At 35.9% G+C, this 72,089-nt stretch overlaps 1 protein-coding gene, 1 non-coding gene and 3 pseudogenes across 2 annotated transcripts; 2 read left to right on the top strand and 3 right to left on the bottom strand.

Annotated features, from left to right (window-relative positions):
- Positions 1-9,892: 9,892 nt before the first annotated feature.
- On the bottom strand, positions 9,893-10,804 carry LOC129883497 (protein TIC 214-like; annotated as a pseudogene).
- A 9,816-nt stretch (positions 10,805-20,620) lies between these two features.
- LOC129881589 (photosystem II D2 protein-like) lies at positions 20,621-21,627 on the top strand (annotated as a pseudogene).
- An 8,359-nt stretch (positions 21,628-29,986) lies between these two features.
- Positions 29,987-30,059, top strand: TRNAF-AAA (transfer RNA phenylalanine (anticodon AAA)). The gene has a single exon. It is a non-coding gene; the product is annotated as a tRNA-Phe (tRNA).
- A 1,238-nt stretch (positions 30,060-31,297) lies between these two features.
- On the bottom strand, positions 31,298-32,039 carry LOC129881590 (NAD(P)H-quinone oxidoreductase subunit K, chloroplastic-like; annotated as a pseudogene).
- A 2,285-nt stretch (positions 32,040-34,324) lies between these two features.
- LOC129882461 (ATP synthase epsilon chain, chloroplastic) lies at positions 34,325-34,908 on the bottom strand. Its single transcript, XM_055956759.1, has one exon. It carries the CDS (start codon positions 34,859-34,861, stop codon positions 34,499-34,501), a length of 363 nt encoding a protein of 120 aa, XP_055812734.1. The 5' UTR covers positions 34,862-34,908; the 3' UTR covers positions 34,325-34,498.
- Between the last annotated feature and the right edge of the window lie 37,181 nt (positions 34,909-72,089).

Here is a 72,089-nt window from a genome sequence, read left to right on the forward strand (position 1 = left end):
AATTTACTGTCTAAACGACTGTATCGATATTGTGGTTCTGTTTTTGACAGCATGGCAGTGTTCTGAGGCCATTCAAAAGAAAAAATCTCCAACATAGTAATTTGAAGCTCGCGTGATTAGCCTATAGGTAGGCTACAGTTTTACCTTTCTTTAGATTGAGAAAGAATGTGTGAAAGCATTTTGAAATAGTTGGAATTTGGGTTCGGTAGTTTGGTTGTATATTTTAGGTATTGCAAATCATGCTTTAGGCTTGTTATCGAGTTTTTCTTGGATATTTAGAAGCATGTTTATCTTGTTGTTATTTGTTATTATTATAAGAAGAGTTGAATGAGCATGTTGTTGATACTGTGGAGTATGTTGTCCTTAGTATATGATGTAAACTTGATTTAGATGCCTCGGCATCGCTCTAGCGGACTTAGATCCTTATAGAATAGTGTAGCGGGCTAGTGCCTGGTAATTTGGCCTTAGTTAGGCATTACCCTTGCTCTTAAAATTATCCTCATCCAAAAATTGTGTCACGACCCAACCCTGTAGGTCGCGACTGGGGTCCAACCTGTACCCCCGTATACCTACCTATCATTTGTAGTCATACTGAACTATGAACAAGGGATACTACTCGTAAAAACCCGAATGAGTTAAAACTTTTTCCTACACTTGTGACCTCTTTTACTCGTTTCATAGAACATAAGGGCATGCAAGCCGACAAGGCTGCTGTAACATAACTATATTCACAAAATGTCGTATAGGCACAATTGAAACGAACTCACAAACATCCCACATCCATATATCTACAGACCTCTAGGAATAGTAACATCAACATATGGCGGGATAGGGCCCCCGCCGTACCCCTGAATGTACAAACATATACATTAAGTGACCAGTATCAAAAATTAGGCTCCAGAACAGTGAAGCACTTCCGATATAGCTGAGAGGAACTCCTAAGCTGATGGATCTCCAGAATGGACATCTGTACCTACGGGCATGAAATGCAGCCCCCCGGGGAATGGGGGGTCAGTACGATATATGTATTGAGTATATAAAGCATAATGCATCACAATTGAGAGAACAACTAAAATGGGGATGCAGGAAACAAGTATAACAGTTAATAAGGCACTATACCTGCATCTTATAACATAAGGGCATGTACACCATCTTCACATACCATATTCGGACCAGTTGGGGACTCGGTGTTACCATGTTATCGCGTACGGCATCATGTCATATGTTACGATTACATTATTATGTTTTCATATGCATGCCCATCTATCATTACATATCAGACCGTACCCGGCCTAGTATGGGTCTCAGTGTTATAATCATATCATCACATACTGTACTTGGCCTATTAGGGGACTCGGTGTTATTATCAAATCATCATATACCGTACTCGGCCCTTTAGGGGACTCGGTGTTAGAATTATATCATCATATACCATACTCGGCCATTTAGGGGACTCGATGTTATCATCATATCATTATATACCATACTCGGCCCTTTAAGGGACTCGGTGTTATCATTATATCATCATATACCGTACCCAGCCCTTTAGGGGACTCGGTGTCATAATCATCATATATAGGTAGATAATTATCTGAGACTCACTAGGGTAATCATACTGAACTATCGTTCGTTGATTAGGATAATAATCATCTCAGGTGCCCTTTGAGTGCCACTAGGGCTATATTAAGTGAGATCTCAGGAATTACAGACATATTTTAAGGTAATGGCAACCGGCTTAAGGAAATCATAAACATTTGTCATCACAGAGTCCTTAGGAATAGGACTTCTAAGTCCCACTATTAATCGACATATAGACGGTTCAGGGAAGGTAGCTCAACTACGATGAGAGTTTTCCTGCCAAGGAGTGAATATGAGACATATAGCGTATTCGGAGCTTAAGAATGGACTTACTCTCGAGCTCGTATCATGTATCATTTTGTTTAAGACATGTCAAAAGAAAGAAAGAATAGGCCTCACCTGCTTGTCCCTTCCTATCCTAAAGGAGTTTGAGAGAGAATAATTCACCTATCGTAGGCGTCCTAGTGTTCAGCAATGGATAAGAATCAGGAGGTATGCTCGGGGCCTTATGAATGGGATTATGCCCACTTGCATATGCAGATATACATATTGCACTTCTATCAAGGATATGCCAAGAGGAAGGAATTAGCTTTCGTACCCTCTACCTTCCATTATCTAGGAGACCGTGAGAGACACTAAATCAATTAGCATAGGAGCTTTCACCTCCAGAAGTAGGTAGGGGTCGTAAATCATATTCGGAACTTCGTGAGTAGATTCGTCCCTACATGTTATATACACATCATATTTAGGACTAAGACACGCCAAGAGAAGGGAAGGATAGCCTTACATACTCATCACCTCCTGACGTATGGAAGGCTTGAGAAGCCCTAATTCAATTACTGTAAGAGTGCTTTCATCAAGAAGTAGATGAGGAACGTGAATTACACTTGGAATTTATGAGTATATTTACCCTCAATCTCATATCAATCATTACTTAACTTGAAGACAATGCCAAAAGAAGAAACAAGATAGGCTTTACATACTTATGCCAAAATATGCCAAAAGAAAGCTTCACATACCTTGTCTGAATTATTCCTTATCTTGTTTGCCTTACCGTACTTTGAACCAATTAAACATGAAAGTAATATGAATATCAATCCCTTTTACTTTCCATCACCCTAGGTTACACCTTAGTATTAATGGAATCTATTTCCTTAGTCGTTTCCCCGGCTAGTTCTGTTATTCGCTAAGGCGTCGACGAAAATTGGGAAGCACCTCCCCTATAATGTGCCCTATCCAAATTTCCAATTAGGTCCCTAAGACCTAAATCCAACCAAAAACAACAACCTTCAGCAATTCACACCAACAGTATACAACATAAACTCCAAACGACTTATTCAAAAATACGATATCACAATAGGGCGTCTAGCCTTTATTCTGTAATGCCTTTAAATATACGAAATGAGGGGTCGTGTAACTGAAACCAGAAGAATTCACAACCATTTTAGAATACATTTAGTTCCTTCAACAATACATTACACCCCTGCATCAACAACTCACAAGAACGACACTTTATTTCGACGACAATTCACTTCTAGCGACTCCAATTTAGTTTGTTCCGAACGTCAAGTGTTCCAATAATATTTACACACTTACAGAAACCAAAAAGGTGTATAATATACTCCATAACAACACCATAAATTCAAAATTGGAAGGAGAAACCTTACCTTACCCGAATTTAGCCAAAATTGTCAAAGCGCAACTCGGAACTTCTCCATACGCGCTGAAATTGAGCGGGCTGTTTGTGTTACTTATTTGCTGCCCCAAATTGAAATTTTATGTTATTAAACACCATTATACAACTTAGGGTCAATTAAAATAATTAATTCATGGAACAAAACCCGAAAGCTTACCCCAAAAGGGCCAAACCCGTAGCCCTCCTTCCTTGCCCCTTTAACATTTTTCTCTTCTTTTTCTTCCAAATTTCCAATTGTAAAGCTGAAGTTTTGGTTCCACAAACATCATAAAACACATATATACATATCCGCGTACTTAGGGAACATCGTAGATAATTAATTCATGGAAGAAAAGTGAAGAACTTACCTTAATTCTTCTTGAACCATGGCTACCGTAGTACTCTCTTCCTCTCACGTTTTCTCTCTATGTTTGGCTGATTTTTTTGGACTCCAAATGACCTAAGGGTGACAAGTGTCAAGCCTTATTGGGCCACCTCAACCATGCGGCCAATGGGGTGCTGCCACATGGCAATGGGGTCCACCTACCCCAAGCAGGTGGGTCACCTACTTGACCTCAAGCAGGTGGGTCACCTGCCTGCTTGAGGTGCTTCCACGTGTCACCCTCCTAGGCTGCCACTTCATCATTTTTTTTCCTCCCTCGTGGATTCGTAATCTCGTTTTACTTTAAGAGCCTATGTAATCCATGCTTCGCAAGTTTGGTACGTACTCCAATGGCTTAAGTATGTAAGACTGCCAAGTTAGTATCTTACATAGGTAAATCGAGTCCTACTACTCATTACTTTGCCTCCAATTCCTTTCGGATTCTTATGACTCCATTTCCAACTTCCTTCTCACGAGGTATCATAATCTTGTTTCCTTAGAGTTGTTTGATAGTGTCGTATCTTATCCGGCTCACATGATAGTGTCTAAGGAACCTAAGAAGTCATTCCGAGCTCGAGAGTGCGGGGTGTAACAAATTGGTATAATCATGACTTTTGTGATGCATCGGCAATACTAGATTTCTTGATTGTTGAATTGGGCTTCAATTCCAATTTTAGCGACATATCAATTGACTAATTTGGGAAAAGATTTTTGGTACTATTGTATTCTAGTAAGGAAGTAGAATATTTTGGTACTGATGTATTACAGGGAGAATCCGGGTACCCAGTCCCATCCTCGACTATAATTATGTATTATGACAAGCATCCAGGTATCCAGTCCCGGCCTTGGCCACTTTGAACATTCGGGTGAGCATCTGGGTCCCAGTCCTAGCCTCGACCCCTAATTCATCCCTAGATCAATTAACTCTTGGAGATTCTGGATTTTTAAATGATACATAACTTCGGCTCCTGACATCGCAAATTCTTGGTTCCCAGCCTTGGTAGCTATAGTTATTTTATGTACTCAGCTGGTTTATGGGACTTCATCAAGGTTTTTATTTAACTTGCGCAGTTGGGTATAGTTAGTTGTAGTTCTCATAGGTAATACTCTTTTCCCTTTTGATGCTTATGTTGACTATATTTAGGCTATTCCTTTTTTTCATATTATTTTTATCTTTTCTACTCATTCGGCGTATGATGCCTACTGGGTAACTGTTGTCTTGGTACTCATCTACACTCTGCATTTACTTTCATGATTCAGGAATGAGAACTACTACCGCCGTGGATAGATCAAGCTTATTGCAGTCAGTTTCGGACACTAGGGTGAGCACTTGGCATTTTTGGATCATTCTTGTCTCCTTTAGTACGGATGGTCCATCTTTTGCCTTTTGAGACTAGCCAGTTGTTGTATATATTTTTGGTCCACTTTCAGGACTTGTACTCATCTTTTATTTTGTACAGCTCTATACTTGTGAGTTCCAGGTTTTGGGAGGGATATTTAGTTATTTATATCATGTTTTGGTTTACTTTCGTGAAATAGGAATGAGCACCACCTACCGTCGTGGATAGATTGAGCATTTGCAGTCAGCTTCAGAGGCTAGGGTTAACAATTGGCTTTCTTGGATCATTCATATCTCCTTCAGTATAGATGGCCCGTCTTTTGCCTTTTGAGACTATCCAATTATTTTATATATTTTCGGTCCACTTTCAAGACTTGTACTCGTATTTTATTTTGTAGCAGCTTTGTACACTTCCAGGTTTTGGGAGGGATCTTTAGTGTTTATATCATATTTTTGTTTACTTCCACTTATTCTTTCTGCCTATCTTTATAATTCGCCACTCTTGTTTAGTTTCTGCCCTCAAACCCATTACTAGAAGTTCCGGGTTGACGGGTTGGCTTACCTACTGATGGGTTATAGTAGGTGCTATCATGACCTAAGGAATTAGGTCGTGACAATAACCCAATATTGGTTTGCAGTCGACAACATCTTCACCATCTAGAGTAATGATTAGTCGAAGAACACCGTGCATTGATGGGTGCTGAGGTCCTATATTGACTATCATGAGGTCTTTTCTTGTAGTTGGTGCAGTCATAAGTTTTTTAACGATTCATTCTTCCATGAATTACTGAAAGTTCAAAGAAGTTCATCAAAATTTAATCGAAACATATAAGTGTAAATAAAATAACTCTTCAAATTAATTTAATCAAATTAACGCATTTTTGTCTCTCGAATGTCCAGCTGAGTAATTAATTCTTTATAACGTACTCAATTTTTTTTGCCAAATAAGCTAGCAGCCGTTGACATTTTCCCAAAATTTTCTTCAAACTTCTCTGAGATGAATAGTCTTTTTTGTGCAATTCTAAATGTGAAGTAAGTCTCCGTATCTTATTGGTGAAATTGAATACTTGAAATTGAATATATGCTTTCTTTTCTTCTTGAGAAATAACTGAAATGATGGAATTTTTTACCATAAATGAATTTCCCTTTCTTTATTTTATAGATATGGATTTTTTTGAATTTTATTGTTCAGTAATAATAATATCAATAATTTGAACGTGGTATATAGACTTAATTTCTTTATGAACCTCTAATTTTATCAATTCCAGTAAATTAATCAAATTTTAAATTTTATTAAGATAGGAATCCAAAAAAGTGGTAGGTACGGTTTTTTCATTCACCAAAGCGAATAATTGAAACCTAAAATCCAAAAATGAAGAAGATTTTGTTGACTCATTTCTAGATCTAATCGATACCTTATTTTATTGATTTAGTATCGTCTACTCGAATTAGATTCGAATGAGATGTAAAACAAGGCATATGTGCATTTGTTGGCTTTCAAATACTCTATACGAGATACGTTATATAGTACTATCCATTAATTTTCAATCGTGGATACATATGTATCCTTAAGATACTGAAATGGCTACCATTATTCGTATCAAACCAATATCGATTCATACAAGCTAAATCTTCTAATCAACAATTAGGACAAAAAAAGAACTTAAATTTAATTAATTCATTTTTATCTTTATAAAGGGGTTTCCTTTCATCCAAAAATTGACTCCAGTTTTTTACATTGGTTTCATTGCAAAAAACTGATTTTCTATCGACGACATTCCAAATCAAAGAATTAAAATAACTTTGAATTCTCAATTCTCTATGACGTCTAGACCATAAAATATTATCAGCAACAAGAAAATCAAAATGATTTTCTTCTGTATTTATTCTTTGAGTTTGAGGTTACAAAATGAATTCGTAAAAATTCTTTTTATAAGCATATCTTTGTTCTCGGTATCTTTGATTAGTATGGTGTTTACTTTTATGAACCAATGAAATACATATAGTTTGCTACATAATAAATTTTCCATTATATTTTACAGACAACCGAATAGGTTTGATAATCAATACCCCCTTCTTCATCAAGTCTGTAAGAGGTAAATTTGCCAGAATCAGCATTATATCCAAACTCATTTCTCTCCTTTTAATTGATAATATAGTAATTTTGGTTGGATTTATCAGTCGGAGTAGGAGAGAACATACCTTGATATTTTCTATCAATTTTTGATTCGAAGCATCGGTCAATCTCAATTGAAAAGACAAATAACGTTTCAAGAACAAATCTAGTTTCTCTTCCGTGTTGCTTTTGTATTGTTTTTTTTTTATTTTTACCCTCTTTTTGTGTCTGATTCGACGTAATCTTTTTCAAGATCGTTTTGATTTTTTGAGAAAACAGGGTCCAGATTTCCTTTGATTTCTATATCTGATCCACGCTCTCTTTGACTTGCGGGTTCTTTTGCTTCTTGAATTCGATTCTTTATTTTTTTATTTGATGGTAGAAAAAAGTTTTATTTTTGGTTTTTATTTTGACTAACATTTTCATTTGTATTCAAATTTAAAAGAAGGAATTTGCGTGGTATAATACACAGTTTTATTTTATAGACATTATAAAGTAGTATAAATTCTGGGAAGAACCAAATTTCCAGATTCAATATGGGACATTAAATATTTTTTTCATTCATTCCCATCCAATCAAAAAAGACTTTTTTAGAATTTGTTTTGAGTTTTTTCTGGATTTTGATGAGTTGTAAGATAAAAAAAACCTTTTGATAAGCTATTTTTGGTTTATTTGAAACCCGTATAAATAATTTTGTTTTTCCTTTTTAAATTTTTAGACTTATAAAATATTTCTTTTTTAATTTTCCAATTTTTTTTTTCGAGTTCCTTAAAAATGGACTCAAAGAAGGAAGGCACTTTCGGGGAGAACCAAAGGGAAGTTCAACTTCCATATCCCAAACTGTTAAAAATCAAAAATTGTCTTTTTGTTTTTTTCTTTTTCATTAGCTATTCGAGGGAGGGGTACAATTTAGATATATGCCAAGGTTTCAGACAAAAAGGAAATAAAATTTTTATTTGAATCCCGTCTCTCAACCAATTTTTGGGAAATTTTGTTTCTAATAATTGAACATCATTATAAGTACATTTAATCTGCATTTATCGATTCCATTCCTACAAATCTTCAGACCATTCAGGAAGTTGTAAGAATAACATACGCCCGATATTTTTGGCTATTATCAATGAAGGTAATAGAATATATTTTCGAAGAATTGATTGAGTTATTAACATGTAGCCTCCTATTATTTGTGCAAAAGGAATGCTATCCCAGGCTTTTGCGATCGCTATCCGTGTTTTTTCCTTTCTTGTTCTCCTCTCTTTTGTCCTTTTCTTTTTTGATCTTCTCTTTTTGTTTGTTCTTCTCTAGACTCTGGAATCTTGAATTCCCCCTCTTTACCTGCCAAATTTTGAAAAATTGGTTTAATCAGATCAGAGATATCAAAAGAAAAAAGACGGAGCGGATTATTCTGTCAAGAAAAAGGGGGGAATGCACATTTTCTTAAAAGAGTTTAGAAATAAATGTTTTGTACCTTTGAGCACGCATAGAACCTTTAATTACACATCGCCGGAAATCTAATTGTTGCGAATAGCTTATTAAAGCCACTTCCACCTCAAGATCGTTAGTGGCGTTGTTGTCAGTAAAAATAACTACAAGTTTGGCTTTTCATGAACGAAGTTGATCATCCATTAATGCGCGATCTTGAAATCCACCCATTTATTGGTCCAATTCGGTGATTAATTTATGTGACTACCGAGGTACTTTTTTACTTATTTCGTTTATTTCAATCAATTTTTTTCCCGATATTGTCTCATTAGGATCAAGTGTATTGAATACAAATTTTACAAATTTTGTTCTTTTTGCTGAATTGGCTTTTCCCTGTTCTTAGTCTGAAAATAAAGAAGGGCCTTTCAAATTTAAACTCGATTTTGGTTCGTTACCAAATTCATTGATTATAGTCAAGAAGTCGTCAATTTCTGTTGATAATGGTTTTTTATCAACCGTATACACTTTTTGTTCAAATTCTTGGTAATCAGTATTAGGAAGAAAGATAGTATGAATACTATTTAGTCTAACTCTCTCTTTTCCATTTTCTAGCAAAGTATTGTTTATGATTGAAGATGAAACCCCTTGTTTGATTGTTCATTGATATGGTCCATTTAACAAAGGATCATACATTTTAGGCACATATTCTTTTTTAATATCGTCATTACACAATCTCGTCCTTGTTTCGAGTATATCCAGAGAAAGAGATTCCTTGTCCAGAATTTCAAGTCGATTTAAATTTTTTTTATTCAGTTTGTTGATAGAAACCCACTAATTGTCCAGTTCATTAGGGAGCATTTTTTGGAGTGACAATAGGGGTATCTTTCTTTTTATCATTTTCCAAAAAGTTGATAAACTTGGAGGGTATGTAAAAGATATTCTTTGTTTTCCATCACTTTTACATGTGTCAAAAAAATATTGTGACATTTCATTTCTTACGGCCTACTCAAATCGATTATTTTTTATGTAACAAAATGGTCGATTCCATCGATTATAATCGAAAATAAAACTGACAAGAGGTTTTTGAAACTAGAAGAGGTCTTGATTTTCATTTTTTTTATCAAGCAGTTGCCATTTCAAATTTTCTAGATTCCCCGTGTTATTATTATTTAGATAAGAATCCTGATAATCATAAATTGGATGATTACTAGTATTGGTATTGTTACAGCCTATCTCTGTAAGGTGAGAGTGGACTATATCCTTTATTTTTTCCTTTCCATTCACTAAGATTTCTTCCGTTTCATCAATTTTGTCCGGATTCCACCCTTCTTCCGAAAAACGAGAAGGAGAAAGATAAGGATCTTCTTCAGTGGATCCCTCTTATTCATGTTCCTTTCCATTCACTAGGATTTCTTCCGTTTCATCAATTTTATCCGGATCCGACCCTTCTTTAGAAAAAAGGGAAGGAGAAAGATAAGGATCATCTTCAGTGGATCCCTCTTGTTCATGTTTAGTCCCCTTCATTGTGGAAGCAGTTTCTATTTCTACATCTCTTTCTTCCTCACTTTCCACCCTTTATTCTATTTTTGAGGCTTCTTCCAGTTTCTTAGTAAGAATGGGTGAGGGTATTTTACCTAAATAGTAGACACAGGTAATAAATAAGAGAATACTAAAGATCTGAGCCATAAAATTTCTCAATTCTAATACAAGGTACTTATTAGATCGAATCTACTTATTCGATCTAATAGAATGATTTTGTTGTATCTAGACTAATACCAATCCAAGACATTTCATGAATAAAATGTGAACAATTAACCAACCAAGTAAACCACTTGTTACAAATAAGATCTTTTTGTTGCATCGAAAGAGATAAATATTGACTAATCTGGCTAACATTGAACTTGGTAAAATGAAATGGTTGAATAATTGAAAAATGAGATTATTCAAGAATACACATTGAATGATGAGATTATGCATTGAATTTCTGAAGTAGATCCATAATCAAAAAAATGTTTGTGATTGTTCTAGATGAAATGAAACAAAAGATATGGTAGAGATAGGACAGATATTGTATGAGGTCTACCCAATACTAGATGCAGAGGCGCATAATTAGATCGATATGAACATCATGAGCTGTCCCATAATAAAACCAGTTGTTGTTGGTACATTCTTCTTAGTTCTTTCTTCCATAATCAAAGCTCGGAGAAGGAAAAGATAAGAGGACCCTATGGAGAATGTTGTCATAAATCCATAATAGAGTCCGACCACAACGATGGAATTGATTATCTTCATGCATAAGGATACTAGATTACCTAGTAGAAAAGATTGAAAAATCAGCACAAACCTCTCTTATTTCTTTTCTATTGCAATTTCTAGATTATTATATGATGATTTTTGAACTTTCCATATATAGAAAAGAAATAGAAAGAGATAGACTAGAAATGACATATGTTATATCAATGACACCAAAGGGATATTAAATGAATGGAATTGAGATATAGATGGAATATAATGAAATAGAGCCACTTTGAGGATCCCTATGAAATGAGGCATGTAAGGGAGCCACTACGAAGAAGTTCCGGGAGTTACGAAGGAAGCTTCTAGCTCATATTAGTCATGGGTTGGGAACGGGAGTTGAACTCTATGAGATCGAATCTCCTGTTGTTCCTCAATAGCTTAGTGGTAGAGCAGTCAACTGTTAGCCTATTGGTAATAGGTTCGAATCCTACTTGGGGATATTTGGTTGATTCTGAATTCTTTAATTCAGAATAAAGGGGCTCACATTGCCCGTTAAGAGTAGGTAACCCATTCCATATCTTTGTTTCTATTGCATTCTATCTCATCATATCACATTCTGTTCTGCGAGATTATATAATTACCATCAATAACTCGGTCTAGGTCCAAGATAATCCTTTATTCCATAGCACTGGGCTATTTACAACTAGCCAATTAAAAAGTCTTAGATGTACTAGCACTACATCTTTTATTTAGTCATCGATTCTCTCGAGAGGTCATAATTTCCACGAGCAAATATATTAATGAAGAGGAAGGATTTTTGGTTATGCTAGTAATACTTGCCCTTCTATTCTTCCCAAGCCTGGTTGAGCAAGAGTTATGGGGCGTAAAACAAAAGAATAAGCGGATAAGGCATACTATGTGTAATGATTCCCCCATTCACGATAAATAAAAAGATAAAAAGAAAAGCCATTCCATTTCGACAAAAGACCCACACCCAATTCCATAGCTTTTGGTTCGCTATCCCAATCATGATTTTCCTACCCCCAAAGGGAAAGGTACTTTCCTTTTGGGCTGATTATGGGCGAGGATGGATTTGAACCCCCAAAATCATGGTTCGTAGCCATGTGCTCTAATCCTCTGAGCTACAAGACCCACCCTATCTCCACTGGATCTGTTCCTGGGAGTACATTCAAAAAAAGGAACCTTACCTCTCCCCAGCCATTTTGGGTTAAGAAGATATGAAAGTGCATTTATCTCTATAAGTCTATAAGAAGGGTGCATTCCGAGGTGTGAAGTGGGAGTGAAGGGATTTCATAATTGGGGTTTTGAATAAAATGACCTTTTCATTTTTCATTTTCATATTGAAAAATTAATAAGAATGAGAGGTGTTAAGCTTTTAATCATCTGGCGTCGAGCTATTTTTTTCACAAGACCTCCTCTACAGTATCGTCACCGCAGTAGAGTTTAACCACCATGTTCAGAATAGATTGGTGTGGTTCCTCTATCCCTAGGACACCAGAATATCAAGCCATGAACAAAGAAAGGCATGAGAGAAAAGCATATTGGCTAGTGATTGTGAGGCCCATATTCTTGACTAGAGGGTACACCAAAGGCCTTTGCCCTTCCATCCCTTAGATAGATAGGGAGGGAGGGCAGAGCTTTTGGTTTTTTCATGTTGTCAAATAGTTGAATAATGGTTTTTTTATGTTGTCAAAGATTTGAACAATGAAAATATATGGAGAGTGCCAAATGGAATTGATCTAGTTATGTAGGAACAAGGTTTAAGTCTATCAGTTTTTTAGGATGCCTCAGTTTCATACATCATTGCACTTCCACTTAACACCTATCGTAATGATAAATGGCTCATCTCACCGTGACCTTCTTTTGAATTCTCAAAAAAACTTCTGTCGCTCCATCCCCACAGGGGAAGAGAACCTGTCTTTTTCTTGGCTATACTATCGGAAGCTCTAAGGAAGTCAGAATAGGAGAGCACTCATCTTGTGATGGGATTACTACTTAGATGCTTTTAGCAGTTATACACTTCGCACTTGGCTACCCAGCGCTTACCGTAGGCATGATAATTGGTACACCAGAGGTGCGTCCTTCCCGGTCCTCTTGTACTAGGGAAAGGTCTGCTCAATGGTCTTACTCCCACACCAGATATGGACCAAACTGTCTCACGATGTTCTAACCCAGCTCATGTACTACTTTAATGGGCGAATAATCCAACCCTTGGATTAACTACAGCCCCAGGTGGAGAAGAGCCGACATCGAGGTGCCAAACCTTTCCATCGAAGTGAGCTCTTGGGGAAGATTAACCTATTATCCCTAGAGTAACTTGTATCCATTGAGCGATGGCCCTTCCACTCGGTACCATCAGATCACTAAGGTTGAATTTCATCCCTACTCTACGGGTGGGTCTTGCAGTCAAGCTCCCTTCCGACTTTTACACTTGAGGGCCAATCTCCGTCCGTCCCGAGGAAACCTTTGCATGCCTCCGTTACTTTTGGGAGGCCTACGCCTCATAAATATTGTCTACCTGAGATTGTCCCTTGGCCCATAGGTCCTGAAATTAGGTTAGAATTCTAGCCCTTCCAAAGTGGTATCTCAGTGATGGCTCGCTCCCCCTCGGAAGGAGGCCTTCTTCTCCTTCCACCTAAGCTGAGCAGGAAAGTCCCAACGTCAATCCCAGGGAATAGTGAAGCTTCATAGGGTCTTTTTGTCCAGGTGCAGGTAGTCCGTATCTTCATAGACATGTCTATTTCACTAAGCCTCTATCCGAGATAGTGCCCAGATCATTACACCTTTTGTGCGGGTCGGAACTTACCCGATAAGGAATTTTGCTACCTTAGGAATGTTATAGTTATGGCTACCGTTCACTAGGGATTCGGTAGCCAGATCCCCTATCATCAGGTCACCAACTTTCTTGACCTTTCGGCAATGGGCAGGCATCATCCCCCATAAATAGTCTTGCAACTTTAAGTAGACCTGTGTTTTCGGTAAACAGTCGCCCGGGCCTGGTCACTACTACCGCTTTTGTGAGGAGGCACCCCTTCTCCTAAAGTTAGGGGGCTATTTTTCCGAGTTCCTTAGAGAGAGTTGTCTCATTCCCCTAGGTATTCTCTACGTACCCACCTGTGTCATTTCGGATACAAGTACCTTTTTGCTAAAAGACGTTCGAGCTTTTCCTGGTAGTATGGCATGGGTTACTTCGGCGCCATAGCGTCTGGTATTTGAATGTTAACTCAAGGCATTTTCTCTACCCCTTATTACCTTGAAAAAGTAGGGACACCTTACGTTATTGAACTAATAACCATCTTTCGGCTAACCTAGCCTCCTCCATCCTTCGAGACTAACAAGGGGTAGTACAGGAATATTCACCTATTGTCCATCAACTATGACTTTCGGCCTGATCTTCGTCCCTAACTCACTCTTCCTGGATGAACCTTACAGAGTAACCCTTTTGTATTCCAGGCATTAGATTCTCACCAATATTTGCGTTACTCAAGCCGACATTCTCGCTCTACTTTGTCTACCACCGTTCGTGTGGAGGATTCTCTCTAAGGTAGAACGCGCCCTTACCAATGTATTTTTACATCCCACAACTTCGTCAGATTGCTTAGCCCCATTCATCTTTAGTGCAAGAGTGCTCGATCAGTGAGCTATTACGCAGTCTTTCATGGGTGGATAATTCTAGCCAAACCTTATGGAATTCTCTGCATCCCTACCTCCTTTATCATTGAGCATTCATTTAGGGGCCTTAGCTGGTGATTCAGGTTGTTTCCCTCTCGATGATGAAGCTTATCCCCCATCGTCTCACTAGCTAACCCTAACCCTTTTTATTTTGAGGTCATATCTAGTATTCAGAGTTTGCCTCAATTTGGTACCGCTCTCGCAGACCACACTAAAATAGATCTTTAACCCTAGATGTCCAGTCAACTGCTGTGCTTCAATGCATTTCGGGGAGAACCAGCTAACTCTGGGTTCGAGTGGCATTTCTTCCCTAACCATAACTCATCTGTTGATTCTTTGACATCAGTTGGTTCAGACCTCCACTTAGTTTCTCCCAAGTTTCATCCTGGTCATAGATAGATCACCCAGGTTTGGGTCCATAAGTAGTGACAATTGCTCGATAAACACTCACTTTCGCTATGGCTTTGGTGGGTTCCCTTAACCAAGACACTACCTATGAGTTGCTGGCTCATTATTCAATAGGGTCATGGTCAGAGCCCTGGATCCTCCCACTGCTTTGAAGCTTATGGTTTCATGTTTTATTTTACTCCCTGATAGGGGTTCTTTTCACCTTTGCTTCACGGTACTACTTCACTATCGGTCACCCAAAAGTATTTACCCTTCCAAGGTGGTCCTTGCTGATTAACATGAGATTCTATGTGCCCCATACTACTCGGGTAAGAGTGTAAGCAAGTGATGCTTTTGGCTACTTGACTTTCTCCATCTAGGGTGCAGCATTTAGGCTGCTTCTCCTAGTAGAACGACGCTTGTATTTCTCTCCAACAACCCTATTTTCATGATTTAGGCTGCTTCTATTTTTCTCGCCGCTACTATGAGAATCATTTTTGCTATGTTTTTCTCTTGCTACTAAGATGTTTTAGTTTTGTAGGTTGTCTCTTACCTACCCATAGATTTAGCAGCAGTTCAAAAGGTTTCCCTATTCGAGAATCTTCGGATCTATTCTTATTTTAAGCTCACTAAGCATTTCATCGATTACTATGCCCTTTCTCTTCTGTGGGTGCCTAGGTATCCACCGTAAGCCTTTCCTGTTTTGAACCTCGCCCTTAACTTTTAAGGCTATGCCATCCTAAGGTACTTCTAAAAGGATGGATCTTATCAATGTTCATGAATGATAAATCATAGATTGAACCACCAAATTAGAAAAATTGGGTGCTATCATAAAGCTTTGTATCGGCTAAGTTTATGAGTTGAAGATAAACGGACTTGAACCTATTACATCTGCCATAGGGTAAACCATCGCCTCTCAGGTCCCCCGACTGATTCTACCACAGAGGCCAATGATAGACAATAACTCCCCCCCAAATAGAGTTTACAACTTTCATCGTACTATGCTTTCCAAAGAGCAACTCTTTTCAAAATCTCACTCAAATGGTTCTGAGCTGGAGTCCCATTCTAACTAAGGATTCTTATAGTTCCGGAGGATCCAACTATAAGACAAATAGGAATGGAGGGTTTCCCCCGTTCTGCCCAACTCTTTAGTCTTAAGAATGCTAGTTTTAAGAATGAGTCATTGCCCATCTCCGATCTTGACTGCCAACCTGAGAGAGGACAGCTAATGTGTTCCACTTATTGAATAGGGTTCTATGGTTGTTCCATGACCCCTGGATGCCAAAGGCCTCCTTGGGGTGATCTCGTAGTTACTACAGGGTGGAGATGACTGGGTCATTCCATGGATTTTCCTTCCTTATCTTTTGCCGTATTTCACTTAAAGAGTTGAAGGAAGATAGTGTATCAAGCTATTCGCAAGGGCCAACTTGATCCTCTTACGCAGATATCTCAAATAAGGAAACCTTGGGAGAGCTGACGACTTCAAATACCATCCATGTACGATCCATACTAGATTTGACCAACTACCCATCCTACATCCTCTACATTTTTTACTGCCCATCTTTGTCTTAGTAGAGTCTTTCTGTGGCACATTTCGGTCCTCTTCCCCATTCCTTAGAAAAAGTGAGCCACCGGTTTAGGTAAAATATAGTATCATTACCTCCTAGATAATTAGACATCCAACCCACAATCGTAATGACTAATTTCAAAAGTGGAGCTCTACCAACTGAGGTATATCCCCCGAGCCAAGTGGAGCATCCATGAAGTAGTCAGATGCTTCTTCTATTCTTTTCCCTGGCGCAACTGGTCCATCCTAGACTTGAACCAGAGACCTCGCCCATAAAGTAAATCATCGCACCTACGATCCAACAAATTAGGAGAGAATCAATAGATTCCTTTTTGGGAGTGATTCATCCTTCTCGAATGCAGCATACAACTCTATGTTATACTATGCTCTCCAAGTGTGCTTGTTCCTTATTTCTTCCTTACCCTGGCAAGTCTTTGTGAAATAACTCCGATGAGAAGAAAAAATAAGGCATTAAGAGACCCTGTTAGCCCAACCCTAAACACTCTAAGATCCTTTTTCAAACCTGCTCCCATTTTAATTTTGAGTCAAGAAAAAAATGGCTCGAATGGTACGATCCCTCCGTCACCCCAGAATGAAAGGGGTGATCTCATGGTTCTTGGTTTGTGAAGATGAGTTGTTAGGTGCTCTATTTTATTTTCCTATTGAGGCTGAACCTAAACCTATGCTCGAGAGATAGTTGTCCATACACTGATAAGGGATATATGGATTCTCGAGAAGAGAGGAGACGTGGTGGTCCCCCTCGAACCACCCAAATCCCACGAGTGAATAGAAAGTTGGATCTAAATTGGATCTTACCCAAATCACCCCATCTACTCTCTTGAGGAAGAGTTTGGTTTCAAACCCCGATTCGAACAAGAGGAGTACGCCATGCTAATATGCCATGGATGATCTACATCTCAGGGTTAGGCGCCGATGAGAAGATTGAACTATCCATGTAGGTGAGAGCCCTCACAACCCAGGCACAATGATGCAATTATCAGGGGTGCGCTCTACCACTGAGCTAATAGCCCATCGTGAGAGCCTCCCACTAAGGCCCCACTATGCGAAAAGTGAGAGAAACCCCATCTATCTCTTTACTTTTTTTGCCCCCATGTCGCCATACGAGGGGAACATAGGGACATTAAAATGGTGGTCCTATCAACTTGTTTCGTCCTAGGATAATAAGCTCATAAGCTTGGTCTTACTTCACTATCAAGAAAGAGAAGAAAACTTCCATCTCTAAATTTAACTCAGATGTAGCTCCCTTCTTTCTTTGTAGGGTATGAAGAGTGTCAAACCAAAATACCCAATAAGTATTAGCTCTCCCTGAAAAGTAGGTGATCAGCCGCACCCTCCAGTACGACTACTTTGTTATGAATTCACTCTACTAACTAGCCCTGCTTTTGGCGTCCCCCTTCTTGAAGTTAAGATAACGTCTTCTGGCATGGCCAACACCCATAGTGTGATGGGCGGTCTGTACAAGGCCCGGGAATGAATTTACCGCCATATGGTTGATAGGCGATTACTAGCAATTCTGACTTCATGCAGGCGAGTTGTAGCCTATAATTTGAACTGAGGACCAATTTTTGGGGTTAGCTCACCTTCGTGGGATCGTAACTCTTTCTCTTAGCCATTGTAAAATGTGTGTCTCCCAAGGCAAAAGGGGCATGATGACTTGACCCAAGGCAAGGATAGCAACTAAGCACGAGGGTTGCACCCATTTCGGAACTTAACCCAACACCTTATAACATGAGCTGACGACAGCCATGCACCACCTGTGTCCGTGTTCTCGAAGGCATCTCTCTAGTTCAAGAGGATTCATAGCATGTCAAGCCCTAGTAAGGTTCTTCGCTTTGGATCAAATTAAACCACATGCTCCACCGCTTGTGCGGGCTCCCATCAATTCCTTTGAGTTTCGTTCTTGTGAATCTACTCCCCAAGAGGGATACATAATGCGTTAGCTACAACACTGCATGAGTTGATACGCATAACGCCTAGTATCCATCATTTACGGATAGGACTATTAGGGTATCTAATACCATCTTCTCCCTTAGGTTTTGTCTCTTAGTGTCAGTATTAGCCCAACAGAGTGTTTTTGTCGTTGGTGATCTTTTCTATCTCTATGCATTTTATCGCTCAACTGGAAATTGCCTCTGCCTCTACCGTACTCCAGCTTGGTAGTTTCTACCGTCTTTCCAGGGTTGAGCCCTAGGATTTGATGGTGGACTTAAAAAGCCACCTACAGATGCTTTACTCCCCAATCATTCCGGATAACACTTGCATCCTCTATATTCCCATGACTGATGGCACAAAGTTATCTGATGCTTATACCCCGAATACCGTCATTGATTCTTCTCCAGGAAAAGAATTTCACAACCCGTGGACCTTATACCTCCATGCGACATTGCTCCAACAGGATTTTGCCAGTGCAGAAAATTCCCCAATGTTGCCTCCTATTAGAGTCTAGGTCGTGTCTTAGTCCAGTGTGGATGATCATCCTCTTGGACCAACTATTGATCATCACCTTAGTAATCTATTGCCTCACCAACTGGCTAATAAGATATGAGCCCCTCCTCGGGCGGATTCCTCCTTTTGCACCTCACCCTACGGGGTATTAGCATCCATTTCCAGCTGTTGTTCCCCTCCCAAGGGCTGGTTCTTACTCGTTACTCACCCGTCCACCTCTGGAAACACCGTTTCCCGTGTTTCCCATCTGACTTGTATGTGCTAAGTATGCTGCTAATGTTCATCCTAAGCTAGGATAGAACTCTCCACGAGATTCATAGTTGCATTACTTATAGCTTCTTTGTTCATAGACAAAGAGGATTCTAGATTGTCTTTCATTCCAACACATAACTTGTATCCATGTGTTTCATATTCGCCCATTGTTATCTCCCAGAAATATAGCCATCCCTGCCCCCTCACGTCAATCCCATGAGCCTCTTATCTATTCTCATTGAACAACAGTGGGGAAGCAAATCAAACTTGAAAAAAACACATTGGGCTTAGGGATAATTAGGCTCAAACTTATGACTTCTACCACGTCAAGGTGACACCCTACCGCTGAATTATATCCCTTCCTACCCCATCGATAAATAGAAATGACTAATCCTAAGTCAAAGGGTCGAGAAACTCAATGCCACTATTTTTGACCAACTTGGAGCTGGACCTTCTTTTCGCAGAATTACGGATATGAAAATAATGGGAAAAATCGTATTCTATTGTCAACTTCCCCTATCAAAAATGAGATTGACTACCAATTCTGAAGGAACTGGAGTTATATATCTTTTCAATTTGAGTTCTTATGCATTTCCACGCCCCTTTGAGACCCAAAAAATGGACAAATTTATTTCTTAGGAACACATATAAGATTCCTTACTACAAAAAGAATAATGGTAACCCTACCATTAACTACTTCATTTATGAATTTCATAGTAATAGAAATACATGTCCTACCGAGACAGAATTCGGAACTTGCTATCCTCTTGCCTAGAAGGTAAAGATTTACCTTCATGGAAAGGATAATTCATTCGGATCGACATGAGAGTCCAACTATATTGCCGGAATCCATGTTGTATATTTGAAAGAGGTTGACCTTTTTGATTCTCTTATAGTTCACTCCTCTTTCTGTCGAGCCCCTTTGTTCCTCTGTCCATACAGATAAAATATAGGACTGGTGCCAACAGTTCATCATGGAAGAAAGGACTCACTAAGTTAGGATCACTAACTAATACTAATGTAATATAATAGTATCCAATTTATTTATTTAATTGAATTTTCAATTTTCTAAAAGGAAAAAAGGCAAAATAGTAGATTATCTCTTTTCTAACAGATAAAAGAATCTAAAAATAAATAATCGATCGAACTGTCTTTTTTCCTTCAATACGGAAAGATATACTTTGGGGTTTTAGATTTATTTATATGAAGTATGAAGTAAAGGGACTGTTTGTTCCTTGAAGAGTTCTTTCAAGAAAAGGAATTGATTGAATTATCTTAATAAGACAATTCATGGTTCATATGCTTAGTCAGAAGGAATAATCCAATGGAGTTCATAGATTTACCTAGGTCATTTTATGGGCTAATCAATAAAGGTTTTTATCTTCGAAACCCATTGGAAAGGGTAGTGCAAGAGAAATCATACAAAAATAATCGGATCTTGGAATGCCCCAAAAAAGATATGAGGTGCTCAAAAATAGTCGAAGTAGTTGAATAGGAGGATCACTATGACTATAGCCATTGGTAAGTTTACCAAGGATGAAAATGATTTATTTGATATTATGGATGACTGGTTATGGAGGGACCATTTTGTTTTTGTAGGCTGGTTCGATCTATTGCTCTTTCCTTATGCCTATTTAGATGTAGGGGGTTGGTTCACAGGTAAAACCTTTGTAACTCTATGGTATACCCATGGATTGGCCAGTTCTATTTGGAAGGCTATAATTTCTTAACTCCCGCAGTTTCTACTCTTGCTAAAGTTTAGCTCATTCGTTGTTGTTACTATGGGGTCCTAAAGCACAAGGAGATTTTATTCGTTGGTGTTAATTGGGGGGGTCTGTGGACTTTTGTTGCTCTCCATGGAACTTTTGGCCTAATAGGTTTCATTTTACGTAAATTCGAGCTTGCTCGATCTGTTCAATTAAGACCTTACAATGCAATCGCATTCTCTGGTCCAATTGTTATTTTTGTTTCTATATTTCTTATTTATCCACTAGGTCAGTCTGGTTGGTTCTTTGCACCTAGTTTTGGTGTAGTAGCTATAATTCGATGCATCCTATTTTTTCAAGGGTTTCATAATTGGACCTTGAACCCTTTTCATATGATGGGAGTTGCCGATGTATTAAGAGCAACTTTGTTATGCGCCATTCATGGTGCTACCATAGAAAATACTTTATTTGAAGATGGTTATGGTGCAAATATATTCCGTTCTTTTCACCCAACTCAAGCTGAAAAAACTTATTCAATGTTCACCGCTAATCGCTTTTGGTGCAAAATCTTTGGGGTTGTATTTTCCAATAAACGTTGGTCATATTTCTTTATGTTATTTGTGCCAGTAATCGGTTTATGGATGAGTGCTCTTGGAGTAGTCGGTCTTGCTCTAAACACCTATGACTTTGTTTCTCAAGAAATTTGCGCAGTGGAAGATCCTGAATTTAAGACTTTCTACACCAAAAATATTCTCTTAAACAAAGGTATTCGCGCTTGGATGTCAGCTCAAGATCATCCTCATTAAAACTATATCCCTTGAGGAGGTTAAACCATGTGTAAACACTCTTTAATGGAACTTTAGCCTTAGCTGGTCATGACCAAGAAACCACTGGTTTTGCTTGGTGGGCCAGGAATGTCCGACTTATCAATCTATCCAGTAAACTACTAGGGGCTCAAGTAGCCCATGCTAGATTAATTGTATTCTAGGATGGAGCAATGAACTTATTTGAAGTGTCCCATTACATACCCAAGAAGCCTATGTATGAACAAGGATTGATTTTACTTCCCCACCTAACTACTCTAGGTTGGGGGTAGGCCCTGGGGGAGAAGTTATAGAAACATTTCCATACTTTGTTTCTGGAGTACTTCATTTAATTTCTTCTGCAGTATTGGGCTTTGGCGATATTTATCATGCACTTCTGAGACTTGAGACACTTGAAGAATCTTTTCCCTTCTTTGGTTATGTATGGAAAGATTGAAATAAAATGACCACAATTTTAGGTATTCACTTAATCTAGTTAGGTATAGCGGCTTTTCTTCTAGTATTTAAGGCTCTTTATTTTGGGGGCGTATATGATACCTGCACTCCGGGAAGGGGATATGTAAGAAAAATTACCAACTTGACCCTTAGCCCGAGTATCATATTTGGTTATTTACTAAAATCCCCTTTTGGAGGGGAAGGGTGGATTGTTAGTGTGGATGATTAAGAAGATATAATCGGAGGACATGTATGGTTAGGTTCCACTTGTATACTTGGTGGAATATAGCATATCTTAACCAAACCCTTCGCATGGGCTCGACGCGTACTTGTATGGTCTGGAGAGGATTGCGTATCTTATAGTTTAAGGGCTTTAGCCATCTTTGGTTTCATTGCTTATTGTTTTTTCTGGTTCAATAATACCACTTATCCTAGTGAATTTTACGGGCCTACTGGACCAGAAGCTTCTCAATCTCAAGCATTCTCTTTTCTAGTTAGAGACTAACGTCTTGAGGCTAAAGTGGGATCCTCTCAATGACCTACTAGTTTAAGTAAATATCTAATGCATTTCCTGACTGGAGAAGTCATTTTTGAAGAAGAAACTATGCGTTTTTGGGATCTGCGTGCTCCATGGTTAGAGCCTCTAAGGGGTCCAAATAGGTTAGACTTGAGTAGGTTGAAAAAATATATACAACCTTGGAAGGAACGACGTTCAGGGAATATATGACTCATGTTTCTTTAGGTTCTTTAAATTCCGTGGGTGGTGTAGCTACCGAGATCAATATAGTCAATTATGTCTCTCCTAGAAGTGGTTATCTACATCTCATTTTGTTCTAGGATTCTTCTTCTTTGTAGGTCATTTGTGGCACACAGGAATGGCTCATTCAGTTGAAGCAGGATTTGAAAAAGAAATTGATCGTGACTTTGAACATGTTCTTTCCATGACCCCTCTTAATTGATATGAGACAAGAGATCCAATGTTTAAATAAAGTACAAATTACTTTGCTTCAATCATCCATCTTGAAATCATCTTAAGTATTCCTTTTTTTAACTCATTTATTTTATCTAATTTATATCTAATCTATATTTATAGCTTGGCTAGATGGGATATCCGAGCCATTCCCCTTTCTTTTGGATAGCAGATTGTGCAAAACCACTAACGAAAACAATCTATTCAATTAGCAAAAAAAGAGAGAGAGGGATTCGAACCCTCGATAGTTCTTTGTTCAAAAATATATCGGTTTTCAAGACCGAGGCTATCAACCACTCAGCCATCTCTCTAAAAGACTATTTTTATTTTATTCCTCCGAATAGAACATGGCTATAAGGGTGGATACCCCCACTATCTATAGAAAGATCTCAAGTGAAAATCCACCAGTCCATCTATCTATCCGTATATAGATATATGATCTAGCATGTCAGTTTGTGAAATAAAAAAGAAAATTCTATTTCCCCCACCCCACTCAATGTACGAATAAAGTACGAAAGGGGGATAGTAATAAGTCATATAGAATCAATGGATTCATGATAAAGTAAAATCCCTCGATGACATATTTTATCACAATTAACATTTTTTGGCTGATAGAGGGATCAAATGGTATATAGTTCATTTGTTGGTAGCTTGGAGGATAAAAGCATGACTCTTGCTTTCCAATTAGCTATTTTTGCATTAATTTCTACTTCATTAATCTTATTGATTAGCGTACCTGTTGTATTTGCTTCTCTTGATGGCTAGTCAAGTAACAAAAATGTTGTATTTTCTAGTAAATCCTTATGGATTGGATTAGTCTTTCTAGTGGGTATCCTTAATTCTCTCATCTCTTGAACCTATTTGTCGAAGACCCAAAACCAAAATGACCCCCCTAATTTTTCGCGGTTGTGAGCCACATTAAATTTGAATCTAATTCTCCAAAGAAAATGCAAATCAAATAAAGAAAACCAAAAAATTAGAGGGGGTCAAACTTCTTGAATAAAATAAATATAATTAACAAAATAATTGGAATCGTTTCGAAGAGAATATGTGTCCAGACACTGAACAAATAAGATCTGGTTATATATAATATATGTGGGTACATATTGTGTATCAAGAACGAAAAAATATGGATATCGTTGAATGGTAAAAATTCTCTTTACCAAGGAGAGGATGCGGGTTCGATTCCCGCTATCCTTCCAAGATCTAAGATAAAGTCATTTTTTACTATTTATTTTTATTATTGAATTTGATAAATAGCATTAAATATATCCTTAAATTAAGGAAATTTAGGAGTTGGTATAGTCAGACGTGATAGTGTAGTGATTCTATCCCTCCCCTACGTCTTATTTTGCCTTCGACCCCCCAAAAAGCGAAAGGCGAGAATTAATTACTAGTTACCAGAACAAGATGTTGCAGAAATAGGATTTGAACCCATGACCTCAATCTTTTGAGCATTGCGAGCTACTAAACTGCTCTACCCCATGCCAAAGATAAGAACTAAAAACTAATAGTTAAACAAGGATTAAATGCTCCCCTCCACCCTATCTGTACAAATAAAATAGCCCATTTATATAGAATGGTATAGGGGCCTCTATGATCATCGACCATTGAAATAGAAATGAAGCATTAATCCTTACCAACTTGATCTTGTTGCTCCTGGGAATAAACATGTATGAACCATTTCACGAAGTATGTGTCTGGATAGGCCAAAGTCTCGATAGTTAGCATTCGGCCTTTCGGTCAAAAAACAAAGTCAATAAAGGCATGTAGGTGCACTATTCCATCGTAGGGATTGTAACTTTCCATAAATTTCCCATTTTCACTCAACGATGGAACCTTTCTTATTTCTTTTTTTGAGGATCGACAAATCGAATGATATTTTTGTTCCAATTTTTGCCTCTTCTTCTCACATTGAATTAAACTTTTCCTTGCCATAATTATTGAATTCCTATTAGTATCCACGATACAAGTCGAATCCTAGATGTATAAATAGAAGAAGATCGACCCCCTTCTCCATCGAAAGAAATGAGATTATCGTGAATATACACATTAATTAACCAAATTTTCCCGACATAGAGGCAATCAAGAAAGCCGCATAAGTGAATATATAACCTACAGAAAAATGAGCTAATCCAACCAATCTTGCTTGTTTAATATAAAAGGGCCACTAGTTTATCTCTCCAGCAAATAAATTGGCCAAAGGTGTGCGTTCCTGAGCCCATGCTAAAGTTTCAATCAATTCTTGCCAATATCCATGCCAATAAATTAAGAAAATAAATCTAGTAGCCCAAACAAGATGTCCAAATAAGAACATCCATGCCCAAACAAATAAACAATTCATACCAAAAGGGTTATATCCATTGATAAGTTGTAAAGAGTTTAACCATAATAATCCCTTAACCAGCCAATCAAATTAGTTGAAGATTCATTAAACTGTGAAACGTTACCTTGCCTTAATGTGATATTGTTCCAATGCCAATAATAAGTGACTCATCCAATAGTATTTAACATCCAAAAAACTTCCAAATAAAATGCGTCCCATGCCGAAATATCATAAGTACCACCTTATCCTGGGCCATCGCACAAAAAACTATAACCAAAATCCTTTTATCTGGCATTAACTTGGAACCACGTGCATCAAAAGCACCTTTTACTAAGAACAATATAATTGTATGTAAACCAAGGGCAATAGCATAATTAACCAAAAAGTCTTGAGGACCTATGGTTAAGAATAATGAATTACTATTTTCATTAACATCATTTAACCAACCCAGCAACCAAATACTTCGACCCGCATTGAATATTGGGCCACTCGTTGAAGATAAAAGTATATCGAACCCATATGAAGTTTTACCATGAGCGAATTGTATACATTGAGCAAATATAGGTTCAATCAAGACTTGCTTCTCCGGAGTGCCAAAGGCTAGCATGACATCATTATGGACATAAAGTCCTAGGGTATGGAATCCCAAAAAAGGTTGTCCCAACTTAAATGAGATATGATAGCTTTTTTTTTAAGGGAACAGACCCTACACGAGGCTCCCACCTCTCATGCACAGTCAGGGGTTGAGCATCAACCCCAAGACTTATCATAAATAACAAATAGAAAAATACAAGGATGGGGACATCAACCTTACCTCCTCTCCTAGGTTGGTTCATAAGTCGGCTAACCTACTAAGGTCAGCTGACTCATCCCCAAATATAAAAAAGGACTATCTAGAAACTAGAAAGCAATAAACCTATGGGAGGACTCCTCCCGGTACAAGTCGACTAAAAAAGCATAAATGAGGGAGACTCTCCCCTTCTATGAGAAAAAAGAAAGTAACCTACACTAGTTCTATTCAACTACGCTACATATCATACATAGCTAAATTGAAGAAGAACAAGTATACGAAACTTCTATGTCGCATGGAGTGAGAAAATTCTTTTCATCTGTGCCCTTTTTAGTCTTGTCATACCAAGTAAGTCCAAATGGAAGGATGTATCAACATCAAGATCATGATTATAAGAGCTAAGGTGGATGAAAAAAAGGGGGAAAATATAGAATTGTAGAAGGCCACAACTGGAGTTGTTGTTGAGGATGATGTTGGGTTGAATTATTGTAAGTTGCAGCTTGTATGTGATGCAGCTATTCCTTGAACTGGTTCTTGAAGGTTCAACTGATGGTGCTTTGCACCTTGGAGAGTGCTTATGTGCCTGCACACAAATAAATAAGCAACTAAATAGCTCTAAGTAGCTTGGATGCAGGAGGGCTGCTTCAGGTATTGTAGCATGGTAGCTGGAATGGATGTATTTTTGGCTACACATCTAAGTGCAACCATGCACTTTGTAATCCTTGCATAAGAGGCTCAGCAGTGTGCATAATCTTGAGAGCTTCCAGGTTAGTTCACTCCAGTGTTGCAGTGATTGAAGTAGCCAGCAGGAAATGTAATGGAGCTCTAGATGGTTTCTTTGATACTTGTTTGCATTGTAGGAAGTCTAAAGGAGGATTCAACTTCAAAGAGATGTTACCTTTCTTTAGTGTGCCTGCACATAATAACTTAACAAGAAACAAATAAATAATAAAGAGGCTCCAAGAGTGCTTAAAAGTGTTACAGTTGTCTAGTATATCATGCTTGTACAAACTGTAGTATCCTGCAATAGAGAGGCATACTGATTTATGTTGCAGTTCTGCAAGCTCTTGGGAAAAAGAAGATTATGAGGGACTGGTGGTAGGTTTTTGCAGGTCTCTAATGTTCCTGCACAAGATGCAACAACCAATAGAGGGGAGGGGCTGCAGCTCTGTGATTATACCTGCAGGGCAGAAAACAAAAGGAGGGGAGCTTATTCTAATTTTAGATGCAAGATTAGAGTTCATGAGACTAGAGGAGCAAGAACTAAGGGAGACTCTCCCTTTTATAGTTGCCCTAACTATGAATTCTTCAAAGACAATATAACTATGAAGTAGATACATTCAAGTTGAAGAATAAGTTAGTGCACTAGGAAGTACTGCAGGGGAGAAGTCAGGGTGACTTCTTGATCCTCTTGGTTCTTCTTCTCCTGAAGTTAGCCATGCCCAGTTTGTCCATTTCCATATGAGCTCTGGCTTCTTTAGATAGGTCTTGCTTGGTGAAGAAGAGTTCAGGAGAAGTGCATTTGTGGCTATGTTTAGATAAGGAATCAGTTGTGTAGTTGGCTTCTCTGAAGATGTGGTTGCAGCTGAAATCTTGGAATTGGTTGATGATGTTCTTTAAGCTATTCAGCTGCTCTTTGATGGGCCAAGTGGGTTTTGCTTCTTATTGCAGACACTTGGTAAGAAGCTGAGAATCCACCTCCAAGTTTACCTGTGAGTAACCAAGATGAAGGCACCAAGAGAGACCAAAGATGGTAGCCTTGATCTCTGCTTGATTGTTAGTTCCTACACCCAGAGGGGTTGCATAGGAAAAAATGAGATCACCATGAGCATTCCTAAGGAGGCCCCCTCCACCAATGTTGCAAGGGTTGCCAAGGGCACTGCCATCAGTGTTAAGCTTCTTTATGATCTAACATTCTTGCCAATATATTATCTTTATTTTGCTCTAGATTGTAACCTCTAATGAAAAATATAGATCTATGAGCAAAAGCTCCTATCATGATGAATCTTGCGATATATTGGTGGTGAGTATATAATGCAGCTTGAGTGGTAAAGTCTTATTCTATAAATGCATAAGAAGGTAAAGACTACATGTGTTGAGATACCAAAGTAGTAAAAATCACTAAAGAAGCTAGAGCAAGGCCTAATTGAAAATGAAGTGAATTGTTGATTGTGTCATTAAGACCCTTATGTCCACGCCCCAATGGTCCCCCCGGAGGAATATGTGCATCTAAAAGATCTTCCATACTGTGCCCAATCCCAAAATTAGTTCTATTCATATGACCATCAAGAAGAAAAATAAATGCAATAGCTAAATGGTGATAGGAAATATCAGTCAATCATAAACTTTGCGTTTGTGGGCGGAATCCCCCAAAAAGAATAAGAATAGACGTTCCCTCCCCTTTGGCGGTACCAAATAAATGACTACTTTAATCGGGGTTTTGATAAAGATTCCACTGACCTATAAAAAGTGTGCCTAACCCTTGGCTATGCGGTAATACATCTAAGAAATTATTCCACCGAACGGACTCCCCTATGGATGTAAGAATAGCAACATGGACTAAATGCCCTATCCAAGCCAAGGAACTTATGCAAAAGAGTCCTGACAAACGTTAATTCAGACGATATTCAACATTTTTGAACAAGGAAATGCTCGGTTTCTATTTCGGTTGTAGGTGTAGCCAACCTGCTATTAAGGATATGGCACAAAGAAATAATAGAAAAAGAGCGTCAGTATAAAGATCTTCATTAGTGCATAAACCGATTGTATACCACCAATAATAAACACTAGAATAAGCGATATTCACTAGGCCAGGAGTACCCCCTCGAGTAAAAGATTTCATGGTCGGTTGACAAAATGAGGATCCCAAATTGCGTGAGCAATAGGTCTTACATGTAAAGGGTTCTGTACCCACGACTCAAAATTTCCTTGCCAAGCTACATGAAACAGATTTTTGGAAGTCCAGAGAAAAAATATTGCTAATTGACCAAAGTGAGAAGCAAAAATATTCTGATAAAGATATTCCTCAGTAATATCATCATGACTCTCGAAGTCATGTGCGGTAGCAATACCAAACCAAATACGATGAGTAGTAGGGTCCAGAGCTGAGCCTTGGCTAAACCTTGGAAATCATAATGCCATAATGATTTTCAAATCCTCCTAGCCATTATCTTACTGCAATAATTCTTGCTAAGAAGAATGCCCATGTTGGGGTAATTCCACCTAGAAGGTAATGGGTTACTCCTACAGCACATCCTTGTATAATTCTCAAGGCTCTTGGTTGAGTAACAGGTGCAACTTTTAATTTATTATGAGCCCAAACGATGGATTCAATAAGTTCTTGCCAATAACCACGTCTGCTGAATAGAAACATTAAACTAAAAGCCCAGATAAAATGAGCACCCAAGAAAAAAAGGCCATATAAAACTAAGGAAGAACCATAAGACTGAATTACCTGGGATGCCTATGCCTTATCTTTCTCATTCACTCTATTCTTTTAGAAATAGATTTTTTTTTCTAAGCGTAAAAGGTTTTCTCTTATCACAAGCCTTTATGATATCTATGATACACATAGAAATGAACATCTTTGAGAAAGGAATTCCTAGTTGAATGATTCTTGATAAATAAAATATCATTAGTCATACTGAAACTTACAAAGACATGTTTTTGAAGATCGAAGAAATTCCCCAGCTTTGAGAAAATTTTTTAATCTACTTTTGACCTTTTAATTGACATAGAACCCAGTTCTATGATAAAATGAGGATACCATGCAAAGGACTAAATATCCTCAGGTTAACCGTTCCAATCGAGATTGGGAATAGCCAGGATAGCTTAGTTGGTAGAGTAGAGGACTAAAAATCCTCGCGTCACCAGTTCAAATCTGGTTCCTGGCAAATGATTAATTTGTATGGGTCTCTCTTCCGTAGAATTAATTTCGAATTAATTGATATGAATCAACATACATATTATTTTAGAGTCTAGATTAGAATAATAGCTTTATCCAGTTTGGCGAGATATACCCCATCTAGAGCATAGATGGGTAGAGTTTCTTAGATGACGTATCTAAAAGAATTGGATTCAATCTCCTCTTTTTTTCTCCTCTTGTTCAAACGAATTTGAATATGTAATACATATTAGAAATGTAAAATTAGTTAATTGTTGAAAGGATCAAAAGTCGAATCCGAATCTAGGGGGTTGAAATAGACAAGATTCAGCTAAGATCCAAAGAAATAGAATTTGATAGTATCTCATTTATTTGTCTTTTCTTTCATATTTGATTTCTTCATTCCAGATTTCTCTATTCCTTCCTATATGCTTTTCTAGAACCCGTCTAAGTAATGTGCGCAGTATAGAGTTCATGATGCAGAACTCATTTGGTTCATCCTATTGGTGTGACCCATCCGAAAGAAGTATCTTCCAAATAAATGTGACAATTCCAATGAATCCCTAATTGTCTTTTGTTGTTATCCTATCGATAATTCCCTAAACTAGACCTTCTTAATCTATAACCAAACGTGCAATCCTTGAATATATGAAATTGTCTGGTGGAAATAGCTTTTTTATCATTCAACGAGCATCTTGAATTTCATAAAAATTGGGGGGAATATAATGCTTACATAAGGGCCATTCTATCCAACTTTCAGGCATTAAGATACATTTTAAGCGTGGATGATTATCATAAGAAATTCCCAACATATCATATGATTCTCCTTCTTGAAAATCCATGCTTTTCCAAACCCAGAAAACAGACGGAATTCTAGGATTCCTCCTGGAGGCAAATACCTTTATGCATACCTCTTCTGGTTGATCCACACTAGATGATACACACTAGCTAACAGCCTGCCAGGCGCTACATCATAGGCACATTGAGAGCATAGATAGTAGTACCCATATACATAAAAAATGATAGCAATGGAATGCCAATCCTCGGGATTTATTTGTAAAGTCTCTATTCCCTAGTAATCAAAGCCCAGAGATCTGTGAATTACCCCATGCTTGACTAGCCAAGAAGACAAACAGCCCTTCATCTTTTTTATCTCTCCCGCATTTTTATTTGTATAAGTAAATTACATTTATGATTAAATTTATGAAAATTGACCCACACTTCTTATTCTGGATAAATGAATTATGTCTAATTCACTAATTTGGCTGAAGATACTAAATTTTTGTATTTAAAAAACATTTCTGTACGGATCTCTGAAGTAGATAGTGGTTGATAAAGAACTGTTTGATCATAATTTCCCTTATGAATACTGCGTTGAACATGAAACTTGTGGCTGGTAGTAAAACATTGATTCCCTCGTTGAGACCTAATTTGATCTTCATAGAGTTCTTGAGATATTTTATTAGGAAGTTCTGTTATAGCATCTATAATCACTTCAAGTTTAGGTGGACAACCTGGAAAATATACATCTACAGGAATTAGCTTATCAACTCCCTGAACAGTACTATAAGAATCGGTACTGAACATCCCGCCTGTAATTGTACAGGCTCTCATAGAAATAAGATATTTTGGTTCAGGCATTTGCTCATATAATCTCACTAAAAAGGGGATCATTTTCATTGTTACTATTCTGGCTATTAAAATTACATCCGCTTGTCTAGGAATCGATCTTGGTACTAGTCCATAACGATCAAAGTCGAAGTGTGATCCTATTAATGAAGCAAATTCAATGAAGAAGCAACTGGTACCATAGAGAGCGTCCATAAACTAGAGAGTCTTGACCAATTTGAAAGATCATTTAATGTAGTTGAAATAACTAAATTTGGGGCGTTCGATCAAGTAAAGGAAACTGAATGGAATTCATAACTGCCTCAATCTTATTTTTTCTGTTTTTCTTTTTCTTGTCTGAATAATCAGGAGTTAAGACCATTCTAATGCCCCCTTTCGCCATGCATAAACTAAACCAATAATTAAGATAAGCACAAAAATGAAAGCTTCTATAAATACAGATGCACCTAGTACGTCGAAACTCATTGCCTATGGATAAAGAAAAATTGTTTCAACATCAAAAACAACAAAAACCAGAGAAAACATATAATAACGCATTCGAAATTGTAACCAAGCATCGCACATTGGTTCTATACCCTACTCATAAGTAGAAAGTTTCTCCGGCCCTTTCCTAAGCGAGGCTAACACTCCGAAAAAGAAAAATGCCAAAATAGGAACAAGGATGGATATTATTAGAAATGCACAAAAAAATCATATTCATAAAGCAGAAACATAAACGGACTCTTATGAACGTGGAAAATATACCGGATTCAATTGATTGATTCGAATTGGAATTGTCATGCCATCCATAACTATTTAGTCAAAACAAGAATTTATTTTGGTCGAACCACCTAGTTTGCTTTGTTTATTGGTTTATTGTAGGGCATATCTCATTGCAAGATTCATCGACTAGAATCTGATTTTATTTCCATTATACTTTTTTCCATTTTATTTAGTTAGTAGAAACTTCTAACTATATATTACTCTTCGACACATTCTCCTCTTTCTCTTGTTTTTTTCTCTAAAGGCGGGGAATTGGAAATTAATTACTTATCTTATTTCTTCTTTAATTAGAAATTCTTTAAAGATTTTTTTTTCTATAAATAGAATCAGGAGGTCCTTATTTTGATTTTTTTCTTAGTGATTTAGAATAGAACATGTAATCAAATAGAAGAGAATGTATAGGAATTTCCATCTCAAGATTTAGAAGATCTTGTGTTGGTATATTCCTTTTATTATTATTTAATAATAGTATTGGGATTCGAATCCATGTGGAGCAGTTTTTCTTGGTTGAATAAACAAAGATAAGACTCCCTTTTTTTGTTGTGCTTCGATAGGTCGAGGTAAGTAAGGTATACGAAGGAAAAGCCTATTTGACAATGAATGTTACCAAAGATATTTGTGTTTTCAAAAAACTTTAGTTTGTACACAAATACAGCAGGCCTTTCCTAAATCCATGTGAATTCCTCCTCATAGTTTTTAATTTCACCAGGCCCGTGCAATGAGTTGACTTCCAAAATTCAATAAGATTGGGGATATCAAAAGAAAGGGAGTCTCACTAATTCTTTTATTGGATATGAATATGCAATTCGCCTCCGAAGATTAATAATGAAAGGTTGGTTTGTTTATCTGCAATTGCAAATATCAATATCCATTGGATCCATTGATATGTATTTTTTCTTTGATCTTCTTAAACGAGTGATGTGATTAAAATTATAGGACTAAGTTTATTTAACTTAGTTACAAGAAACAAAATAATAATGAAGAAATGCAAATTAGACAAATTTTTTTTACATTTTTCATTTTTACAGGGCTATACGGACTAGAACCGTATAACTTCTCGGTAAAACGGATCAAACTTATTATTATTAAAATGATCTGACCTATTTCAAAGACCAACATGCATTTTTTTAAACATTGGACTCCTTCATTAACTGATATAAATATTGGTTAGTCTACCATATTTTTTCTTGAAAGAAAAAAGATAAGGAAATGGCTCCATGTGCTCTGATTCATTATTTGGGAGCATTACCAAAGTATTTCAAAGGTGGGATTATCTTGACGTAGGTCTGTCTCTGGCCTAGATCAACCTAAGTTAAATGAAGTCTCTATCGTTCTGCTTAAAAGTTCATAGATGAAACTTCATACACCTTAAAGTTCATATGACGAAAGGAGATTTTTTGAGGTCCTTCTACTAATTATGCCTAGCATTGAATAGACTGGGTATTCACCTTATAAATATCTCAAATCAATGATGGGGTTTGTTTGGTACCTCCTAAATGGGCGTACAAATTGGACTGAACCCTTTGTCTGGTTAGCCCTTAGTACTTGTGATACATATTTTATCATGTAGGTGAATTATTGTCAAGAGAAATATTCCATGATCCAACATCAAGAATCGTTGATCTCTTTGAGTGGTATTCCTTAGATTAGTATTGCTTATAAGTAATATGATATTTATAATCCATCGAAAGGATGGGTTTCATTTGATTCTCTTTGGGATGATAAATGACCTACAAAACTCGATGGTTAGAGTACTACTTTCATACGGCGGGAATCATTGGTTCAAGTCCAATAGTAGGTAAAAATTATTAGATACAATTGACTCTGGTATCTAACAAGGTTTACGACCCACCTTTAGTGATATGTATTTTTTGATTTTGTATATTTCTATTTCATTTTTTAATGAATTTTTGCATCAGAATTGGATTCTGTTTGATTCTATTTGATTGTATTCACCCAACGGAATCTAAATAGGATTAGAAAGAGAACTTCTTTTTATTATTCAAACATATCAACTAGTTATGAAATCGGATTGCTAGCCTCCACCCGTGTTCTAGCTCATCGTAGATCTAGATTTGCCTCAATTTTTTGTCTCCTTCCTTCAGCCTTTTCCACATTAGCTTCCGCTACTTCAAGAGTTTGCTGAGCTTCTTGTGGATCAATGTCACTTCCCTTCTCTGCATCATTTACTAAAACAGTGATCTCATTATTTCCTATTCTATCAAAACCACCCATTAGAGCCATTGTTAACCATTGGTCGTTAAGGCGTATTCTCAAAATCACTATATCTACAGCTGTGGTAATAGGGGAGTGATCTAGTAATATGCCAATTTGACCACTATTAGTAGATAAAACAATTTCTTCCACTTCTGAATCCCAAACAATTCTATTAGGGGTCAGTACACTAAGATTTAAGGTCATTTCTTCAAATTGCTCTCCATTTCTAAGTTCATAGCCTTCGCACTAGCTTCATCCAACTTTGAAAGTATCGATAGATACTATCATATAAAAGGAAGAGGTGGTCTGACTAGCACAATGAAGTTAATTTTTCAAAAACATGATCAGAGAAATTGAGTTTCTGAAAAGAAAAAGAAATCCATTTTATCATTTAGACAAAAAAAGTATTACGATTCTTAAGAACTCAAAGGCCCCTTCCCCTTCGAATCAAACTATAACACCACCTAAAACATTGTATGTGGTGTTTCAATTCTCGATGAAAATGATACTTTTTCTATATTTTGGGTAAAGATTTTCATAGAGTAGTCCAAATTAAGTGATTCAAATTTCTTAATAACTCCAACGACATTACCTACAACTTTCATGAAGACCATATCTTAAGATTCTGAGAATACATAGGTCAAATAAATTAATTTTGCAAGACATGGTGCTATGACGAAATAGACTATTTATAGAAGACACATTATATCTCACGGTATGGTTCTCCAAATCTGTTGATTCTTGAAGGACATGAAAGTATAATTCTAGATATACAATTTATATGAAGACACCAAATCCTAATTAGTATTTATCTTTTTCAAACCTAGCTCCGAAAAAGGGTATTTCGTTAAAAGAAGTTCATCTTATCAAGCATAGAAAGATCTAGATCCATTTGACATCACCCATAACATTAATTTGACATCATCCATGAGATCACAATCCTCCATTGAATTTTTAAGATCATCCTGTGTAATTATTTTTATTTATTGTTACGTCCCTCCTCTACACCTATAAATACCCACCTTATTTCCTTATTTTATTCATCAAGCTTTCTCAAACAATTCTTCTCTTTATACACTTCTTTACTCATTCTCAAATATAGTTTTAGTTTTTAGTAGTATAGAAATACTATTCTGGTGATTCTTATACTCCAGGTAGTACACAAAATGCTCTGGTGGAGAGAAAGGAGTAGGGGTTCAAGAGTGGTCATTGAGTTCTTCAATTTGGAGTAAAACTTCGAATTCCAGGTATGTAAAGCTATTCATAGCATTGGATTGAGTTCTTCCATGTGCTCAATAATTAAATTATTGAGTTATAGTTGAGTTTTACCCTAATTCTTGAATTTTAAATGAGCTAATTCGTCTTCTATTGAGTTAGATATATTTATGCATTAAGATTATTTTTTTATCTCTCATATTATTGGAATTATTATTCCTGGCTACTTTCCATGAACCCTAATTGATTTGATATTCATGAATATTTTTACACGTGTTTTGAGTAAAGATGTTAGCTTTAATATTTATTGACAAAAACAATGATTTGAATTAATACTACATATGTATTTTATTGATTTTTGAAAGAGCAAAAGAATTGAGTTTAAATAAATTTGAGTAAATGAGATTTTGAGCAAGATGTTTTGATGAAATATAACTAATGTTTTGAAGTGTAATGATTGACGAAGAGGTAATAAGATGAGTTTGATGTTTTTACAATAAGACTAGATGATGATGTTAATATGAGCACATATGTTGGAAGTAGTATGGAGCACTGAGTTGGGTAAGCATTTAATTGACTCAAACACTAGAACTATGTAGCCAATGTAGGATGGAGGCTATACTTCTTAAGTCCCAAAAAGAGGACTTTGATCATTGGATCCAAGATTGTGATGTCCTTTACCCTGGCAAGGTATTGGATGGATGTGGCAACGCCATCGCTTCATTGTATCATCACTAGCTCATAAGTGATGGTTTTCAATTAGAGAAACTCCCAACTGAGTAAGCATTGCTTATTACTTGCATTACATATTGATGTTGAGATGATGTTGAGTTTTGAGCCGAGTATTCCTAAGAGGAGTTTATTGATATCTATCCTTACTTTCCTGCCATTTTATATACTCTTACATACTATGTACTGACGTTATTCGACCTGTATCATTTTATGATATAGATACTGGTATTAGAGATCCTCAACAGTCGCATCATTGAATATCATTAGTTTCCAGCTATTTGGTGAGTCCCTCTTGTATTCGGAGGAACTCTTTATACTTTTATTATTGTTGAGTATTATGTTTCTTTTGAGGTAGCAATGGACATGTCATTGGAACCGTCTGATAGTGTTAGAGGCTTCATAGACAAAGTTTGATGATGTAATTTGAATAGTTCTTCTTTGAAACTACTTCTTTTAAGGATTATTTCTTTCATTTGATGTTGATGATGGAGAGCCCACATAAGTATTATTATTTTCAGATAAGTCTTTCACTGATGAATGAATGAGTGATGAGACCAAGTGGTTCTCTCGGATGACAGAGATGGTTTTAGAGTGCCGACCATGCCTAGAGTAACCTCTCAGGGCGTGACAAACTTGTTATCAGAACATAGAGTTCAAGAGTCCTAGAGTGTCTATGAAGACGTTTCTAGTAGAGTCTAGCTTATGGGTGTGTCGTGCAGCATACATATAATTAGGAGGTTATAGGACATTAGTAATTATTTTACTTCTTTTATAATCTAAGTTCGTGCGATAGAGTTTAACTCTATAAAACTTTCTTTCTAATTTATACGTTCCAAACCAAGCCTCCTAAACGTATAGCCAATCAGAGGAATGCTACCATCACTGAGGTTCCACAGTTAGAGATGCCTCCACCGAGAACTAGGGGCCGACCTACAAGGTCTAATAAGGTACCCCAACTACCTTCTATTGATGCCACTCCTACTTCGGAGGTAGAATTTAGAGGAGTTATTACCATGCTCACTCAACTGGTAGCTGCCTAGATGAGTAATCATAGTTCACCAACTCCTAGCTCTAGCTCTCAATACTTGTCTTCCACTACAAGAATTAGAGATTTTATGAGGATTAACCCGCCATTCTTCATAGGGTCTAAGGTTGAGGAGGATCCTAAAATATAATTAATGAGATGTGGAAGATCTTGAAAGCGATGAATACGACCGAGGTAGAGGGTGTTGAGTTGGTTTCCTACCAGCTCAAGGATATGGCAAACATGTGGTATGACTAGTGGGAGAAGAGACGCAGCGAGGATGCTGGAGCTGTAATTTGGGATGAGTTTGAAAGCGCTTTTCTTGACCACTTCTTTCCCCAAGAGCTATGGGAAGCAAAAGTTGAGGAGTTTGTGAACCATAAATAGGAAAGCATAACTATAAAAGAGTATATTTGAAGTTTATTCAGTTGTCCAAATATGCCCCAGAAATTATTCCTCATATGAGGTCCAATATGAGAAAGTTTTTCTCTGGCCTAGGCAAAGATGTATAGAGAGAATGTAAGGCAATGCTAATGATTTCTGAGATGGATTTTTATAGATTGATCGTGTATACTAATCAGGTTAAGGATGATAAGAAAAAGGACTGAGAGGAACACTTAAGCAAGAAGGCTAAGTCTGCTGGGCATGAGAATGAGCAGAAGCAAAGGAAAGGTAACAAGTCCTTCTTTTAGAAGGGGTCTTCTAATTATGAACCTTCTTCAACAAGTGCTTTTACACCTAATCAGAGTTTGCTGAGTTACCAAAACTTCCGAGCTTAGGGTTTTCAGTCTCAATTAAGTGTGGCTTAAGGTTCTAGAGGAAAACCACCGTGTGCTAGATATAGAAAGCTCCATTTGGGAGAGTATCATGTTGGCACCAATGCTTGCTACAGATGTGGAAAGAGAATTCACTTCCATAATGAGTGTCCTTCAAAGAGATAGGGAGATAGAAGTAGTAGAGATTAGTTTTCTTCTACAGCTCCACAGAATAGAGGTAATCAGAGAGGTGAAACTTCAAGGGCAGATAGGGAAATAAATCGTCTGTATGCTATGGGTAGTCGCAAAGACCAAGAGAATGCATCCGATGTTGTTACTAATATGCTCCGAGTCTTTTCTTTTCATGTATATGCATTACTTGATTCGGGTGCTACATTATCTTTTGTGACTCCTTACTTGGCTAGTAAATTTGAGATCCTTCTTGAGTGTCTTTTTGAGCCTTTTCACATATCTACTCCTATTGGTGAGTCTATCTTAGCTAAGAGGGTCTATAGAGATTATATTATGTCAATCTATCACAAAGATACCATGGCTGACTTATTGAGTTAGACACGGTTGATTTTGATATGATTCTTGGCATGGATGGGCTTTATGCTTGTTATGCCTCAGTTGATTGTAGGACCCAAATTGTCAAGTTTTAATTTCCAAATGAGCCTATCTTAGAGTAGAAGGGGAGTTCTATAGTTCCTAGGGGTAAATTTATTTCCTACATTAAGGCCAGAAAGTTAATCTCTAAGGGATGCATATATCATATAGTCCGAGTCAAAAATAGTTCCTATTGTGAGTGAGTTTCCTGAAGTCTTTCCTGAGGATCTACCCAAAATCCCTCTAGATAAAGAGATAGACTTTTGTATTGATGTTCTTCCTAATACACAATGTATCTCTATTCCTCTTTATAAGATGGCTCTCACTGAGTTGAAAGAGTTGAAAGAACAAATGATAGACCTCCTAGATAAAGAGTTTATTAGGTCGAGTATCTCACCTTGGGGCGCTCTTATCCTATTTGTGTGAAAGAATGATGGGTTCTTTAGAGTGTGCATTGATTATCGGCAACTAAACAAGGTCACCATAAAAAACAAATATCCTTTCCCTAGGATAAATGATTTAGTTGACCAACTTCAGGGTGCCACATGCTTCTCTAAGATAGACCTCAGATTATTAGTTGAAAGTGAGAGAATGTGACATCTCGAAGAAGGATTTCTAAACCCTCTATGGTCATTTTGAATTTCTTGTTATGTCCTTTGGATTGACAAACGCTCCTACAACTTTTATGGACCTCATGAACTGGGTATTCAAACCATACCTAGATACGTTTATGATTGTCTTTATCGATTATATTTTGGTCTAATCTAGAAGTAAGTGTGAGCATGCTAACCACCTTAGGATTATCCTTCAAACTCTTAAGAAGAGGGAGTTATATGCTAAGTTTTTGAAGTATAAACTTTGGCTTACTTCTGTAGCATTCCTAGGCCATATTATATCTGGTGATGGAATTCTAGTTGACACTCAAAAGATTAGGGAAGTTAAGTAATGGCCCAGACCCACCTCTCCAACCGACAAAAAGGATTTTCTTAGGTTTGGCTAGTTACTATAGAAGGTTTGTTGAGGAATTCTCATCCATATCCTCACCGTTGACTAAGATTACTCACAAAAAGGCTAAGTTTCAATGGTCTGATGCTTGTGAAAAAAGCTTTCAAAAGTTGAAAGCTAGATTGACTACTGCTCTACTATTATTCCTATTCGAGGGAACGAATGGTTTTATAATCTATTGTGATGCTTCTAAAGTTGGTTTGGTATGTGTGTTGATGCAAGAAGGTAAGGTCATTGCCTATGCCTCCAGACAGCTTAAGACTCATGAGAGAAACTACCCTACTCAAGACCTTAAGTTGGAAGCTGTGGTATTTGCTCTTAAGATCTGGTGTCTCTATCTTTATAGTGTACACGTCGATGTATTCACGGACAACAAAAGCTTGTAGTATGTATTCAGTTAGAAGGAGTTGAACTTGAGGCAGAAGAGATGGCTAGAGTTGCTCAAGTATTATGACATGAGCATTCTCTACCATCAAGGTAAAGCAAATATAGTTGCCGATGCTCTAAGAAGGTTATCCATGGGGAGTACGACCTATGTGGAAGAGGAAAAGAAGGATTTGGCAAAGAAAGTGCATAGACCTGCGCATTTGGGAGTTCAATTTATTGACTCTAGTGAGGGCGGCACAATTGTCTAGAATAGAGCTGAATTATCTCTAGTTGCAGAGGTGCAAGGAAAGCAAGATTAGGAACCTATTCTCCTTCAACTGAAAGATAAGGTTCACAAGCAGAAGGTAATAACTTTTATCAAAGGGGGAGATGGAGTGTTGAGATATCAAGAGAGATTATGTGTTCCAAGTTTTGATGGCATTCGAGAGAGAATCATGGCAGAAGCCCATAATTCCAGGTATTCCATCTATCTAGGTTCAACAAAGATGTACCATGATTTGAGAGATATTTTCTGGTGGAGTAGAATGAAGAGATATATAGCAGAGTTTGTGTTCAAATGTCCGAACTGCCAACAAGTTCAAGTTGAGCAACAAAGGCCTTGGAGAGTGGCTCAAAATATAGAGATCCCAAAATGGAAGTGGGAGATGATCAACATGGACTTCATTACCAGTTTACCGCGAACTTGAAAAAAATATGACTCTATTTGGGTGATTGTAGATAAGATGACCAAATTGGCTTTTTTCTTACCGGTTAATACTACGAAAACTGCAGAGGATTATGTCAAACTGTATCTTAGAGAGATTATTAGAATGGATGGAGTTCCTTTGTCTATTATCTCAGATAGGGGAGCTTAATTCACTATTCAGTTTTTGAAGTCATTTCATAAGGGTTTGGGTTCAAGAGTGAACCTTAGTACTACTTTTCATACGCAAAAAGACGGCCAGGTAGAGCGTATGAAACAAAATTTGGAGGATATGTTGAGAGTATGTGTCATCGACTTTAAAGGTAAGTGATATGATCATTTACCTCTTATTGAGTTTACGTACAATAATAGTTTCCATTCGAGTATTTAAATGGCTCCTTATGAAGCTCTATATGGGAGGAGATGTAGATCACCAATTGGTTGGTTCGATGTTGGTGAAGCTGAGTTGATTGGACTAGACTTGGTTCACCATGCTATGGAGAAGGTGAAAACCATCCAAGAGAGGTTGAGGACTGCTCAGAGTCGCCAGAAATCTTACATTGATGTTAGGAGGAGAGATTTGGAGTTCAAAGTGTATGTTTGGGTATACTTGAAAGTTTCACCTATGAAAGGTGTGATGAGATTTGGCAAAAAAGAGAAGCTTAGTCCTCTCTACATTGGCCTTATCAGATTGTGAAGAGGGTAGGTAACATAGCCTATGAATTGGAGTTACCCTCAAAATTAGTAGCTATTTATCTCGTGTTTCACATCTCTATGCTTAAGAAGTGTATGAGAGATCATTTACTTGTTGTCCCTACTGAGACCATTGGGGTGAAATAGAGTTTGAGTTATTAAGAACTAAGAAAGTGGCATCTATCAAAGACCTATGGAGAAATCAATTTATTGAAGAGTCAACATGGGAAGATGAAGAAGATATGAAGGCTAAATATCCTTATCTCTTCATGCTTTCCGAGGATGATGTTCAAGGTAATATTTCTTACTTCTACCTTTGAGTCGATCTATATTCTTGAGTTTGAGTCATTGACTATTTCAATATGTGTTGTTTGAATATTAGAGTATTGGAGTTTTTGAGATATTGATGTCTTGATAATATTCTTTATTCGTGTCCTCTACTTTCATCTTCATTCGAGGACAAATGATCCCAAGGGGAGATATTGTAACACCCTCTAAAACGTTGTATGTGGTGTTTTAATTCTCGATGAAAATAATACTGCTTCTGTATTTTGGGAATAACCTTTCATACAGTATTCCAAATTAGGTGATTAAAATTTCTGAATAACCCCAACGGCATTACCTACAACTTTCATGAAGACCATATCTTAAGATTCGGAGGATACATATGTCAAATAAATTTATTTTTGCAAGACATGGTGTTGGTACAAAATGGAGTGTTTGTAGAAGGAAAATCATATCTCATGGTAGGATGCTCCAAATTGATTTATTCTTGAACGACATGAAAGTATACTTCTAGATTTACAATTTATATGAATACACCAAATCCTAATTAGGAAGTTATCTTGTTCAAACGCAACTTCGAAAAAGGGTATTCCGTTAAAAGAAGGTTCGTCTCAATAACAATGGAAAGATCTAGATCCATATGACAACATCCATGACATCAATAGTCCTCCATTTGACATTATCCATGAGATCACAATCCCTCATTGAATTTTCAAGATCATCCTTTATAATTACTTTAATTTATTGTTACCTTCCTCTTCCACACCTATAAATACCGACCTTATTTCCTCATTTTATTCATCAAGCCTTCTCAAGCAACTATTCTCTCTATACACTTCTTTACTTATTCTCAAATATAGTTTTAGTTTTTAGTAATGTAGAAATACTATTTCGGTGATTCTTATACTCCGGTTAGTACACAAAATACTTTGGCCGGGAGAAAAGGCTAGGGGTTCAAGAGTGGTCATTGAGTTCTTCAATTTGGTGTAAAGGTTCGAATTCCAGATATGTAAGTCTATTCATAGCATTGAATTGAGTTCGTCCATGCGCCCAATAATTAAATTATTTAGTTATAGTTGAGTTTTACTCTAATTCTTGAATTCTAAATGAGCTAATTCATCTTCTATTGAGTTAGATATATTTATGCATTGAGAATTATTATATTTTTATCTCTTATATTATTGGAATTATTGTTCGTGGCTACTTTTTCATGAACCCCAATTGATTTGATGTTCATGAATAGTTTTATACATGTTTTGAATAAAGATGTTGGCTTTTAATATTTATTGACAAAAAAAATGATTTGAACTAATACTATATATGTATTTTATTAATTTTGAAAGATCAAAATAATTGAGTTTAAATGAATTTAAGTAAATAATATTTTGAGCAAGATGTTTTGATGAGATGTAAATAAAGTTTTGAAGTGTAATGATTGATGAAGGGGTAATAGGATGAGTTTGATGTTTTTTCAATAAGACTAGATGATGTTGTTAATATGAGCACATATTTTGAGAGTAGTATTGATCAGCGAGTTGGGTAAGAATTTAATTGACTCAAACCCTAAAAATACGTAGCCAGCGTAGGATGGAGTCTATACTTCTTAAGTCCCAAAAAGAGGACTTTGATGATTGGATCCAAGAGGTGATGTCCTTTACCCTGGCAAGGTATTGGATGGATGTGGCAACGACATCACTTCGTTGTATCATCACTAGCTCATAAGTGATGGTTTTCGATTAGAGAAACTCCCAACTGAGTAAGCATTGCTTATTATTATTATTTTAAAACTTGCATTACATATTGATGTTGAGATGATGTTGAGTTCTGAGCTGAGTCTTCCTGGGAGGAGTGTCATACCCCAAGAGGGTACCCTAGACGTGGCCGACACTCGAAAGCCATTTCTGGCCTTCAAGCGAACCACTTGGTCCAGTCACACTTTTATTTAGTCATATTCTATCTACGGAATACTCAATCGTAAGGATACTATTCATAATTTAGGGCCAAAGGACAAACATATATCCAATCAATAACTAGCTAGAATAAAATTCAACATTCCCAATCTCTAGTCTATGAAACCTCTATCAACAATCCAGGAGGTGCCGATGACAAGTCCATGGCTATCAAAAATCAAAATAAGAGAAACAATCAAAGCTATAAAGATAATCTCGGTATCTTCCAAAAATTGGGAGGACTCACCAACTACCTAGAAGTGAGTAGATCTTCAACGGTGCATCGGTTGATGATCTCTAGTACCTGTCTCTACATCATGAAACGATGCAGGCTAAATGGCGTCAGTACATGGAATATACGAGTATGTAAAATGGCCGAAAGAAACAAACATCAACGAGGAATCAAATCATCTCGAAATCTCAACTCAGGAGAAAGAACAACTCAATCAAGTGTCCTAAGTCTAAACAAGAATATGCTTTAGACGGAAACAATCACATACAATTCAACCCAATCCAACTCAGAGTACTATCAAGACCTATATGGGAGTTTCTCTTATCCGACAACCATTATTTATAAGCCAGTGATAGTACAACAAGCTAACGTTGTTGCCACATCTGTTCATACCTTGCCAGGGTATGAACAAATCAACCAATCATGGATCCATATCCAACCAAGTCCTATTATGTCAGGACAATAATTTGGGAAGCATCCGACTTTAACGGTTCAATCCCCTCCTACGTTTGGAGATGTAGTTATTGGATTCGAGTTATTACTTACTCTTACCCAATTCGGTGCTCGATACTCCTCCTAAGACTTAATCTCATAAAACTCCATCCAATCGACTCAAGCTAATCATATCGACAAGTGTCATTTGGAACCTTGTCAAATCATCAATTCTATCACAATCAAACCTCTTCCAGTCATACTATCCAATCAATCCCAATCACATCTTCCAGGAGTAGTTTAAATATGCATTTATGACAACATGTAATCCTATCCAATCATTTCGCCATTCATTTAACAAATCTTTTTGGGACTCATCAAGACTCCAAGATTCTAAATAAACAATTTAGACTGATCAACATATCTAAGAAAATTAACATAGTTAAGAAAATCAACCAAATATGTTTAACCACTCATATCAATCAACTCATACCAACATGTAGCATATCACTTTCTTAACTCCACAACATCAACATAATAAAAATTACGTTAATAGATAAAAAAGACCCATTCAGACATAAATCTATCAAAACTCCATTCTTAGGAACAATCAATCTCAAAGAAGGTGTAGGGCACTTGGTTGGAATCAACCCATGATTTGAGTAGCCTTAGATACCTTGGTGAAGACTTTGAAGGAACCTTGATGTTAGGTCTTCAATGGAAAACTTGGACCATAGAAATTCTTGAAGGCAATCCTTGTTGGAGATGGATTGAGGAATAAGAGAGGATGAGGATTAGGGCTTTTTGGGAGAGGCAATGGACTGAAAAGAAATGGTCAAAAACGTGACCAAATCAGTGTATATATAATTAGGGAAAATATCTAATTTGCCCTTCCTAAAAAATCTAGAAAAATAGGCTAAAACCCTTTTGGCGCTATAGTGGCGCGCCGCGCCACTGCAGCGCCAAGTCAATTATAAGATTAAAAACCCTGCAACCTAATAGTGGAATGTCGCGCCAAGGACCAAACTACTGACGCTATTTTCTGGCGCTATAGTGGCGCGTCGCGCCCTTGCAGCGCCAAGCCTAAATTTTTTGGGTTCTAGAAAATGGGCTTAAAAACCCTGCACACCTAATAGTGACGCATCGCGCCAAGAACCAAACTAATGATGCTTATTCCTGGAGCTATAGTGGCGCGTCGCACCCTTGCAGCGCCGAGCCCAGGTTTTCCTCAGTTATAGTCCAGGCCTGAAATTCCTACAGCACTAGTCCATTGTAAGATAGTCATAAATTTTGACTCCATACTCCAAAAAATACAATCTTAGTAGAATTGGAAAGAAGACTCAAAGACCTTTAATTTAATAGGTCATGGGCCACCCAGTTCGTTATATTCAAAAAGATAAGGTTATTGGAAGTCGACCCTTATACAAAGACATTCGGAAACTTAGCCAAGACGAGTTCTTTGGACTTGGCTTGGTTTTAGGGGTCCCTTATGACCCTAAATCACATTCAACACTCTCAAATTTCTTAGGAATATATCCTAACTCATGCATGCACTTTTACAATTGTCTAGTACGATCCTATACGTACATGAATAACGGTCCGAATCTTAGTAAAAAAAATTTAGGGGTGTTACAGGGAGTTTCTTTATATCTGTCCTTAATTTCCTGCCATTTTACATAATCGTACATTTCATGTACTGACATCATTCGACCTGCATCGCTTTATTATGCAGATACAGGTGATAGAGATCCTCAATAGGTGCATAGTTGAAGATCATTAGTTTCCATTTATTTGGTGAGTCCTTCTTATATTCAGAGGAACTCTTTATCCTTTTATTATTGTTGAGTATTATGTTTCTTTAGAGGTAGCCATAGACATGTCATTGGCACTGTCTGATAGTGTTAGAGGCTTCATAGACAGAGTTTGATGATGTAATTGGATTAGTTCTCCTTTGAAAATACTTCTTCTAAAGATTATTTCTTTTATTTGATGTTGTTGATGACGAGCCCACATAAGTATTCTTCTTTTTACTTAAGTCTTCTGCTGATGAACAAATGAGAGATGAGACCAAGTGGTTCTCTCGGAGGCCAAATATGGTTTCTGAGTGCTGGTCATGCCTAGGGTACCCTCTCAGGGCGTGACACAATCAATCAAAGAAGGGAATCACGTTGAGTTCTTACGCTTTCATATTGACAACTCAATTCAGTCGATTACACCAGGGATAAACCCAATCCGAAATATGAACCATAAAAAAACCTATTAAACTGATTACAAGATTACCAACTGCAATACCTATTATCCAAAGAGGAATCCTTCCGGTAGTATCGGCCATTTACCCCACTTCCCTCTAGATTTCATCAAGTGGTCACGCTGGAGACATAAATAGTCATGGATAATTAAACTATGAGATCCTTTCAAATTAGCTAAGAGAATCTTATTTATTCTCTTTCTTTTTCTTAAATGAAGAAATAATTGGAAAATAAAATAGTAAGGACAAAAATGAGTAATAACCCCAGTAGAGACTGGTATGATTCAATTCAACATTTTGTTCGTTCGGGTTTGATTGTGTTGTAGCTCTATAATTTGGATTAAGTTTATCGTTGGATGAACGACATTGCTGATATTGATCCCAAAAAAAGATGGTAGGTACAAATAGGGCGTGAAAAGCCAACCATCGTACTATAAAAATTGGATAGGTTCGATCTATAATCATTAGGGCCTCCTAAAACAATCTATTAAATTCATCGAGTTGTTCCAAAGGATCAAAATGGCCAGTTATTAATGGAATTCCTTGTTGGCTCTATGTAAAATACTCGTTTGGCCACGAGTTTCCAACCATATCGTAATCTAAACCGGTGCTCATAAATAACCAACCCGCAAAGAATAGGGAAGGTATAGTAATGTTGTGAATGACCCAGTATCGAATAATGGTAATAGTATCAGCAAACGATTGTTCTCTTTTGCGTCCAGACATGCTGAGATCCACATATTCTTGTATAGTCAAAGAAGATCGATTTGGCTGACAATTAACTGAAATTTCATCTTGGTGAGATCGTCAATATTGTACCGAGGGCATCTTTAGAGTATACCGAATCAGTATAGCTATCCTTCTTCTGACACAACAACACAATTTGAATTAGTATCAAAAGTAAGTTCTAAAGAATTTCTTTTTTCCTTTACTTGTTGATGTAAAATGATCTTCCACTCAATAGAAAATTCTTTCAATTCAATGAAAAAGATTCTCATAATCCCACAATTTAAGTAGATGCGATATAGAAATTCTCTTTTTAGAGTTGTGGAAGTCGTTTATCTGTTGGAATTTTTTTTAAGAATAGAAATTACTAGTTTTAGAATCTAGTTGGACAAAAAAGATTTCTTAAAAGTGGTTGTGTGATAACTTTTTCTTCTTCTCCATCATTCAAGATATTATGTAAATTAATATATTACTGAATGTGATGAGTTAAACTTAATTTAAAGTCAAAAGAAAAAGTTTTATCATGTAACTGTTCGCTTTAAAATCGAAAATGGATTCGATACAATTCACCAGAATCTACGAAATGAGCAAATTCAAAAATCATTTTTATTTTGAGTCTATAAAAATTCAAGTTTCATTTTTGAATGAAGTTAGACGATACAACTCTTATTAGTTTAATAGTTTACCCAAGAGTTATGCAATGAATCGGTTGATTGGAATTGCGGGATGGATAGATGTTACAGATGATAAATCAATTTCTTTTATATGTCTGGCACTTTATCTTTGTTAGTGTTGTCTAGCTATAATAATAGCTGAATCAAAAACTTTTCATTCAACTTATTCTTTCAATTGAAATTGAGATTTTTGTCTACCCTCCTATTTTATTTTGCAAAATTTGAAACTTAGGTAAGTGCTTTTTAAATATATGTATAAAAAGAACATATTTCATTTAATTTAGCCCCTTCATTCTTACTATAACTAGTTATTTCAGTTTTCTATTAGCAGCTTTGACTATAACCTCAGCTCCATTTATTGGTCTCAGCAAGATACGACTTATTTAAATTTAATATTTAAAATGCACAATTCATAAAAAAATCCTTTTGTGGGATTACTTGTATTCTATATTTACTTACATTACCAATTGTCAATTCTCATTCATTGTCATTGACATTCATGTCAATTTGGATTAATATTTAGGTATTGATATTACCTCTTTTTTTCTTCTTTCAAACAAATAAAAATGATTGAAGTTTTTCTATTTGGAATCGTGTTAGGTCTAATTCCTATTACTTTGGCTGGATTATTTGCAACTGCATATTTATAATATAGGCGTGGTGATCAGTTGGATCTTTGATTAATTAACATTTATTTTTGATTGACCTCCTCCTTTATTTGATTCACAGGCACAGGAGGTCAAATTTTGATTGTTGTGAAAGTTACTGAATGGATCTATTTTATTCTAATTCGATAGAAGAAGCAAAAAATCAAGCTATGTGGGATTTGAGCCTGCAACATCGGGGACCCATGTTCTACCGAACTGAATTAAAAGTGTTTTCTTATCAAAATAGATAAGACTGTAAACAAAAGTGTTCTTTTCATAACCCCAATACATTTTGTATGCAAATACTAGAATAGCATGATAAAAATCAAAGATTATGTCCAATTTTAAGTGATCTCAACTGATCCCTCGTTACTGCTCCTTTGAGCAATAATAGGTAGGGATGACAGGGTTTGAACCCATGACATTTTGTACCGAAAAAAAATACTCTACCAAGTTGTGCCACATCCCTTCAATTATTACACAGTGTAATTGTATAGAATTCTTGTCTTTTTTTCCACTTGGTTATTTCCTCCATTGATATATACAAATTTCTTCTCATTTCGTCTTTTTGGTCTCATTTAACATATAATAGTAGAGGAAAAAGACTTCTCTTATAGATTACATAGAAAATACTTATATACAATTATATACAAAATATATAAATACAGAACCCGTCGTAAAAATAAATTAGTCTTTTTTCAGAAATTCTAGGTAAGAAAGAAGGGGATGTATTTTTTTTCTGTTTTAAGAAGAGTAAAATCTTATTTCCCGAATCATTGTACATTTAAATTTTAATTAGGAATTCTGTGTCCAACTCTAAGCAGTCCTTAACTATATATGCATCTGATCAAATATGTATTATCTATTCCAACAAATAATACAAAAGAAGGAGTTTTTTCAATGCGAGATCTAAGAACATATCTCTTTGTGGCACCAATACTAAGTACACTATGCTTCGGGGCTGTAGCAGGACTATTGATAGAGATTAATCATTTTTTTCTCGGATGTGTTGACATTCTTCTTTTTTTCTTTCTAGGTATTGTCATGGTAAGGAATGAAGAAAATTACAGATCCAATCAAATATTGGTGATGAGTCCCTCTCCCCCTCTTTTCTCTTTTTTCCCTTTTTAGAATAAGGAAGGAAAGAGAAAGAATAAAAAAAGTGGATTCAACATTCGTGCTACGGAATGGGGGTAGAATAGAAAATGGGGGTCTAGGGCAAGAGTATTATACAAAATACTTAAATGATTACTTCAATTTGAAATATACTTTAGAAAAATCATTGTATTTTACTATGACTTTGCTTTACTATTACTTTATTTTCTTGATTTTAATCTTTGACTTTCAGAATTGGATTTCAAATTAGTAATTTCTATTTTATCCTTTCTTCATTTTGAATCAAAAATAGAAGAGTTGAGTAAATCAAAAATCCAAAGGAAGTTCATGGCCAAGGGGAAAGATGTCCAAGTAACGGTGATTTTGGAATGTAATAGTTATGTCTGAAATAGTGTTGATAAGGTATCTAGAGGTATTTTCAGATATATTACTCAAAAGTACCGGCACAATACACCTAATCGATTTGAATTGAAATTTTTTTGTCCCTATTGTTACAAACATACAATTCATGAAGAGATAAAGAAATAGAACGAACCAAGTATCGGTGTCTTACCCTTTCAAGGAAGGGAAAAAATTACATTATATATATAACATATTTAAATAGAAAATAAGCAAATCCTATCCTATTTTTTTAAAATCGTATTTTGGGTGGATTTAAAATGAATTAGAATTAAGAAATAGGATTTTAGGGATAAGAAATAAATTAAACAAACAAACCATGGATAAATCCAAGCGACCTTTTCTTAAATTCAAGTGATGTCACTAACCGAATCCAGGTGTGATGGCACTCATCTTAACCCAGCGAGATAAGTCAGCCTAATACTCAATGAAAAGTAAATGTGAAAGTAATTGAGATAAAAAAAAGGTTTAACTCAGTCAAAAACAAATAAATAATCTCAAAATCCCTCAAGACTGGTTGTCACGTATACAAGCCACTAATAAATTACCGAAGAACGAAAGAAAATATAGTCACAATGTTTTTGTCTCTAGAGTAGGACTAAAACATAACAAAAGAGTAAGAGGTGTTTGCAAGATAGATGTAACAGCTACCTCAACACTCGGAATGATAGCCTTGGATGTAGTAAAAAATAGTAGGAGATCAAGCAGGTCCGAGCTCACAACCTACACAAGTGTGGAAGCAGGGGGTGAATACCAAACAACACGGTACTCAGCAAGTGGATAACTAAAACTAAGCAAAGCTTAATAGATACAAGTACTCCTGTCCTCCCAACCGAACCTCCTTAACTACAACCTGCATAAAATCAGCCCAACTCTACACTTGTACATTAACAACAGTAATACAGTCCACAAATACTCATCAATACTCTCGTCAATAAATCATACCAAATCAAGTTCAGCACACACAAAGCAATATAAGGGTAAACACAAATTCTCAAATATCATAAAGGTGCAGTGCAATGCAATGAAATGATGCATGTCTGTCCTATCGGTACACATCCGCTGAATCATAGTCCGGAACCCATGGGGGACATTTCTGTCCATGTAACCTGTCATGGAGCGTGTGGCCCGTCTCCTCAATATATATATCCTTCCACGGAGCGTGTGGCCTGACCCCTTTATTTCATAATACCTTCCACGGAGCGTGTGGCCCGACCCCTTTGTTTCATAATACCTGCCATGGAGTGTGTGGCCCGACCCCTTTTGTTTCATATTATTTTCAATCTCAACACAATATGTCAGAACCAATGCAATCAATTCATGTTCATATAATTCACGATAATAATATGATAACAACCATCATGTTTCCTATCTCACATCAACATAGTCATTTCACATGTCCAAACTAAATTCACAATCACAATATATCAATTCCACCAATACATGTCATTAGATCACCATTTTCTATCCCTCGTCTCCATTTTTAAGGCCAATCATATAGTCAATAACCCAATCTAATTCTCATTACTCCCTAGTACACATAACACGGAAATAAAAGCATCTACAAGCTTAAACTGAGGTTTAGAAATTCACTTGCCTTAATTAATCAAGCAATTACTCTAGTACTTGAGCCTTCCCTTTTTGTTGGGCCTCTAAATAAGTATAATCTAATCAAATAAATAATCAGAATAAGATTTTGAAACTAACAACACCCATATTATCATATGTCTCGCCTAGACCCAAAACCTACCCAAATCTATAATCAAGTTTCTAATGTTGATGTCAAATAACATGTCAATTCTCATATTTCCAAATTTTAAGCCTAGGGTTAGGTTCTAATTTCCCCAATATCATAAATTTAATGGAAATCATAAAATATAATATACCTAATATTTAATTATCTATCTCAATATATCAAAATTCGGGAACTAACTCATTCTATGTCATTGAAGTCAAATCTAAAATTTTATTTTCTATTATGTTCATTTATGATAAAATAAACTCACATGTCAAATTTTAGCTAAAACGGATCGTTATTCGACCCCCAAATCAAGATTATATATGAAGAACCCTAGGGTCATATTTTCTTATTTCAGCATTGTTTCTCCACCAATATACCCTAAAAATATGTTCATAATCACATGAAAATTTAATGGAAAGGATGAGAATAATTACCTTGATACTTTGGAATGAAAATCCCTATTTTTCTCTCCTCCTTTATTTTTCTTTTCTCCTTTCTTTTCTTTCTTTCTCCGTATTTTTTTGTTCCTGCGTTCTTTGTCGTTCGTCGTTGTTCTTAGATTGTTACATTTGTTGGCATTAGGCCATCAAATTTATATATATATATATATATATATATATATATATATAATTCTTTTTTTTTCTTTTTTTTTTATTATTTTTTTTCCTTTTCCAAACTAATTTTGTATTAAAATTTACAAACCCTAGTAACCTATTTTAATAAATATACAAAAAGTGGTATAGGGTATTAAATAAATTAATACTTTAGCCCATCAATTAAATTAATTCTCTAAAATTATCCCTCAACTAATTAACCATAGTTACCGAATAATCCAAATAACCTATTAAAATTTTACGGGAAGGGTCTCATATGAAAGGAGGAAGACTCATTCCCAAAATGACCTATCGGGTCATTACATTATTCACCACTAAAAATCATGTTCGTCCTCGAACATAAAGAAGGGAAAGGAAGAATAGCCGACGTTACCTAAAGTTTGAGTTATTATATTCTAGAATCGGTGTTCATCCCTCCAAGTGAGATCCTCCTTAAGACCATTCCATCAAGATCAACTACTAAGAACTGAATTTTTGAATCGAACCTTGGTAGATTTACAAATCAGGAGTGATTACCAAGCCACAAACTAACCCATGAATTCAATCTGAATCGAAACCTATTGAATCATAACACAACCACCAAGGCGAGTCTTTTCTCACATACCTACAATGAAGTTCTAAATTAATACTGGCTATAACGAGAAGTGAACTTGAACAACCACCATATACTCATAATATGCAAACCATCACAGGTTTTGTCAAGATTTCACTATCACAATCTCCCTTAAGTTATAAAATTTTGATCTTTAGACATTGGGTATTCATCACGGAAAAATCAAACTTATCTAAGCCAAAGAAGGAAATGATCGAGTAACTTCCTAGAGAGCAACAACACCAAGCATACAAAACCTTTAATGACACTATTGAAGATGGTAGATCAGTAGTTGTGATTGTAAACAACCCTTAAGAGCGGTAACACTAGACTCAATGGCCCCCCACATTCTACCATACATAGACAGAATGAGACCCTGATGAGAGTTGAATCTTAAGACTGTCGGACAACTGTAAGTATTCATGGTCGCTCTTCTACAAATTCTTATAAAAAGAATTATACATGTAAAATCACACTATTATACTTCAACAATCCCTAACAACACCAAATCTATCACAACTGAAATAACCAAGTTTGCAAAAGCATCCTACCCTACCAAAAAGATATCGCAGGATCGGTACACCGATCAACCACTAGGGATCCATCCACCGAAGTAGAAACACGTGTGGGCATAGGTAGCGAATCATACTTCAAATCATGTCCGAAACAAAATAGGTAGTTACATAAGAATGTACGAAATCAAGATCGAATAACACAAGATACTTCTCCCATAGTGCTTATATCAAACATTTTCATTCATCTGACTCCATCACTTTGATTTTTTTGCTACCCACAATCAATCAGTCTATTCTCCATACCAAAACTTAGAGAAATTCTTGGTCACCTGAATAATTCTATATACTATGAGCACATAGCCTCTATTTACCCTCTAGTGCCTATGTAACGCATCATAATAGTTTGTATAACCCATCAACAAAGTAGTATCAATCCAATTCGATATCCTTAATAACCATGAAGAACTCTATCCCTTCTTGTAGTGCATCCATAAGTCACCTACCATAATTTGAGAGTCTAACCTTACATAAAACACATAATCTTTGACACCTCACTATTTGTCATTTAAACCAAAATCAAACCTTCAGAAAAATCGTTGTTACATCCCTCATAAGTTTGTGTCGAACCAATTGACATTATATAGTCATATCTGAACACAAGGGCGAAAATTCATACAATCTTCAACTTTGAACTAAGGATCTACACATGGTGTGTTATTTCTTATCATTTCTTAGATGCTTCCCATGAAGCAAATTTCAAATACCTTGAACTATTTAATATACTAGACTCTTATTCCTTTTGCTAACTCATTTAGCAACCATATTCTTTTGAATCAAAACTTTAAGTGAAGCCCTTTCTTAGGCCTTTTAATGATAAAAAACAACAAAGTCTACAATCCAAACCCTGCACAAGTTCTTTTAACTGCTTAATACCTCGTGTGATAGATCAATTTTCATCTTGTCGATCTATATTTTGACGAAACCTACCGCCATAATGTAGACTTAAAATGAACAGCTTGAATTTCGAATTCCATCCATGTAACCCAATCCCATTATCTATCAATATTAGCTCATACATTGAAGACCTTTATGAATTCACCGTATCTTAGCTATGATTGATCACCTCTCCATTAATCTTATCGTATCCTTTGTTAAAATTTAATTATACCAGTTACCAAACTCGAAACCAAAAAAGAACTTATTACCACACTCGAGTCAAACGCCTATAGAGTTATTTCTCAAATCTTATCCAATAATTGTTAACCCATATGAATAACACATAACACTACCACCATAAGTAGAGCAAAATAAATAGAACCACGTGCCACTAAATTTAATTCTCGCCTATCTCTGAAGATACATTCGGCCCTTACAACCAGAGTAAATATCATTATTGTCGCCTTGTTTCGAAGGCTAAACTACATTCCACTAATTATTTTTATTTATGAATTAGATTCTTTCAATTCTATTCGAGCGGTGTCTCAACACATTCTACAACTTTCCATACAACCACGCAACTCATCAAATAGTATAAAACCACAATTTAGATACCTTCAAGTCATTATTATCATATCGAATCTATTTAACTAAAAATCCATAAAGTATGGTTGTGTCCTGATCATAATCCATCATAAATTCTTATTACCTTTATGCTCAATAACTATTGCCATCATCTCAAAGTCAACCTTCTCAATCGACAAGATATCTTAAACCCAGTTATACCAACCAAATCCAATGGAATAACCCAATTTTATGCGCACTCTCACTAAAATTCTTAATTGCCTTCACACAAGTATACTCACTGCTACTTCCTTTATCCATAAGCTTATCATTCTGATATCAATCCACTCCCTTGGAGTTTATGGTTAAATTACAAGTCCTCACTTAGAATTCTTGAGATACACTTCACAACCTAAACATATTAATCATACCAAAATCCACCACTAAGATCTTTCCTATAAACAATGCTTACCCCAAGCGTCCGTAGTAACAAACTAGTTGATTTTTCAAATGTGAATGCAACATCAAATCTCATCATATGAGAAGATGGTACAACTGATAACTCCTTAAGTAGTTAGTAATCACACATGATAATCGATGTATTTATTTTTGTATACCACTAGTACCACACCGTGAAAGTTTGATAGATCTACCACTAGAATATATCATACCCATTGTAAATATCATACCTAGATAGTCTACACCTTCCTATCCATTACGTAACTATCATACATTACCAACGCATTTCAGTCTCCAGTCAGAATCGATATCACCCTTCCGTAGGTAAGGTCAATAGCAGAAGCAACACAACCCATAACCCTAACCAAATAATCGCAAATGCCGCGGTAGTAGACTTATAATATCCCTTCCTAATATCCATCCACCCTAGCAAATCATTGTAGAAATTCTGATCTCGATTGGCGCAAAATCATCCTCATCACACACTATGTAACTTATTCTTTCACGTCGAACTTCACGATCTGTAGTCTCCGAGGGCATAGTGCTCACAACATATACCATTCTCCTAATACCCCTAATTATACCATTCTCAATTGTAGAACTACTTCAAACATCGGGTAGGCCAAACAAGTATCATTCTCGATGCTTAACCACTAATCCAGAAATATAAGATGTTCAGATAATACTCCAAACCATTATTCCTCTTCCTATACCATATCCTCAAAGTACATTATTGAACCATAACCTTACTCACTCTTTTAAAATCACTGTGCATTACAAGTCTCACCATACACCCTTTCCATAAGTTTATTTCTTTCACCTCCAAGTTAGATCTAGACCACGTGATGATATTTTAATGACATGCATATAGAATCAGGAAAGAGTCACCACTATATGTGAGAGAATGGAGTAAGGAAATAGAAAATAGATCGGATCAAGGACACACGATAGAGAATCAAAAGGTGAAGATATTTCCTAACAGTCTTCATAGCCTCTCGAAGATAAGTACAGACGTCTCCATACCATTCCTCAAGACTCTACTTAGACTCGGCTTGTATACACGTGAGACCTATGAACCTGGGCTCTAATACAATTTTTGTCACTAACCGAATCCAGGTGTGATGGAACTCATCTTAATCCACCGAGATAAGTCAGCCTAATACTCAATGAAAAGCAAATGTGAAAGTAATTGAGATAAAAAAAAGGTTTAACTCAGTCAAAAACAAATAAATAATCTCAAAATCCCTCAAGACTGGTTGTCACATATATAAGCCACTAATAAATTACCGAAGAACGAAAGAAAATATAGTCACAATGTTTTTGTCTCTAGAGTAGGACTAAAACATAATAAAAGAGTAAGAGGTGTCTGCAAGATAGATGTAACAGCTACCTCAACAGTCGGAATGATAGCCTTGGATGTAGTAAAAAATAGTAGGAGATCAAGCAGGTCCGAGCTCACAACCTACACAAGTGTGGAAGCAAGGGGTGAATACCAAACAACAGGTACTCAGTAAGTGGATAACTAAAACTAAGCAAAGCTTAATAGATACAAGTACTCCTGTCCTCCCAACCGAACCTCCTTAACTACAACCTGCATAAAATCAGCCCAACTCTACACTTGTACATTAACAACAGTAATACAGTCCACAAATACTCATCAATACTCTCGTCAATGAATCATACCAAATCAAGTTCAGCACACACAGAGCAATATAGGGGTAAACACAAATTCACAAATATCAGAAAGGTGCAGTGCAATGCAATGAAATGATGCATGTCTGTCCTATCGGTACACATTCGCCGAATCATAGTCCGGAACCCATGGGGGACATTTCTATCCATGTAACCTACCACGGAGCATGTGTCCCATACCCTCAAAATATATATCCTGCCACGAAGCGTGTGGCCTGACTCCTTTATTTCATAATACCTTCCATGAAGCGTGTGGCCCGACCCCTTAGTTTCATAATACCTTCCACGGAGCGTGTCGCCCGACCCCTTTTGTTTCATATTATTTTTAATCTCAACACAATATGTCAGAACTAATGCAATCAATTCATGTTCATATAATTCACGATAATAATATGACAACAACCATAATGGTTCCTATCTCACATCAACTTAGTCATTTCACATGTCCAAAATAAATTCACAATCACAACATATCAATTCCATCAAGACATGTCATTAGATCACCATTTTCTACCCCTCATCTCCATTTTTAAGGCCAATCATATAGTCAATAACCCAGTCTAATTCTCAATACTTTATAGTACACATAACACGGAAATACAAGCATTTACAAGCTTAAACTGAGGTTTAGAAATTCACTTGCCTTAATTAATCAAGCAATTACTCCGGTACTTGAGCCTTCCCATTTCGTTGGGCCTCCAAATAAGTATAATCTAATCAAATAAATAATCACAATAAGATTTCAAAACTAATAACACCCATATTATCATATGTCTCGCCTAGACCCAAAACCTACCCAAATCTATAATCAAGTTTCTAATGTTGATGTCAAATAACATGTCAATTCTCATATTTCCAAATTTTAACCCTAGGGTTAGGTTCTAATTTCCCCAATATCATAAATTTAATGGAAATCATAAAATATAATATACCTAATATTTAATTATCTATCTCAATATATCAAAATTCGGGAACTAACTCATTCTATGTTATTGAAGTCAAATCTAAAATTTTATTTTCGATTATGTTCATTTATGATAAAATAAACTCACCTGTCAAATTTCAGCTAAAATGGATCGTTATTCGACCCCCAAATCAAGATTATATATGAAGAACCCTAGGGTCATATTTTTTTATTTCAGCATTGTTTCTCCACCAATATACCCTAAATATATGTTCATAATCACATAAAAATTTAATGGAAAGGATGAGAATAATTACCTTGATGCTTTGGAATGAAAATCCCTATTTTTCTCTCCTCTTTTATTTTTCTTTTCCCCTTTCTTTTCTTTTTTTCTCCGTATTTTTTTATTCCTGCATTCTTTCTCGTTCATCGCTGTTCTCATATTGTTACATCTGGGTGCATTAGGCCATCAGATTATATATATATATATATAATTTGTTTTCTTTTCTTTTATTATTATTTTTTTTCCTTTTCCAAATTAATTATGTATTAAAATTTACAAACCATACTAACCTATTTTAATAAATATAAGAAAATTGGTATAGGGTATTAAAGAAATTAACACTTTAGCCCATCAATTAAATTAATTCTCTAAAATTATACCTCAACTAATTAACCAAAGTTATCGAATAGTCCAAATAACCTATTAAAATTTTACGGGAAGGGTCTCGTATGAAAGGAGGAGGACTCATTCCCAAAATGACCTATCGGGTCATTACAAGTGATTTTTTCGTAGGAATTTTCCCTTAATTCAATGGGGGGATCGAATTGATTATAGAAACATGAGTTTAATTAGTCGATTTATTACTGAACAAGGAAAAAAACTCGTATTTTATCTTTGTTAACTTTTCTCAATAATGAGAAATATTTGAAAGAACCGAGTCGATCGCTAGAACTACTGATTTTAAAGACCGAAATAAATAGGCTTACTTTTTCTTCACTTGAATCATAATTACAAGAATCTAGATTTGAGTATTATGTCGTAAAAATATGAATCGGAAAAAAAGAAATCTATTTTTATTGAATTGAACGTGTTGATTCATTTTGACTACGTTAGCGTATTTTCTCATACTAATTTCTACTCTATCCTCCCGGAGTTCATTCTCCAGGTAACTCAATTTAAATTATTCTGGTGGATTCTTTCCAATCTACTTCCTTTATGATTTCGAAAGAAATGATATAAAGACAATTCCTATTTGATATTGCTATTTGTGCAAGTATTTTACGATTAAGAAGCAATTGTCTCTTGTACAGATCATGTATTAATCTACTATAACTATTGGATACTACCCTTTCGTGAATTACTGCGTTTATCCTAGAGATCCACAAACGATGAAAATCTCTCTTTTTCCTATCCCTATCCCAATGAGCCGAAATTAAAGCTCTTATTTTCTATTGAGTAATAGTTCTAGTAAGCCTTGAATCAGCCCCTCGAAAGGTTGATGCAAATAAATGATTTTTTGTTCTACGTCTCCGAGCTATATAGCCCCGTTTAATTCTGGTCATTGAATAAATGAAATTTTGATAAATAACTAATTGATTGCCTTTCTTTCAGTTATTCATTCCCCCTTCCTAGTCTATTAATAACAAAACGGATTTTTCCAATGTATAAAACCAAAATTCACAAGGCTTTGGCTACTTTAACCTTCCCGACCACGATTTTTTTTTTAGATATTTCACTTCGAAATAAGAAATTGTATTATCCTAGGTATCAAAAATATAGGAAATAAAATAAATAAAAAAAAAAATAGTGGGTTCCTTCGTTTCTATGGTTACTTCTTAAACGGTGAGGTCTTCTCTATACACCAGAGCCTTTACTTTATACTTTAATTTAATATTTAATCAACTAATTGATGTTATTGGGAACTTGTATAGTTCACACGCTTTGGCTCTACCCATGAATTATCCATTAATAGGTCTTTCACAATCAGATCTACCTATACAGTAACGATATTTAATTATGAAAGTTTGTTGGGTAGCTGACCCTCTTAGTCCATTCTTGCCAGATTGGGGGCCTACCTAATGTTTTATGCTTTTTAAATAAGATTTCCTCCACTTAATGGATTACCTTTTGTTACCAATGGAGAATTTCTTATCATCTTAAATTCAGGTGATTGGATTTACACCAACGGAAACCATGAACTTCATACACAATAGAGGGATATGGTAAAAAAAAAATTATTTTTATAATGGATGGAGTTCCTTTTTCCATCCTATCCCATTCACCGGTACTGATCATTCATACAGTAAAAGTCATTTTCGTACTTTTGTGCCAGCTCATGATCTAAACGAGTCACACATACATCCTTGTACATATTCCTCGACGCTGAGGGCACCCCCGAAGAGCGGGGGATTTTGTGACATTTCTAATTGGCTATCTTGTATTTCTAATAAGTTGTTTAATAGTTGGCATGTTGAATCATATACATAATATGATGGGTTTGTTTAGATTGATCCTAACCGAATGATGGTGAATTACTTCTATTTAATAGAATATTCAATTCGAAATCCATGTTATTTTCCTTGAACCGCTACAAAATCAATAATTCCATGATCTTGGACTTCTGTTGCTGACATAAAAATATCTCTTTCCATGTCTTCGGATATAACTTATAAGGGTTTTCCCTTTCTTTCTACATAAACCCTTGTGAGGGTTTCATGCAGTTTCAGCAGTTCTTGCGCTTCCACGACAAATTCACATACTTGTTCCATATAAAAATCACTAGTTGGTCCATGCATCAGTACCCTTATGATATAACAAAAAAAGCCTCCCCAATCTCGCAAGATAAAGCAAAGATAAAAGAAAGATAAAGAATAGAGAAAAGATAGAATTGAACAACCGTACATGCATCTTTTGTGCATACATCTCTACAAGAAAATTGACCCCCCTCCTTTCTATTGAAGAAAGAGAAAAATAGAATCTATCAGACTCAGATGGGTAAATAATCAAATTGCCATCCTTCCTTTCAGAGGAATTAAAAATACTATGATGGCTCTACTGCTTTATATGTTTATTTTTTCTTTTTTTTTGTCTGTGATTATAGCAATCCCAAAGTTTCTTTTTAATCCGATCAAATAAGGAAAAAATATTTTTTTGTACTCTTTCAGAACATAAATATTATTATGAATTCTTCGTCATGAAAGCAAAAAAGTTTGTGACGCAGAACTGAACTTCCAATAGATAAGAGAAAATCCGAAATACCCCTTATCTCATACTACTCTCTCGATATAGAATCTAATGTTTTGAAAAAAAAATACAAAAATTTCTCATATCGAATTCTAAGTGCCATGCTATTATTACTTAGTATTCATATGGCGAAGGTATAGTCTTCTTTTTTCTCTCAAATAAAGACCTCATTGGCGCAAAGCGTGAGGGAATGCTATACGTTTGGTAAGTTGTCCCCCAACCAGGATAAGAGATCCCATTGAAGCAGCTAATCCTATGCATACTATATGTACATCTGGTCGCACAAATATCATAGTATCATAAATGGCGATCCCAGGTGTTACCCAGCCCCCGGGAGAGCTTACAAACAAATACAACTCTTTGGTCTCATCCTCCATACTAAGATATATCATAAGACCAATAAGTTGATTTAAAAGCTCGGTACTAATCCCTTGGCCTAAAAAATAATATTTCTCGATAAAGTTGGTTGATAATGGTAAAACTGTATCCCTTTGGAACCGTACATGCGCCTTTTGATGCATACGGTTCAAATTTTTTTTGAATCAATGTCTAGATTCAAGTCCTCTTTCTTTTTTTTTCTAGAAAGGTTCTTTCTTACTTCTAACGAAAGGGCTTTTCTTTGATTTTTCAATAAAGACGAGTTTTTACTCTTTTTTTATATTTTCGATTTTCCATTCTAAAATTTGAAGTCATAAGAAAGGGCCATTAAACTTATCAAATTAATATCTCATTGATGTATTCTTTCATCAAGATTTAATCAAAACCGCGATGGTATTTTCTTGTTCCTGAATGGATCTATTTCATTTTTTTTCGGTTTATGCTCTACTTCGGGTAAAGATCCGCCCGATTTGGATTTGTACATATAGGACAAATTCTCCCATTACCATTTCTTTTTGTATTTCTTTTTTTTTCAATTCATTTTATACAAGTATTTATTAGAGTTGAGATAACTTTGCTTGACAATTAGGATCTCTTTAAAAAGAAAAAATATGAATAGCAATCATAGATTTCTTACCAATCCAATTGTTTTTTTCTAAACGGAGCCTGCATACTTTATTTTTTTAGTCCAACCAAGCCAACCATAAATTATTCTAACTGCTAATAGTAATATGAATCCCCTAAAAAATGGATCTAATTGCACTTCACTCTCCAATATTTTGATGATTCAAAATATCTTTCTTGGGCGAAACGAGGGATATCTCGATCGGGGGATAGAACGGGGAAATACCATATGACCCAATATATCTGACAAGTTGCACTATACGTCAACCCAAGATGAAATTGGATCTCCAGGATTTCGGAATATAACTTTTGGAACACCAATAGACATTAAATGAAAGAGAGAATTAAATACTATATTTCACTTTGAGGTGAAAACGTAACAATTTTTTTATTTTCTTTATAATATTCATATTGGTTTTTATCGTATTTATTTTATCCATAGATTCTAAAAATTCATAAAGAAAGATAAAATGAATAAACTCAAATTATTATGAATAGGTCTTTGTATTGATAAATAAGTATGGACTCATTCGCTCATAGAAAATGGGATCAACTCTCCCATTGTGTATTGGTACTTATCGAGTATAGAATAAATTTTTTTCTCTTTGTTCCTACGAATAGAATTGTTCCATTATTATTAACAGAATAGAAACCCTTGTTCAGAAATAATTGACTCAACAAGAGTGGTCTATAGGATAGTCATATTATAGTCTTTTCCAATGAAATAAAGTTACGTAGTGTCCATTTATCTTTGATATAAGGGGTATTTTCATAGGTTTGCCTTGGTATCGTGTTCATACCATTGTATTGAATGATCCCAATCGGTTGCTTTCTGTTCATATAATACATACAGCTCTAGTTGCTGGTTGGGCCAGTTCGATGGCTCTGTATGAATTAGTGGTTTTTGATCATTCTGATCCTATTCTTTATCCAATATGGAGACAGGGTATGTTCTTTATATCCTTTATGACTCGTTTAGAAATAACCAATTCATGGGGTAGTTGGAATATCAAAGGGGGGACTGTAACGAATCTAGGTATTTTTGGCTTATGCTTTTTGGCAGCTATCTGGCATTGGGTGTATTAGAATCTAGAAATATTTTGTGATTAATGTACAGGAAAACCCTCTTTGGATTTGCCAAAGATCTTTGGAATTCATTTATTTCTCTCAGGGGTAGCTTGCTTTGGTTTTGGTGCATTTCATGTAACATGCTTGTATGGTCAAAGAATCTGGGTGTCCAATCCTTATGGACTAACAAAAAAAGTACAACCTGTAAATTCAGCGTGGGGCATGGAAGGTTTTGATCCTTTTGTTCCAAGAGGAATAGCCTCTCATCATATTGCAGCAGGAACATTGGGCATATTAGCGGGCCTATTCCATCTTAGCATCCATCCGCCACAATGTCTATACAGAGGATTGCGTGTGGGAAATATTGAAACCGTCCTTTCCATTAGTATTGCTGCTATTTTTTTGTAGCTTTTGTTGTTGTCGGAACTATGTGGTATGGTTCGGCAACTATCCCGATTGAATTATTTGGGCCCACTCAATATCAATAGGATGAGGGGTACTTCCAGCAATAAATATATCTAAGAGTTAGTGCTGGGCTAGCAAAAAATTAACGTTTATCAGAAGCCTGGTCTAAAATTTCTGAAAAATAGTTTTTTATGATTACATCAGCAATAATCTGGCAAAAAAAGGATTATTCAGAGCATGTTCAATGGATAACAGGGATGGAATAGCGGTTGGATGGTTAAGACACCCTATATTTAGAGATAAGGAAAGGCATGAACTTTTTGTATGTCGTATGCCTACTTTTTTGAAACATTTCAAGTGGTTTTGGTAGACGAAGATGGAATTTTTAGAGTCGATGTTCCTTTTAGAAGGGCAAAATCAAAATATAGTGTTGAACAAGTAGGTCTAACTGTTGAGTTCTATGGCGGTGAACTCAATGGCATAAGTTATAGCGATCCTGTTGAACAAGTAGGTCTAACTGTTGAATCAACTTTATTTTTAATCTTGTTCATTCTTTATCTGGAAGATGATAAAAAAAGGAACTAAAAAGAAATAAACAGGTATGAAAGATATAATTGTAAATCACGATCGAATCTATGGAAGCATTGGTTTATACATTCCTCCTAGTCTTGACTCTAGGGATAATTGTTTTTGCTATCTTTTTTCGAGAAACGCCTTAATTTCTAACTAAAAAGAACTAAAGGGGTGAAATAATTTTTCATTATCTCTGTTGAAGTACGGAGCCTCCCGATATCGGGAGATGTAAGGGGACTGACTTTCCCTTTTTCAATTACTTCCTACCTTAAGGTAGCCCCACTACTGAGGGAGGCTCCATACTTCAACTAGTCTCAATGCTCCTCGAATGGATCTCTTAGTTGTTGAGAAGGTTGCCCAAAAGTGGTATATAAGGCGTACCCAAAAAACTTACAAGTAAACCAGATATAAAGATGGCGACTAGGGTTGTTGTTTCCATTCTTATTATATTTATATAATTTCAAGACCCCAATGGATCTATGATAAGATCTTTTATTTACAACAGAATAGTATAAGAATTCAACAGATCTCAACGAATATAATAGGATTTATGGCTACACAAACTGTTGAGAATAGTTCTAGATCTGGTCCAAGATGAACTGCAAAAGAGATTTATTAAAACCATTGAATTCGGAATATGGTAAAGTAGCTCCTGGGTGGGGAACTACTTCTTTGATACGTGTCTCAATGGCCTTATTTGCGGTATTTCTATCTATTATTTTGGAGATTTATAATTCTTCCATTTTATTCGATGGAATTTAAATGAATTAGATCTATAAGGACCACAAAGTCCATTCTTTTGAGTCCAAAATGAATCATTTAGAGCTCCGATTTATAGTCCATTCTATTTTCTTTTGGTAGTTCGATTGTGGAATTTCTTTTTTTCTGTATTTCTGGGGTATGAGTGTGTGACTTGTTATAATTGATCCTATTGATAGTACATAGAATGGGTCTGTCATCTTGATAGAGATGGTTCTACTTCGCCAGATATTTATTCGAATATTTGGAACACGAAATAGATTAAGAAATATTTAAGCTACGATTCATACTTAATATTCAGACCTCGTGTCCGGGCTCCAAAAAATTTTCAAACAAAGAATTTTAATTTCTAAATCAAAAGATTCCTTGCTTTCAACCCCTATTTATATTTTGACCAAAAGCAAACCTTTCTTTGAATTTTTGTCATTCTATTTATTCAGGGAATAAGTGATGATCCGAGGATTCTTACTCAAGGAATCGTTGATTTGATTTAGGTTAGGTATTTTTATTGAATCATCATGGTTCTAGTATGAATCGGAGATTTTAATCGATTCATAGGGTCTTAACAAGAGAATTCCTATCGATAATAAAGAAAACAAATAATAAAAGCCATATTCCAAAAATTCTATAAAGAAATAGGGAAAAAGAGAATTCATGAGGCCCATAAGTATACCTCTATTCCATATTCATTGCAACTAGTATATAGGTGTTTTTGCTTGAGTTGTACGAGATGAAAGTTTCATAGACGGTTCTCAGAGGGGGAGTTCCGCCTATCTCAATAAAGTATATGATTGGTTCAAAGAACATCTCGAGATACAAGCAATTGCGGATGATATAACTAGTAAATATGTTCATCCCCACATCAATATATTTTATTGATTAGGGGGAATTGCGCTTACTTGTTTTTTAGTACAAGTAGCTACTGGGTTTTCTATGACTTTTTACTATTGTCCGGCCGTTATTGAGGCTTTTGCTTCATTTCAATACATAATTACTGAAGCCAACTTTGTTTGGTTAATTCGATCCGTTCATCGATGGTCGGCAAGTATGATGGTCCTAAGGATGATCCTACATGTATTTCCTGTGTATCTCACTAGCGGATTTACAAACCCTCGCGAATTGACTTGGGTTACAGGTGTGGTTCTGGCTGTATTAACCGCATATTTTGGCGTAACTTGTTATTCCTTACCTCGGGACCAAATTAGTTATTAGGCAGTGAAAATAGTAATAGTTGTCCCTGACGCTATTCCTGTAATAGGATCACCTTTGGTCAAATTATTGCACGGAAGCGCTAGTGTGGGACAATCTACTTTGACTCATTTTTATAGTTTACACACTTATGTATTACCGCTTCTTACTGTCGTATTTATGTTAATGCACTTTCCAATGATACGTAAACAAGGTATTTCCGAGCCTTTATAGATAGAGAAAATCAAAATATATCCTAGCTATTTGTAATCAATCGTTTATCACTTTGTGTAGGAATATCTAGTATTTCATTACTAAAAGTATGGATTATTGAAAATAATAAGACATAGATTTTGTGAAGAGAAAATGGATTATGGGAGTGTGTGACTTGAACTATTGATTGTTCTGTGTAGATATATGCCTTCCACATGAGAATTCACAACCAAATGTGTCTCTTTGTTCCAATCGTCGTGTAAGACCTATACAGAGGATAGGCTGGTTCGCCTAAAGAGAATCTTTTCTATGATCCGAATCATGTTGTACATGAGCAGGCTACGTAAGATCCAGTATATGTGTTGATTCCATTTTATCTAGTTCACTTATAAGATTTAATAGTATGTAAATGTATTCATTTCCTTTGCATTGACATGATCAATACTACTATCAGAGTGAAACAAGGGATCTAAAGAAGAAGAGAGGCTAGACTATATTAGTAACAAGCAAACCTTATATGTGTATCTCCAAGCATTTTGGAGATAAATATCAATTAGAAGGTCTAAGACAACCCAGAAAGAACTTGATCATATCATGACTTGATTTGTAAGCCTACTTAGGTCTTGAGTATTTACTTGAAAGAACGTAATTTTTTTATTTTGTAATGGATAGTTGCAACTCCATAAAAAAGAATTCAGTCAATTTTTTCTTACATTGAACCATTCCTATATCATATGTGTATGTGTAAATACAGGTGACATGTATATATTTTACATGGATATATGGATTCTTTTGGTTCTTTTTGTTCTTTCTCGAGCTGGATGATTAAAAATTAACATATCCAGTTCCCTAGGGGGATGGATGTATAAGAATTCACCTATCCCAATAACAAAAAACCTAACTTGAATGATCCTGTATTAAGAGTTAAATTGGCTAAGGGTAATTATTTTGGCGAGCCCGCATGGCCCAATGATCTTATATATACTTTCCAGTAGTAATTCTATGTACAATTGCATGTAATGTAGGCTTAGCCATTTTAGAACCATCAATGATTGGTGAACCGGCGGATCCATTTGCAACCCCTTTGGAAATCTTACCTGAATGGTATTTCTTTCCAGTATTTCACATACTTTGTACAGTGCCCAGTAAATTATTGGGGGTTCTTTTAATGGTTTCAGTACCTGCAGGATTATTAACAGTACCTTTTTTAAAGAATGTTAATAAATTCCAAAATCCATTTTGTCGTCCAGTAGCGACGACTGTCTTTTTGATTGGTACCGCAGTGGCCCTTTGGTTGGTCATTGATGCAACATTACCTATTGATAAATCCCTAACTTTAGGTCTTTTTAAAAAAAAATAATTGATTCAATTGTGAACTTACACGGCATGTGTATCTAGGGAATAGTTTCTTCAAAGCGAATTCTCCCTAGATACATCTATTCAATTTAACTATGAATTTATTTCTAATATATGATATATTAATTGTGCTAAATTATGATTTTTCAATCTATTTTCACTAAGTAAGTCCAATAGATTTAAACCTTATTTTTTGCTAAATCAATTATGAAATATTTTTCTAAAATGCCCAATATCTGTTTTATATCTTCGCTATGAAAATATTCAATTTTCATAAGATCTTCTTGGCTGTTATTCAAAAGGTCCAATAATGTATATATATCTTGGACATTTTGAGGTAATTATAGATCGTGGAAGACAAATTTTGATTGGTCAATAAAAATCAATTTTAATGCTATTTTTTTTTTATGAGTTTAGCATATTTATCATGAAAGGTAAAATGAGGATAAAGGAACCGTGTGTTGATTATCCTGTAAATATAGGTTGTCTTCCTGCATATGTAAAAACAGAATAAATAAATCAATTAAATTTCGGGATTCTTCATGAAGTCCTTCTTTCGGAGTTAAACTTCCGTTGTCCATATTTCGATAAAAAGTATCTTTTGTTTTTCATTCCCATTCCCATAAGAATGACTACTATGATTCGCATTTCGAATAGGCATGAATACAACATGGATATGATAACTTCTATCTTGAAAGTTATGTGGCATTTTTATAAGATATCCCCGATTTCACTCTATATGTAATCCAATAACAAAATCAATTGGTTCCGTTAAACTAGATATATCTTTGTAATGACCCATTACGTAATTTTGAGAATGAATCCTCCTCCTTTCATAGAAGATCCTTTTCGTAAATTTAAGTTGAAAATTTTGGACCTTTCGGTAACTTTCGTTAATTAGTTGAGGGATAATTTTAGAAAATTAATTTAATTAATGAGCTAAATTGTTAATTTATTTAATACCCTATACCCCTTTTCTTATATTTATTAAAATAGGTTAGTAAGGTTTGTAAATTTTAATACATAATTAGTTTGAAAAAGGAAAAAAATAATAATAAAATAAAAGAATTGTTTATATATATCCATCAGATGTAATGAGAAAAAGAGAACAATGACGCAAAAATGAACACAAAAATTGGGAAAAAAAATACGGAGGAAGAAAGAAAAGAAAGGGGAAAAGAAAAATAAAGGAGAAGAGAAAAATAGGGATTTTCATTTGAAAGCGTCAAGGTAATTATTCTCATCCTTTCCATTAAATTTTCATGTGATTAGGAACATACTTTTAGGGTATATTGATGGAGAAATAACGCTGGAATAAGAAAATATGATCCTTGGGTTCTTCACATAAAATCTTGATTTGGGGGTCGAATAACGATCCGTTTTAGCTGAAATTTGACATGTGAGTTTATTTTATCATGAGTGAACATAATCAGAATGAAAATTTCAAATTTGACTTCAATGACTCGGGATGACTTTTTAACCCAATTTTTGATCCGTAAATAAATATAGCAATATGTGTTTTATTGGATTCATATTCTTATGAAGATTATGTATTTAAACAGATTTTGATCGTTAGAAAGCGTTGCGAAAGGCTCAAGTTTTAAATTGAGTATTCAATTTAATTCAGGTTTAACCCTAGTTTTGAAATTCAGAATATATGGGAGTTGACATGTTAAGTGGCATCAAGATTAGGAACGTGTTTATAGATTTGCTTAAATTTTTGGGTTTAGGCTAGACATATGGTACTAGGGTGTTGTTGGTTTTAAAAATCTTATTGTGATTATTTATTTGGCTAGATTACGTTGATTTGGAGGCCCAATGAAAAGGGAAGGCTCAAGTCCCACAGTAATTACTTGATTAATTAAGGCAAGTGAATTTCTAAACCTCAGTTTAAGCTTGTAGATGCTTGTATTTCCATATTATGTGTACAGGGGACTAACGAGAATTGGACTGGGTTATTGACTGTATGATTGGCCTTAAAAATGGAGATGAGGCTATAAAATGGTGATCTAATGTCATGTATTGATGGGATTGATATATTACGATTATAGGTTTATTTTGGACATGTGAAATGACTGTGTTGATGTGAGATAGGAAAAAATAGTATTGTTGTCATGTTATTATCGTGAATTATATGAACATGAATTGATTGTATTAGTTCTGATATATGGTGTTGAGAATGAAAATGATATGAAACAAAAGGGGTCGGGTCACACGCTCTGTGGTGGGTATTATGAAACAAAAGGGTCGGGCCACACGCTCCGTGGAAGGTATTATGAAATAAAGTGGTCAGGCCACACGCTCTATGGAAGGATATATATATTGAGGGGATCAGCCACATGCTCCGTGACAGGTTACATGGACAGAAATATCCCCCATGGGTGCCAAAATGTAATTCAGCTGATGTGTACCGATAGGACAGACATGCATCATCTTATTGCATTGAATCACATTTTATTGATATTTGTGAATTCTTGTTTACCCCTTTATTGCTATGTATGTGCTAAACTTGACTTGATATGATTCATTGATGAGACTATTGATGAGTATTCGTGGACTGTATTACTATTATTATTGTATAGGTGTAGAGTTGGGCTGGTTTTATGCAGGTTGTAGTTAAGGATGTTTGGTTGGGAAGACAGGAGTACTTGTCTCTATTAAGCTTTGCTTAGTTTTAGTTGTCCACTTGTTGAGTACCATGTTGTTCGGTACTCACCCGTTGCTTCTACACTTGTGTAGGTTGTGAGCCTGAACCTGCTTGATCTCCTACTATTTTCTACTACATCCAAGGCTATCATTCTAAGTGTTGAGATAGTTGTTACATGCATCTAGCAGACACCTCTTACTCTTTTATTATGTTTTAGTCCTATTCTAGAGACAAAGACATTGTGACTATATTTTCTTTTGTACTTCGCTAATGTATTAGTGGCTTGTACATGTGATAACCAATCTTGGGGGATTTTGAGGTTGTTTTAGGTATTTTTGGTTAAGTTAAATTTTGATTTATGTCTCTTTCTTTCGCATCCAATTTCCATTGGGTATTAGGTTGACTTGTCTTGGTGGGTAGAGATGAGTGCCATCACACCCGTAGTTGGGTCTTGACATAATGGTATCAGAGCTCCAGATTCATAGGTCTCACGTGTATACAAGCCGAGTCTATGTAGAGTCTTGACGATTGGTACAGAGACGTCTGTACTTATCTTCGAGAGGCTATGAAGACTCTTAGGAGATATCTTCACCTTTTGATTCTCTATGATGCATTCTTGATCTGATCTATTTTCTATTGCCTCACTCTGTTCTCTTATATATAGTAGTGACTCTTGCATGATTCTATGTGCGTGTAGTTGAAATGTCATCACGTGGTCTAGATCTAATTTGGAGGTGGAAGTAATAAACTTATGGAAAGGGTGTAAGTGAGACTTGTAATGTACGGTGATTTTAAAAGAGTGAGTAAGGTTATGGTTCAATAAGGTACTTTGAGGATAGGGTAAAGGAAGAGGAACAATGGTTTTGAGGATTATATGAACGTCTTATATTTCTGAATAGTGGTTAAGCATCGAGAATGATGCTTGTTTGGCCTACCCGATGTTTGAAATGATTCTACTATTGAGAATGGTATATTTAAGGGAATGACTATGTTGTGAGCACTGTGCCCTCAGAGACTACAGACCATGAATTTCGTTGTGAAAGAATGAGTTACATAGTGTATGATGAGGATGATTTTGAGCTAATCGAGATCAGAATTTCTACAACAGTTTGTTAGGGTGGATGTATATCAGGAAGGGTTATTATAAGTC

The sequence above is a fragment of the Solanum dulcamara genome, chromosome 3 (assembly GCF_947179165.1).
Source record: "Solanum dulcamara chromosome 3, daSolDulc1.2, whole genome shotgun sequence".
Classification (NCBI taxonomy): domain Eukaryota; kingdom Viridiplantae; phylum Streptophyta; class Magnoliopsida; order Solanales; family Solanaceae; genus Solanum; species Solanum dulcamara.

Excerpts from the sequence above, each read along its gene's own strand:
- LOC129882461 (XM_055956759.1), bottom strand. The coding sequence starts at position 34,861 with ATGACCTTAAATCTTAGTGTACTGACCCCTAATAGAATTGTTTGGGAT.